The sequence below is a fragment of the Dufourea novaeangliae genome, unplaced genomic scaffold, assembly GCF_001272555.1.
Source record: "Dufourea novaeangliae isolate 0120121106 unplaced genomic scaffold, ASM127255v1 scaffold170, whole genome shotgun sequence".
Taxonomy (NCBI): Eukaryota; Metazoa; Arthropoda; class Insecta; order Hymenoptera; family Halictidae; genus Dufourea; species Dufourea novaeangliae.
The window spans coordinates 1,260,927-1,333,015 of record NW_015374081.1 but is presented as its reverse complement, the minus strand read 5'-3'; the positions used below and the strand labels follow the sequence as shown (position 1 = coordinate 1,333,015).

At 40.4% G+C, this 72,089-nt stretch overlaps 4 protein-coding genes across 5 annotated transcripts in view; 3 read left to right on the top strand and 1 right to left on the bottom strand.

Annotated features, from left to right (window-relative positions):
- The first annotated feature begins 12,769 nt into the window (after nt 1–12,769).
- Nucleotides 12,770–23,458, top strand: LOC107190643. Its single transcript, XM_015579479.1, has 17 exons — nt 12,770–14,423; nt 15,239–15,327; nt 15,442–15,546; nt 16,101–16,173; nt 16,287–16,397; nt 16,520–16,666; nt 17,567–17,658; nt 18,156–18,266; nt 18,935–19,163; nt 20,096–20,223; nt 20,885–20,932; nt 21,019–21,083; nt 21,173–21,435; nt 21,534–21,770; nt 22,669–22,810; nt 22,889–23,103; nt 23,202–23,458. The coding sequence occupies exons 1-17, from the start codon at nt 12,770–12,772 to the stop codon at nt 23,456–23,458; spliced, it is 3,966 nt and encodes a 1,321-aa protein (XP_015434965.1).
- Nucleotides 23,459–23,805: 347 nt separating this feature from the next.
- On the bottom strand, nt 23,806–27,213 carry LOC107190669 (polynucleotide 5'-hydroxyl-kinase NOL9). Its single transcript, XM_015579515.1, has 7 exons — nt 27,010–27,213; nt 26,681–26,901; nt 24,906–26,512; nt 24,631–24,830; nt 24,500–24,550; nt 24,222–24,415; nt 23,806–24,144 (listed from the first exon to the last, which is right to left on the bottom strand). The coding sequence occupies exons 1-7, from the start codon at nt 27,123–27,125 to the stop codon at nt 23,900–23,902; spliced, it is 2,634 nt and encodes an 877-aa protein (XP_015435001.1). The 5' UTR covers nt 27,126–27,213; the 3' UTR covers nt 23,806–23,899.
- Nucleotides 27,214–27,330: 117 nt separating this feature from the next.
- Nucleotides 27,331–31,955, top strand: LOC107190662 (histone lysine demethylase PHF8-like). Its single transcript, XM_015579505.1, has 13 exons — nt 27,331–27,501; nt 27,872–27,957; nt 28,035–28,313; nt 28,395–28,536; nt 28,625–29,074; nt 29,141–29,342; nt 29,426–30,195; nt 30,265–30,312; nt 30,514–30,707; nt 30,821–31,023; nt 31,300–31,347; nt 31,598–31,781; nt 31,864–31,955. Exons 1-13 carry the CDS (start codon nt 27,404–27,406, stop codon nt 31,941–31,943), a joined length of 2,784 nt encoding a protein of 927 aa, XP_015434991.1. The 5' UTR covers nt 27,331–27,403; the 3' UTR covers nt 31,944–31,955.
- Nucleotides 31,956–62,905: 30,950 nt separating this feature from the next.
- LOC107190713 (trehalase-like) overlaps nt 62,906–72,089 on the top strand; it is a 23,692-nt gene continuing 14,508 nt past the window's right edge. For both annotated transcript variants that reach the window (XM_015579569.1, XM_015579570.1), the window contains exon 1: nt 62,906–63,606. In XM_015579569.1, the coding sequence (XP_015435055.1) occupies nt 63,473–63,606 (134 nt within the window). In that variant the 5' untranslated portion in view covers nt 62,906–63,472. The remainder of the gene's footprint in view (nt 63,607–72,089) is intronic.

Here is a 72,089-nt window from a genome sequence, read left to right as displayed (position 1 = left end):
CTGTGTGCCTGTGGTGTGTGCCTAGGTGAGAGAGGAGCACGTCCCCGCGAGCACACTCGCTCGCGCGAATCCTCGCAAAGAGACCAGCACAGGCGAGACAGGGAACGACGATTCGGAGGAACCGAGAACTTCGTTCGCATACAGGGTGATCCGGAAATAGACGGGCCGAACTTCGGCTGGCTATATTCTGGCTCGACGGAACCTCGCTACCAGATAGTTCTACTTGTGCGACACGCTTGAAAACTTAGCCTGCTATCGTTTTTTGGTGGAAATCGAGAGTTCGAAATCGGAAGAATCTTCTGAGATACAGTGGAGTACGTTTATAACGACATCTGAAGGACAGAGAAATTTTGTTACTGTAAACTGTAAACGAATGTTGTTATAGGCAGAATGAAAATATCTAGGGGAGAGTTGCCTATATTGAACCATTTGTGTATCTCTATAAAGAAACCAGTTGTCTGGAATGGACCGAAGTCATTAGTTTAGTTTTTTTTAAGATATTACTCTCATCACACATCTTTTCAAAACGACCAATACACCATACAATCTATGTATAATGCTTGTCTTTTTTCGCGCCTTTTTCGTATCTTGCATTAAAATTTCTTTTTCATAAAATGAAGAACCAATAGTCATTTTAAGGCTATTTAAGAGATAAACTATTTTTTGTTATAATGTTTTTGCTCGAAATAATGGACTAGTGATTAGAGTAACACTGTTTTCTAATGTTTTGATGGGATTTAAAGAACTTTCTAACTGTCGATCGACAAGAAATTAAGTTAAAAATTTTTAAAAACCCTGACCCGAAGGAATCTGAAATTTTCAGCATTTTCAGATACGTCGTAATCTTCGGAACATTGTAGACCAAAACTGTTGAACTGATTTTGACCAAAAATTATTAAATCAATTTTATAAATATACTTTTTAAAACAGAAAAAACGCATCAAAATCTGATCACTCGTTGATGAGCCACGGAGCTATGGGCAGACACACAAATACAGGCATCAAACTTATAACACCCCCCTTTTTTGGGTCGGGGGCTAAAACTCATATTAAGTCCTTATCTTGTTCCGAGTCAAAGAGTGTAAAATTTGTCACATAAGGAACTTAATGCAAAATTCACCGTTTCTACGTATCGAAACATGTCTTAACTCCAATAATGGTTCCAAGGCAGTGACTATTTCTTGTTGAATTCTTAATTAATCTTTCCAAAATTACAAGGTTTCTTCACCTTTGATTCGCTCTTCTCTAAAGTTCAGAAATAGTGGCTTAATATACTCTGGCTCTAGGATCCAGATATATTTTGTGAAATTCATGAAAAAGTTCTAAAAACGAATGTGGAAGTATCGACGAAATTAGATGGCATTCAGGACAGCAAGAATTTAGGTCTAAAGAAATGGGGGACAATAACTTCAGCCTAGGTCACTATTGACCCGGTTATTGACATCGTTCGGAAGTTCAAGTTCGATAAAAACTCCTCTTACGTACACTTGTACGCTTGTCTGTTCCATCGATAATTATTCCGATCCACTACTTGGAAGCTGAAAACTCGGTGGTACGCATTACCACAGTTAAAACAAGCTATTGGAATTCTCATTTATAGGAACATCCCGCAACTATCGCTTTCAAGACGATATTACAAGATTCTCAAGTGCGCCAAGAATCTCGGAAGGGCATATCGTGTCCAGCAATTTCATTAATCGAGAAATGTGTCTGGCCCAATATCGGTTCACCGTGACCTTGGTTAAATCGACTGGAGCTCGCATCAATGAACCATAATCCTCGTCCGTTGAAACGGCGCAAAACTACTACGACCATATACGACAAAAGATTCTTTCGAAATCTTCGATAACACCGAGAACACGTCGTCGTGGTTGGTCCGTATACTTCAGAATCACCCTGTAGAAGGGCAAGTACGCGCACACGTATGCACGGGCCCGACCAGTGTGGTGGTGCATGCGGTGACCCTGCCACACGATGTAGGTGGATGGAATACCAGGGCTGTACCGAGGAACCGCGCCGCGCGTACTCCCCTCGAAACTTTTCCTCTGAGAAATTTTGAAATTTTTTCTCTTCTCGATTATATTTCCCCAAATATCACCACAGAGAAGTGGCAACATCTATATAAATAAATTAGAATGTCGAAACGAATTTTGCAAAATTTTCGACGGACGGAAAGTGAGGTTCGTGAGGACCATTTCGTGGGACCTCGTTTTCCCTGCGAGTTTGTCTCGTTTCTCACGGAAAAGACGATCGAAAAGATGAGGAGCTTCAAACGGTCCACAGGCGACACGATTTATCCCACAATTAAACCGTCCAACACAAGTTGTTTCGACCGTTCGAAAGACAGTTGCAACATCCGTACAAAATACTGTGCCGTACTAAAAATCTGTCGAGATCGGTCTTCGCAGCTTGTGCAACTTAAAGGCCGCCGCGCACCGAACGAGATCTCGCACGATCGAGCGTTTCGAGGCGTGTCGGTTCGGAAATCGCGTCGTATCGGTTCGCCGCAACCTGTTCCCCCGATTCATTCCCCGGGCACGTCGTTTCCAGCCCTCTGGCGGCGTATTACTCCGCGAATCGCGCGCGGTGGTCGATCCCCCCTGCCTTCGATTATCGAGATAAATAATGTCAAAGTCAAACTCCTTTACACGCTCCTGTTTTGAATAACCAACGTACATATATGTGTGTGTGCCGCGCGCTGGCCAGCAAAGGTACCAGCAGCAGAGCACGTATATACCACAGCGGGTTGCCGTGCGAAAGCGCGAGCGGCTGAGCGAGCCAGCAGCGGGGTCGAGGGTGGATTTCACGCGACGGAGCGAGAGTGAGCGCCTGGATGAAGCGAGAGGGGAGCAAACGGTGGGACAAAGAGGGAGAACGGTTGGATGAAGCGATAGCCGTTGGTGTGACAGAGATAGAGGTGGAATACGAGAAGAGAAGGACAGAGAGAGAAAGAAAGAGAGAGGTCGATGGATTTGCGCGCGGGTGCTAGTGCGAGCACGATGGACGGTAAGGGGCAGGGGAGAGGTGGAACTGGCCGTTTCCCGCTGGAAAGAGAGAGAAGGAAAGAAAAGACGATACCGTCGTCGAAGCTCACGCAAACACGCTCTCCTGGCAAGCTCTCTCTCTCTCTCTCGCGCGCGCGCGCGCGCGCGCACACACACACACACACACACACACACACACACACACACACACACACACACACACACACACACACACACACACACACACACACACACACACACACACACACACACACACACACACACACACACACACACACACACACACACACACACACACACACACACACACACACACACACCGGTCTCTCACCCGCCTGGCAGACTCCCACCACGCGAACTTTCGGAAAAATCAATAGAATACAAGAAAAGCCCACGCTGTGCGCTGCTAGGCGAGTGGAGCCCTCTCTTCCACGTTCTCTCTTCTCGGTCTCTTTCTCTCTCTCTATACGCGGCTTTACTTCCCCTCCTGCTCCTCCCCTATTCCCTCTTGTTCATCTACCACCGCGGCCCTCTTCGCGCGCGCGTTTACCTGTCCGTTGTTCCACCGTCGAACAAAGACCAGGGGGAACGCACGGAACCGGCGAACGACAAACGGCCCCGGAGGGGAGATGTAGGTTGACGGCGGATCCTAGTGTACACCCAGCCGACGACGATGGGGACGAGGAGTCGTCGGTTGAGACGACGGTCACTGGGAAAGGAGTACGTTGAGAGCTCCAGGGGGCTGCTTGGATCCTGTGTGGATGGAATCGGGGGAAAATGGTTCGCAGATTGCCCGAGTTTCGTTGCTGGGACTGTAAATCGAGAGTGCAGTAAGAACTCGATGACTGCTCGAGACTTTTAACACTGGAACCACCCTAATATCCTAATAAATATAAACCACCCTAAGTCCTCACGTATTGTGAATGTAGAAAAAAAGTGGGTAGTTTTTATTTTAACCAGAACATCTAAGGATTAAAAATTTTAGGGTGGTTTTGTAGTTATGTGTATATTTCAAATGTACGCAAACGAACGCTTTAGATTACGCCAATCCGTGTGTGGTAGAATTGGTAGGATAATATGTATAGCGTGGTCTTTGAGGATTACACCTGCTCCACCCTCTTGTTCGACGTCTCTTCCATATCCCCTCGGTTTGATTCTTCCACAGAACGTTTATTCGAAAAAAAAAAAAAAACGAGAACAACTGACGGAAAAAGAGTCTAGATTCGATGATTTCTCTTTGGTTACGACACTTCGTCTCCGAGCGTACGGTTAGAACGTTTCTCTGGATCGCCAGGATTTAAAGCAGCGAGTTCTGTAAGTTGTGGACGTCGCCCGCGAGTATATCGTGAAACGAAGTTACTAGGTCGAGCAACAGTTTATTAGATAGGGAAATGAAGCGACGACGACGACGACGACGACGACGACGCAGGGGTAACGACTTCGAAGCTACAAAGTCGATAATTGCCAGACAAGATCGATGGCGGCGTTCGTTGGTAAACGATTCAGCGGCGTTCGCTCCGACTTTCCACGAGAAAAAGGGCCTTGATGTTGGATACTTTAACCCTTCGGCGGTGTCTGACCAGTATACTCGTCACGAAGAAATTACCATTTTTTGGGGGGTAATGACGAGTATATTCATCATGAGGAAATTATAATTTTTTTACCAATGACGAGTATATTCATCATGAGGAAATAATAATTTTTTGGATAATGACGAGTAAACTCGTCATCGTTTGATTTTAACTAGCATTTGTCTACTACGGTGGACGCCACTTTATCACTTTGGCGACAATATTTGGAACATTTCTTGACGATCGGCAGTATGAAACTTTTTTAAATGACATCCAAACTTTAGAAAAACGGTGTTACTTTGACTACTAGTTCATTATTTTAAGACAAGTTTATAAAGAAAAAATGTTTGAAGTAGGCTTAAAATTACTATTAATTGTTCATGTAATGGAAATAGAATTTTTGTACAAAATACCAAAAAGATGCAGTGAGAGGGGTAATTACGCAGATACACATTTCCAAAACAAAATTCCATCGTTAAAATGTTAAGTAGGCCATGAAGCGGGAACAAAAGGGACCTTTTCGAAAATCTATTTCCACAGAGAAACATACGACTCGGTCAAGTGTAAAATCTACTCTCGATCCCTTCGAGTTGGTCCTCGAAAAGGAATTCCACCATGTGGATAATCCGTGGAATGATGGAATAATTGTCCAGAATCAAAAAATTTCACAGGTCATACGCATAATTGGCTCAAGCAATGAAAAATTTCGAAACTGATAAATTTTATCCAAATAGAAGTAGACAAACGAATCTTTATCAATTTTAGGGATCCCCTTCAACAGTGTCATCATTCATTCAACATCTTCGTGAAAGTTGAAACTTCTAGGGAATTTTTTTTTCTATTTTCAATTGTGAGATTGATGCAGGGACTTAAACCGGTATGATTTTGATACCGGTATTATGCCATCAAGGTTATATCGAAACCGATATACTACCGAAAACCGAAGAAAATACTGGTATCTTTCGGTTTCTGTAAGGGTAGGGATCACATAGGGTTATATAGAGCGAAGGTACAACCGAAAATACCGGTATTTTCGGTAGAAGTCCCTGGATTAATGTTACAAAAGGCCCCGAGAAAAACAGAAGTGCACAGGAATAAATCTTCTGTGCTCAATAATAAGAAATGAAATTTTGTTTTTTTTTTTTTTTTCATTGATCGAGCTGCTAAATTTCAATACTGGATCGGAAGGCAGCAGAGATATCCTCGAGGGCCATAAGCCGCGCGACAGATCCAAACAGAATCGTAGCCTGCCTCGTACTAAACGGAACTGACCCAGCTTCGTGGCTTTGTACCCTTCGCTGATCTCTCTCTCTCTCTCGTGCTTTCTCCCTCTCTCTTCTTCCCTCTCCACCCCCTCCTCATGGCCTCTGGCTTTCTCCATTCCGTGGGTGCAACGACGACTCTCTTTGTCCTACGCCCCCCTTGACATTCTCCCACCAGTCGCCACGGACGAGACACCCTCGAGAAGTTTCAATTTATACCGAAAGTCGTCATGACCGAATCCACAAATACGTACGCTCGCTCTCTCGCGGGGGCTCCCTGGGTCCATTCATATCAGCTGAGTGGTACGCGTAAACACGAACGTGTATCCCAGGCGGCGGCCCGCGACTCGAGACCCATCGTGTCGCGACTTTGCGAAATGTATCGCGATCGATGGGAACGTTCCCGACCATCTCACGACTATCTTCTTGCTCAACTTGCCAGCCACTGCGGTGTTCTTCTTTGTACTGCTAAGTGGTTTTTTTTTATTTTTTTTTTTCATTTAACTTACGGTATTATTATTATTATGTATTTAGAATTGACGGGCAAGGCCCAATACAATGGATACCCAACACCCACGTTTCAGTGACGTGGCAGTTAAAGTGGTAAATAATGAACTCAAGGGGAAATCTTATTAATGACACTTATTATACATCTATTTAGGATTGTAAGAAAATGATTTGTTTATCTGGTTTCAACAAAAAGGCGGTACCTAACTAACCTAACCCAAATCGCTAAACTTAAAAATTTGTGGGTCCTTTAAAATTGATTTACTAAATATTATGACTTTTAGCAAATAATTTGATTACAAAAGTGTCTGTAGCAAAACATATTTTCAAGCAATTGACAAATTTTTGTGTACTTTTATTAGTTTCCTACGTGTAGAAAATGAAAATGTTTGGTTTCTTGTTCCACGACGCGTTGTATTGGAGAAGTGCGCAACGCCGCAATTTTAAAGAACCTACCGCGCAGCGATTCTAGCACCGCCATTTTGTGGAAAGAAAATGAAGAAAAAATTTTTGTATATTTTTCAACAGATTTACAATAAATGTCATTAATAAGACTTTCTATTCAGATAATTATTTAAAAGAAAAAAAATTGCTAAATGAACCTATGGTTTTTATGCGTTCAAGCTGCTTTTCCCCCTGAATTCCGCGACGATTTTAGTTCAGGAACAGGCATTAGGTCAGCGATCAGTTACCTTTATTTCGCAGCGCGTCAAAATGGAAAATCAAATAAATTCAAACTGGACGCCTGCAACCGTGACCATAGAAAACTTGATTTATTAGTTCAGAAATTATTGATTTAATCTACCTTTTATTTAATTTCTTTCACTTTAGCTGATTAAAGTTGGTCGTTGCAATAACTTCGGAGAACGCAAGCATACTCAAATGATTGGCGAGTCGCGGGTTGCCCATCACTATACGAGGTCGTTCTATGAGTAATGTCGTTTCTTGTCGCATTTTAAATAGACAAAGATCGAGTAATTTTCCGAAAGAGAAATTTAAAAACGACTTAGGTATCGGATATGGTTCCAGAAATAAACGATCAATATTTTGATGATTAACACGTTCACTACCAACGTTACACCTGTGTGGCGCTCCAATTTCGAAGTGAGCATAGTTTATTAGATAAAAGCAAAATAGGATTTTGCAATATTCATCTATATTCAGGGTATTCGGTATCTCTGTTTTATGTCTTGGAACTTGGAATTGATAACTTCATTTTTTAGAGATCAAATTCTGAGTAAAAATGTGTTGGCTTTCGTACGTCCTAAATCTAATATTTAACGAAATATTTACAAAATAATTTTTAATATGTATTTACTATCTGGAAGCTATCGGTGATCAAATTGATGCCCCTCAACTATCAATACAGAAATTTCAATACAGTGATTACATTGTAAATATCTCGATAACTATTACGTTTAGGAAGAGATGGGAAAATTCGTTATCCAGATAAAAAATTTCGAATAACGAATAAAAGATGAAAAAAAAAAACACGTACCTTAAAAGATGTTCCCCTTGATGCTATTTAAGTTCCACGCCTCGAAATTTTCATAAAATGAACCGTTGAGTCATTATTCGAAGTGATCTAGTTAGTTGAGACACCCTGTATAGTGAGTCACGCAAGAATCGCAGAACTCCTGTGGTTAAAGGCTACGAGCGATCGCGTGCAATCGACCTCGGTGTTTTCGAGTGTCTTTCAAGACGCTTATTAATACGTGTTTACATCGTTATCTGCGTACGGGATGAATGGTCAACAACCAGCCGCGAGAGTGATTCCGTGTTATTTAGTCGAACGCCGTTAATTGACAGCCGAGCGAGCTTTCGAGTGTCTAATCGCGCGAGTCATAGTACGAATGCGCGCAGAAATCGTCGATACGCCGCTGGGAGGTTGAAAACTTGCGCGTCCATCACTTTGAACCTTTTACTGGTCAGTAACTTTGACATTTGTATTCCAGTTTTACCATTATTAACAGTAGAACTACCAAATACGGTGATCCCTGGATGATTGTTTGAAGGCTCCTCAAGACTGAACATTAAATATTTCATAAACTAATTGCTATATGCGACTGGAACAAATATTATTGGCTTTAGAATTCCAAGCTTTATCACTGTGCTAAACTTTATTAAAAAGTCAACGTTACACCTGGGGACTTCTCCATGTCAAGGAGTCTTCGAACACTCATCGAGGATTTATTATACGGTGATCTCTCGATGAATGCGACACGAACAACTGCGTTTTTACCACCATTGGGGTGCTCCCCTTGTGGAACTAATTAAAACAGGGTAAACAGAAACTAAGCAGACGCTCAACTTCGTGCAAAAAAAAAAAGAAATTTACGTGGGGCTGAAAACTTTTCCGCCTTGCCATGAATACGGACCGAGTAAATCGCACTCATCGAGACATTACTGTAAGTCGAAATGATCTTACTGCAGTATACTCTCATAACGACGATTAAAATGTTATAGCAATACATTTTTTTAGACCTTTTAGAATTAGTTAATAAATTTGTAAGTTATTGTAAGTTTGTCATGTTTATCGACCGATCGAAATAGATATGCGTTTATCGTCGGTGGGTCTACCGTTAAGCAAATGAGAATATTTATTTTTCATAGTCGACCAATATAATTTGAATATTGTAATATGGCTGGTGATTTGCTGATTCACTGCTATTCGGTATGACCTTAAAGATAAGAACCTATTTAACACTTTTTACTGCCACGTCATCCAAATACAGGTGACACGTATAGGTACATTCTAAAGAGGGGCTGGATTCTTTAAGTACCGTTAAAAAATTTTGGCGTGAAATTAATATCGCAGTATAATCTCCAAATAAGATCAACAATTTCTATTAACTAAACGCATATATTTTCGACAATTGATGACTATACTGCAAATCTTTGTGCAAAATCAAATTTTTATGGCTTAATCTACCGAACTGAAATTATATCAGAGATTTTTTTCCATTATTAAAAATCTTTTTATATCCAACGTAAAGGAATATTGACACCAATCTTCACGAAAATTGTTGGTGTATTGTGCTTTGCACATTACAAAAAAAAAAAAAAAATAAAATTTGTAGTCTATATCCTAAAGTACGAAATAAAATGTGTCTGACTACGCACGACCTTTTTCACTGCGGCACTCAACGTGTTAAAAACCTTCGAAATTAAACATTTAAGTTCCACGTGTTCAACTGGCCAATGGTAAACGGTATATACAGCTAGAAAATTATTTCGAACGATAAACATCAGTTTGGATTATAGAGGGTTAAAACCGGCTACGAGATAGCACAGGAAGAGGGAAAAAAGGGGATTTCCCTTCGCCGCACGCGGAGGTCTCCCCAGTCGCGGTTAACGCCCTTTCCCGCTGGAAGTAGGCAACGGCGGCGCTGGGACAGCCGTCCGTTATAAATTACCGTGACGCGTTACCCGTTGCACGGCTGGGGATGCTTCTGTCGATGGACACGACGCGCATCGGAGCGTATTCACACGCATCGCCGAAATTTCCAACTCCGAGAGTCGCTAACGATTCGATCAAGTTCGCAGACGACCCGTATAGGTCCTTGGAGTAGATCTCTACAGGGTGTAACAAAAATGTTGAAGGAAATGGAAGATTCGTGAGGTGATTTGAAACAAATTTTTCCTTAGCAAAAATGTTATCCGAGGCTTCGTTAACGAAATATTAACGAAAAACCCCGAACCAATCAGAGCGCGCGTCTGTGGTAACGTTGGCTACCAATCGCAGCGCGTAGCCAACGTTACCACAGACGCGCGCTCTGATTGGTCGGTGTTTTTCGTTAATATCTCGGTAACGAAGCCTCGGATAATATTTTTGCTAAGGAAAAAGTTATTTCAAATCATCCCAGGAACCCATCGTTTTCCGGAGTCGAAGCTATTTTGGGACACCCTGTATACGCATTCGTAGGCGCCAAACCGTACACCGGGTCACACGCTGTTTCATAGTCTTCCACCATTCCGATTTCCCCGCGTCCATGGGGATCGATCGATCGCGACCTGACCTACAACGCGGCTGGTGTACGCGCGACAGTTTTGGGATTGCTGGGGCTAGCCGCAGACGCACGGGCAGATCGCGTCGAGGCATTCGTTGCGTTCGGATAAGGCGTGTTCTGGAGCCGTGCAATTCGGTCGTTCGTGGCACAGAAAACTATTTTATAGTCGACAGAAGAAGGGATGTTTTTCCATTGGGAAGTCGGTTAAAACGGGTTCCACGAACGATGCAATTTTTCTAGGACTGATTTAAGATCTTTAGAGGCCCTAAGCACTTGAAAGATTTTGGGGACCACATATACAGGGTGGCCCAAAAGTCACTAGACCATTTTAAAGTATAATAAAGAATAATTTTTTGGAAAGAGCTCGCCACTGTCAAGAACAAAATGGTGATCATTTGAAGGACGTAATGTAATAATATTTTATTTATAAACGGTACATGAACCATTTAGTATAATATACAAGTATATAGAACTTTAGAGGACAAACGAAAAGTAGAAAGAAATTCGTAGTTATCGAAGTTGTATCTATCTACAAAACTAATTAAAAATAATTTCCAAGGAAAAAAGAGTTATGCAAACATAGATCGACCGATTTTCCACAAACTGCCGTACAGTATGTAAAAATTATTAATGCAGATTCACCCCTCAGAAGCTATGACCATTAATTTTTTCCTACCTTGTACAACCGTGCCACAAAAGTTGCAACTGTCTTTCAAACAATCAAAGTAGCAAACATTCTACAACTAATAATCCATACGATAAATCGTATTGTCTGTGGTCTATTTAACCCTCGTACATCGAATTAAGGTTCATTTTGACCCATCTGAAGCTCTTACCGTATTCTTTGTAATTACATATAACTACAAAATATGAACTTAAAACTATACACAAAATTTGTTTTATAATTTCTTAAAACCTGTGCCCAAGAGAAATTTTACGACAGCTGAAAATGACCATGTATTCGTCTGCAGTGTCCCTCCCAGATCATTCGCCTTTCGAGGGTTAAGGTGAGGTGTCGGATCCCATTGAAAGGATCGAGAAATAACCGATGGCAGTGGCGTTCACGTCACCCGACTAAAACTGGACACGGCTCCGGGAGGAGGATGAAATAAACCGAATCAGCAGGTCGTTGTCGTAATTCTGGCTACGTCACCGCTACTACCCCTCTACACACTCGGCAGAGGGTTATGTACCCTCGTGTAGAGGGCCATAACGAACGTTCTGCGGGGCGAGAGGAGCGAGGGGGAACTATAGGCGAGTCGAGCGAAGCCGCGGAGGGGTGGGTTAGAGCCTAGGTAGGGGCAAGGGAGGAGGGACAGCAGCGGTGGTGAGAGGAACGCGCGCGGAACGCTTTATGAATGAATGTTTCCACGCCAAGTGTGGCGAGAAAGCGAGAGAGAGAGGCCCCTGTGTGTCCCGCGTGTAAACACAATAATACCGACGTTTCCATTCATCAGGTCGACCCCGGGCAAAGCACGCCGCGACCTCGAGAAATGCCTTTCGAGGCGCCGCCACGTGGGATTCCGCACCCCTCTCTCTCTCTCTCTACAACCCTCTTTGCCCCGTACCCCTCCACCCCTCTGTTTTTTGCTATCCCCGACCCCTGGCACTGTTTAAAAAGCGATTTCAAGTCTTCTGCTACCAACAGAGCAACACAACATCCCCATTTGCTGCATCCTATCGAGGTTCTTAACAGATTTTACGTCTGGTGAATCTTGGTCGTGGGAAGCCTCAGTGCCTGGGGTCAGATTGATTGTACTTTCATGAGGAAACTCATTGTTCGATGGGGGAAAAAGTGGTGTATGGGGGAAAGCCTCGTATCACTTGGTAAATGTATTTTAAGGATACTGGAAGAAATTTTAAAACGAATGCTGATTTGGCATTTTTAGTAATTCCCAAGAGTAACAGGGAAAGACACGGAAGTGTCACCCTCCGATTTTGATGAAACTTCGTATGTCTGTTAAGCAGTCAAAAATAAGGAATACGTATTTTTTTTTATCGGCTGAGACGCAACATTAAGGGGTGAAACCACCCCTAGAATTTGTTGTCAACTCTTTTTTTTTTTCATGATTTTTCAAGGTCACCTTCAATTTTTTGCAAATACACCTATAATTTTTTTACTCTTATCAAGACTTCTTTTTTTGATTGCATTTTTGAAAGAAAATTGAAGGTGACCTTTAAAAATCATGAAAAACAAGAGTTGTCAAAAAATTTGCTATAATCACGTGAAAGTTCTCTTGAAACCATGCTATACCTGATAAAAACATTTTCGATCGGACTGCTAATAACAAAGTAATCTCTACTGATCACGATTCGTGGTTTACCCTGTAGACTAACAGCCCTAGTCACCTCCACGTTTCATAATTAAATAATCAATCATAACCAAATAACACGATTGTTTACCCGTTTTTCAGATGGCCGAAAAGAGCAGCCCAGGCGAAAGGAATTCGGTGCAGTCCTGGGCGGAGGGGAGCGTCTGGTCCATGGTATGCGCGATGGAATTGGGTTTGATATCGGAGCCTTGTCTGACGAGCGTCTCGTTCGCCACGCTCAGAAGTGACGAGCCACTAACGATGCAAACGAACATAGCGATCCCCAAAGAGTTCCCTCCGATAACCTCATCGCACGAGGTCGCGAAACGCTCCACGCGAAAACCTTCATTGCGTTTGAGGATCTGCTCGCAGCCGTTGAAGAAACCCACGGGAAAGTTGGCCAGCGTGGGTAGGAGAGGCGCGACTGTCAAATCAACGACAGAGAAAAGAAACGTATACGGAGACTGGAGGGTTCGAGAACTGGATCGTGCGAGAAATTCCACCGTGGAGGATTTTTGGAAATCGTGCAAAAGGAAACCTGGCAGACCGAGAAAACAGACGGATCGAGATTCCCAGGATCACTTCGATAAGGATCTCTTCGGCGACAAACCTCCGAGCGTCGACCTAGCGTCTGGAATCTGCACCCAAGATTTCCCAAGTCCTAAGCAGACGGACGAGAAAATAACCTCGAACGTTCTCCAAACCACGAATACCCAAGGAAACACGCACCTAGATCACCAGTTGCGCCGTAAAAACGCGGGGAAACTGATCACGAGGGGTCGCAGGAGGAGAAGGACCAAGCGCAAGGCGCCCAGGAAAATCATCGATAACGTCCTATCCAAGGAGGTTCTCCCAAAAAGACACGATTCCTTCGATTCAAGTCAACGAAAGGAGGAAACCACCTATGGGGACGCCACTGTGGACTATCAATGGGATGACGATAACTTCTATCAGAGTCCACCGCCAAACTATTTGCAAGAAGACACTTCGTCTATAGATGTCCTGGACGATCCTCAGGATTCGACAATCCAGGAGAATAACGAACAACTCCTGTCTACGTCCATTGAAGAGCTACCGAATGATATTCTACTGTTCGAAGAGCCCACGATGGAACCAATGGACGTCTCTCCATCGAGTCCCCCTAGCCCACAAGGATCGTTCTTCGGGTTCGACGAAAGGACCTGGCTGGACGACATCGATACCCAGCCCCTGGCCGAGAGAATCCCTAATAGAAGCAAATGTTCGACCGAGGACGACGAGAATTATTCAACCGTCGACACAAGATGTCGTCGCAAGTATCCTGGCAGGTCCAGCAGCGATTCTTGTACAATTTCGACGGATGCTCGCGGGACAACGGACGTCGATTCCGCGGAGGATTTGAAACGTTCCAGCGTCGACAAGCCTCGTAGACGAGGCAGATCGAGCCGGAACAGTGGTGGTTCCGGGAGGAACGAAAGGAGCGTTGTCGTGGACAATGATAATGATTCTCGATCGAGATCGGCAGCGGGTGGTATCGGGAGGATGGAGAAGAAACGGGCGTTGGGTATGAAAAGGAGCAAGATAACTCCGAATGGGAACGGTATCGGAGGTTCTCTCAAGGACACGGTGAAGACCGCTGTTATGCTTCGAGCGAGAATGTTCCGAAACGAGGACGAGTATCATGATATTCGACGTGTGACGCGGGGATCGACGAAAATCACTAAAGAGAATTTCGTCGGGAAGCTGGTCTGGGGATGTTGCTCCGGATGGTGGCCAGGTAAGGGTCCTGGCAGACGATTTCGTTTAAGTTTAACCCTGCTGCGTCGTTGGTTTAAGTACGGTGATATACAGTAAGTCCTCGATGAGTGTTCGAAGACTCCTTGACATGGGGAAGTCCTCAGGTATAACGCTGACTTTTTAATAAGGTTTAGCACAGTGATAGAGCTGAGAATTCTGAAACCAATGATATTTGTTTCAGCCGCATATGGCCATTAGTTTATGAAATATTTAATGTTCAGTGCCGAGGAGCCTTCGAACACTGATCGAGGATTTACTGTATCTTGGAATTTTGAAGCCAATGACATTTGTTTCAACCGTATATGACCATTAGTTTATGAAATATTTAATGTTCAGTGCCGAGGAGCCTTCGAACACTGATCGAGGATTTACTGTATCTTGGAATTTTGAAGCCAATGACATTTGTTTCAACCGTATATAACCATTAGTTTATGAAATATTTAATGTTTGGTGCCGAGGAGCCTTGGAACACTCGTCGAGGATTTACTGTATAGCTTAATTTATAAAAATAACCCTATTTTCCGACCTGTCAAAGGCATATGTGACCCCGTAATTTATTCCATTCGTCAGTTTTCTGCGAGAAAAAAATAGATTACACCGCGATCATCCTCTTTTTCGAGGAAAACGTTAACACACACACATACACATGACCACGCGTAAAAGCAAGCCGTTTCGGGTAATGATTTCGACATCAAAATTACGTCCCGGTTTTCATGCACGCCAGTGCCGACTATACAGCGCGTACGAGACTGACAGGCGTGCACCTTGAATAAACATTTCTATATAATATTACAGCGTTAATTATCGACGCAGACCATGTAGGAATGTTGTCCGAGGCAGGAAAATTGTGGGTTTACTGGATCGGAGAAGCTCGTATATCATTAGTGAATATGACTTTTTTTTTATTTATATATTATTATTATTGTTTTTATGCAAGATTCTAATTGGTCGAGACGCGTAACCACGTTAATTGACGGTGATTATCAACGTGCTTTCAGCTGAACGAGAAAACTCAGATCGAATCGTTCAGGTCCAATCTGACGCCTAGACTGGACCAGACCTCGAACGTGGCGCTGAGTCGAGCCATCGACGCTACTATGCAGGTTTCGCTTGAGAATTTTTCTTTTCCTACGTGGGGATATCAAAAAGTTTGTGGAAAATTTTCATGAAAGGCAAATTATGAATCAGAAGAGGATTTATTTTTCTCTGTATGATTTTTCGTTGTCAGTGCACTTTGCATGCTGTACGTCCCTTTTTCGAATGTACAGACTCTTCTCGATTATTGTCCTGAACTCGGGTCTGCGCTGGGACAATATTAGTATAAAAAGAAATGCTTCAGACCCTCGTGGATTTATTTTGGCCAAAACCCGAGCCTCCTCAACAGAAGTGGAGAAGCAATAAATTATGCACTTGACAGATTCCACGCCTCCCCCCCCCCAGTGGTGGGGATAATGCCTGGACAATAATCGAGAGGAGTTTGTAAAACACTTTCACTTTACTCCGAAAAATTCGTCGTCTTCGGGCTGTCGCTTCGTAAAACAAAATGGTAGTCTAATTCCGTGAACTTTTTGATATCCGTTCAACACTGATCCTTCTCCTTTCGTTCGCTTAGGGGGGATAAAAATTTTCATGAACCACAACGTTCTATTCGTTTCAGATGCTGCACAGGCAGTTGGGCTGCGCGTTGACGAAGCCTTACTCCCGATGGATCGAGAACAACTTCTCGGAGAGTAAGTGACGGAGAGTAAGTCGAACGAGAGAACCTACGACCACCTCGTTGTTCGCGTTACCACAAGATCTAACGATCGATCCGTGTTTTCCTTTTTTCTTTTCTATGGTTCAGTGATCGACGAACTGAAGTTCTATCCGTATCCAGCCAAGGTGCAACAGAGGCTGGCCAGCCTGAAGGAGAGGAACGCCAGAGTCACCGAGAAATATCTGCTGGATCAGAAGCGTACGGCGGGCTCGTTTTTATTTTCCTATTCTGGTTGCTTAACGCCGCAATTCTCGATCGTTTCTTTCAGCCCATTGATCGATCCCTCTCCCCCCCGTCCCCGCCCCCGTTTTGTCCGACAGGTGAAAGTCAGCCGAAAAAGCTGCCCGAAAAACCGAAAGAGTCGCCGCAACAGAGCAACAACGTGGATTTAACGCGTTTGCCGCTCGGGGAACAGAATCCCGGTGTGATCACGTGGGCGAAAATCGCCGGGCACAATTGGTGGCCAGGTAAATCTTTTCGTTGGACGTGATTTTTTTTTTTTTTCGATTCCTGTCCCTGTGGACTGTTCGTCGAGAAATTGAATACAGTAAGGTCAACGTCCCTATTTCGAATCAGTAGACTGCGGATTTATATGCATTTATCGCTTACAGACCTCTGAGAAATATAATACAAGACAAAACTGTCAGCAGATGTAACGGGTTTTATATTTTATTTTGAGTCTAATGAAATACTTAAGGGAAGAAAGAAATTCCAATATTTGCACTTGTCTTTACGAATTACTTTAGAAAATTTCATTTTACATAAAAATCCGCAATCTACTAATCAGGGACTTTTACCGAAATATAAAATACCGGTATTATTCCCCCACTTGTTTTTATCTTTTTTTCGTTATTTGAAATTCTTCGTCTAGATCCGAGGTATTGCCCGCGAGCTAAAAATAGATTTTACAGTTTCAAATTTTTTTAAATTTCAATGTACGCGTTATAACGGGTGCTTAGCTATAACACTCTTTTAGTGGCCAAAATATTTACTGTTTGGCCCTTTACAAAAAAAGTTTGCCGACCCCCGATCTAGCACTAGAACTACCGAACCAGTCAAAATGACGGTTTGTTATTTTACAATTATTGAAATCCTAAACAAACTTTTATCGGAATTTATGTTAACCTCAAATTTCTTATACACTGTATATTGTAATATACTAATCTATATTGCATTATATATTACAAGTATTAATATATTATACACTTTAACTTAGCATACATTCAATACTAGTAGTTCCAGTGCTAGATAATGAATTGGCCCATCTCTAGGTTACAACTTTGTGTCGTGAGAATTTTTCCAGTTCACCATTACCTCGCGCCGAACACACAACTGTAAAGTACCTTTTGTCTGTCTGCATATCGCAGCGATGATTATCGATTACCGGGACTGTTGCATGCGTGAGCCGAGCTTCGGTTGCCAATGGATCATGTGGTACGGCGACTACAAGCTTTCAGAGGTAAAATTCTCGATCGTTAATTCACGGACTCGTCGCGCAAATACGAATTCACGAAAAGTTTTCGTGAACGATTGTATTAATCTATACAACCTGGTAAATACAGGGCGTAACAAAAATGTTGGAGGACCCGAATATGGAAGACTCGTGAGGTGATTTGAAACAAGTTTTTCCTTAGCAAAAATGTTATCCGAGACTTCATTAACGAGATATTAACAAAAAACCCCGAACCAATCAGAGCGCGCGTCTCTGGTAACGTTGACTACCAATCGCACCGCGTGAATTCGGCCGACACACTCGCGTTCTGATTGGTCGGGGTTTTTCGTTAATATCTCGTTAACAAAGCCTCGGATAAAATTTTTGCTAAGGAAAAATTTGTTTCAAATCACCTCACGAGTCTCCCATTTTCAGGTCCTCCAACATTTTTGTTACACCCTGTATATATATAATACTTCGTGTCGTTGCATGCGTGTCTGGCCGATCCGATCCACGGAGAACAGATCCATCATCAGTCGTTTTTGAGATTCGACAAGGGTGTCGAAAAAATGCGGGACTACATAAACAACACCAAGAAGCACACGTTCCTCGTCGGCGTTCTGCAAGCTTCGAAGGTACACTTTGAAAACGAAATAATATTATATATTTGATATAATATTAAATATCTCACTTATGATTGATGATAGAAAACGAATGTGAGAAGAAAATATTATTTGATTAGAAGGAGCAAATGCTGTGATAAGCAACGAAATTTTCTCAAGGTCATATTTTTCGAAATTTCAAGGTTATCAATGTTTTCTTAAATGGGACTACATATTTTTATCATCATGGCGTTATACTTGAGAGCAAAGCCAATCTAATAACTTATACTAGTGTAACCTTTGTGTGATCTTTAATTTGAAAAATCCAGAAATGTATGGGAGTAGATTTAAATAATAAAATAACTTCGATACAGGAATTAGTGCATTATAGGTCACTGGATTGGTCTTGACCTCGAATATTACATTACGATAATAAAAATATGTAGTCCCCTTTAAAAAGAACATCGTTGATTTTGAAATTTCAAAAAATATATCCTTGAGAAAAGTGTTTTACTTATTGCAGTACTTTCCCCTTCCAACCAAATAATATTTTGCTCTCACACTTTTTGTCTATCTTCAGAAACAAGTGAGATATTAAAGGTGCTCACGTTAGATGGGACACCCTGTATATACAGAGGAACGAAATTTTTCAATGAACCTTGGTGTCTCCATTTTCGAGCGTTGTTTCTCGCTTTTTTCAGGATTATTGCTTTCGTATGGGATGCGAAACCGATAATTGGACGTTGGCGAACGTGTTCAAATATTTCTCGAAAATGAGTCAGCCGCAAACCAGGCAGAATTCGCTGAAAAAAGGCGGGGAATCGGTAAAGATATACGACAAATACTCGACGCACATCGTCGAAAAGCTGAACGAGCTGAAGAACAACTCGAACGTAGACAACAAACGGGCGGACGACATAAGGAATAGCGGTGCGTTCGAAAAAGAAGAACAATACTAGTGTTACTTTAACCCCTTGCCCAATAACATCGAGTCAGATTGTCTTCCCAAAGAAGAATATTATTCGGTTTTCTTTGAGTCGAAGTGAAGTACCACGTTGCTGGAATTAATATTTAACTTTTACAGTAAAAGTACAGTTGCGATAAGTACAGAATTCCTTTCCTTTCTTGGAAAACTATCGATAACAATGTAATCCGAGAGATTGCATTACGGACGTCAAGAAAATCATGAGGCAAGGGGTTAAATGTCGCCTTTCGATACTGCGATACCTGCACATCAGTCGTTCTAAGTTTGTATAAATGAATGGGTGTAGCCGCGTTATCAGTTGGGGAGGGTGAGGCAAAATTTATCTCAAAGCAACTTTCATAATATTACTTTAACTAGATTTAAAATTTATTTTTACGTACAAAATATTAGTTCATGTAATAGAATATTTTTTTCCTTCGGAGGGGGAGAGGAGTGGGAGTAAAATTTATCTCAAGGAAAATTTCATATTACTTTCAATGAATTGTAGATTTACTTTTACATACAAAATGTTAGTTCATACAATATAATATTTTTTCTGGGGGAAAGGAGGGGAGGGAAATCCAATTTTTTCCTCCAGGGTAGGACAAAAGCCATTTTTTTTCCTTTGCGGGAGGGGAGCAGGTGCCCCTCCATGATCCCTGGCTACGCCAATGTATAAACGACTTGACACTGTAATATAGTATATATCTTAACACTTTACAGACTATTGACAGGCAATCATAAAAATCTTGTTAAAGTTTTAATCCAAGTTAGCTTATTATAAAAGGACGCAAATTGGTCACTTGAGACTTTTCTCCATTAGCACTGTTTAAAAACGACATCGCTCTTCTATCGATTCGATGAATGCAATTTGAAGGAAAAATTTGTTTCGATCCAGATGATTTGCGTTCGGTGACAACCGGGAAAACTTCGCTGGAATCGTTGTGCCTGAAGTGTCTGAAGAATTCTGACGGACCGATGGAGGCTCATCCGTTCTTCGAGGGTTCTCTGTGCGTCGAGTGTTCGGTATGGAAATTATCAATAACCGCGAGCTCCTCGACTCGTCAAAAAAGACAATTATTCGAGCAATCCACTCGAATCGTTTGAATCACTTACGCTTCTATTCGCGCGAGCGCAACAACGTTTCGTATCGTTGAAGCAGGATTTTTGAAGAACGATATAACTCGATAATCACGATTTTAGAGTAGACGAGTTTAAATGTTTTAATCGTTATGATTTCGTACGAATATCATATTAAAGTAACTGTCTTGTGTAGTCAGTTTTCGGAAGTTCACTTGCAGGATTCAATCCACAAAAAGTACAGACAAGTACCGTTTCTTTTTCTATACTAATAATTAGACTGCGGATTATATGCATTTATAATATGTGCTATCACTTGAAATATGTCAAATGGTAAAGCTAACATCAAATCTAGTACACTTTCTGTCTTATTCTTATAATAAAATCCTTAAGAAATGGAAGAAAATTCAGTCTTCACGTTTGTCTTTACAAATCACTTCGGAAAATGTTATTTTGTATAGTGTTCTACAGTCTACTAATAATTAAAAAGCTGCAACCTGCGAATTATATCACTGTTGCAACAAAATGAGCGATTGTATACTCGCTGTTCGATTACTGTAACAGCAATACCAACGATCAGTCTTACTATACATCACGGTTGTTTCAGGAAGAATACAAGCCCTGCATGTTCGTGTTCGGGAACGACGCAAAATGCGTAAGTACTATCCGTTCGATCTAAATCGTTTTTCCTTTTTTCCTTATCGAAGTGATATATAGTCAATGTCGACCCCGTTTGCTTAGTTCTATTGCACGATTTGCGCGGCGACCGGGACGATGATTATTTGCGACAACGAGGACTGTCCAAGGTAAATTCGCCAGGTGGTTAATCGATGGTAAAGGGGAAACCCTCCCATTCGGTGGAATACAGGATATTCGTGGATCGTTCGTTTTCCAGGGTTTATTGCACCGCCTGCATGAAACATTTGCTCTGCACCACAACCTACGAGCAAGTGCTGCAGGAAGATCCCTGGTCGTGCTTCCTCTGTAAAACCAGGTCCGGCACGGTGTCCGACACGATCATGAGGCCGCGATCGAACTGGAAGGACAAAATAATCGATATGTTCCGGACGAATTCCAACCCGAGCGTGCATGTCGCCCAGCACACGGACAAAAGACGACGGATCCGTGTTCTGTCTCTGTTCGACGGTCTAAGCACCGGTAGGTGGGAATTCATCTTCTTTCTCTCCTCCTTTACGGGATGGTACCCATCGATTTTTCCGCCCGAAAAAGATTCTCGCCCCCTTACGCGATTTCAGGCTTGCTGGTCCTCCTCAAGCTGGGCTTAGCCGTGGACGTTTATTACGCGAGCGAGATCGACCCGGACGCGTTGATGGTCAGCGTCTCGCATTTCGGCGACCGTGTCGTCCATTTAGGGGACGTACGTGATATAACCAAAGAGAAGATCAAGGAGATCGCTCCGATCGATCTGTTGATCGGCGGATCACCGTGCAACGACCTGAGCTTGGCCAATCCAGCGCGACTGGGCCTCTACGGTATGTTAATGTAACCAGAGAGACTTCAACCCCTTGCCATACGATTTCGTTTACGACTTCATTCTCAAGAATTACTTTTTGGTTAATATTTTCCCGGATACAAATAGGAATTTTATTCTTATGGCAAGTGTTACATTTATCTGAAATGTTACGACCAGCGAAACAGTATTGTACATCGACTCGAAGAAAACGAATAATATACATCTTTACTAAGTCAGTTTGAAATCGTTGTCACGTGTCCGACTCGATGTTGTAAGGCAAGGGGTTAATATCCCCCAAAGAGTACAATTTAGTTTAAATTTTCAGCAATTTAGTACTGCCTTGTAAAATTTACTGCATATTTGATAAGTGTCCCACATACACAATTCTATTTTTACACGGAAGATACGTTCCTCAAAAAATCGTGTAAAAGGAACCGTGCAAAAAAAAATACGTTTCCTATACTAATATGGGAGATACGTTCCAAGTTGGGTGTCACAATTGTTACCACCCAGTCAGCCAAACTCGCACAACCAGATTTTGTCCAATGCCTGTTATAAGTATTTTGTAACCAGAATTGCCACAGGTTTGATGCAGGGTCTGCTATAAACAACTTCCGTGCAAATTGGCAGCAACATACGCACCAAATTGGCTTTCACAAACCTTGTTGCGGGTATTGCCCTCAATTTGACATAGATCATATTACAAGATTTTCTGCCAATTTGCTTTAACATTTCGGCAGTTGGCGTTGGCTGCAAAACCCAAGTCAAATGCGGAAACAGATGGCTATGGTTTGTTTAGACAACTTTTGTCATTTATTGCTGGCAATTTGCTCGAAAATTGTACACAACTGGTTATCAGGGTCAGTGACTGTGTCGAAAATTCTGACGTATACACATCTTCCTTTCTTCCGTCTCAGATCCAAAGGGAACAGGAGTCCTGTTTTTCGAGTACTGCCGAATCATGAAGCTGGTGAAGAAACTGAACAACAGGCGCCATATGTTCTGGATGTACGAGAACGTCGCCTCGATGCCAACCGAGTATAGATTGGAAATTAACAAGTGAGCCTCGAGAGGACACCCTCCAAAATTGATTTCAATTTAAGAGCACCAGCTAACCACCCCCACCCCCCGTTACAGACACCTGGGTCAGGAACCCGACGTGATAGACTCGGCGGACTTCTCCCCCCAGCACCGATTGAGGCTGTACTGGCACAATTTGCCGATAGAACCGCACTCGTTGCCGTTCCAAGGCGAGCAAGACGTGCAGGATATTCTCACTCCGCACTGCCATCGATACGCGCTCGTCAAGAAAATTCGTACCGTCACCACCAAAGTGAATTCACTGAAGCAAGGTAAGGGTATCGGCCGACGTGCTCTTTCGGTCTACACTCTTAACCTGTTAAAGCTACGATTTAATTACCAAGATCGGATATCTCTCACGACTCCTCAGGTAAATTGGCTCTGAAACCGATCCTGATGAAAGACGAGAGCGACTCGCTGTGGATCACCGAGCTCGAGGAGATATTTGGATTCCCCCGTCATTACACGGACGTGAAGAATTTATCGGCAACGAAGCGGCAACGATTAATAGGCAAATCATGGAGCGTGCAGACACTCATCGCCATTTTGAGATCCCTTTGCCCCTACTTCGAGTGCAATATCACCGTCGGGACGCAGTTCACTGCGTCCTCGAACATCCACGGCTAGACTCCCCTCGGGGTCGCGAAATCGTAAGAGCGCGTCCACGTTAAATGGATGATCTCTGTCTAGTCCGAGAAGAGAGCATAGTGAGACGATTATGTTTAACGTTTTATTTTTTTTTTGTTTTTAATAATTTTTAACGATTATTTTTTATTTTATTACAATCAAGACAACGAGTGATTTATGTCGTTCTATTTGTCCCCGTACTTGTCGATTGGGATTTTTCTAACACATCCTTTTTCTTCGCCGTTTACTGGCTGCGAACAATATTTTACAGACATGTCGAAAATATCTATCATATATTTTGTGCACTCTTATTTGCTGTTAAATATGGGAACAATAATAAAGTAAAATGTCATTAAAAACGTTTATTCTTGAGAAATAGAAACAAGTGTTGTTGGTATGTACAACTCTGCTCCCAGCGATACGAAGTGTTTCGAGGTGTCGTTACGAATTGTTAGCTTGCGTTTTTTGGTATCTCGTACGGAAGTATCCTCTACGATGTTCCCGGCTCGTTGGCAAAACGTCGCTGCCACCAGTGTAAGGTACGTTTCTCTGTTGGTTCAATTGCAACAACGTCACAGGCACCGGTATGCATCCCACCAAACAATTTACATGTTGCATCATGGATGCCGATAACGGTGTATTTATGTATATTTCTTCTTGTTCGGCGTCAACTGCCCGGACAATTCCTACGCAAATATGTTCAGCGATAATTTCAAGTTGTTATTTATAGAAACGAAAGCATGTGACGCGATAAGATGCTCACCGAAACCGTAACAAGAACAAAGTGGCAATCTGTTCAATACTCGAGGACCATAGGCGGTATTAGTTTTGTTCGATGCTGCGTCTTCCACGTCGATTCCACACAAAGCAACTATGTTACCATTCAGCACATTTAAACCATGCGATGGCGATACAGATGCTCGAGGAATCGAAATAGTTAACGAGGCACAGGACGTTCTACAATCAACAACGTCGAAACATGTTGTAATTTGAATTTAGTGATACCGTTTAAATCGATTACCGAAAAGAAAGAATACTAACACATACGGCACAGCGTCGTTCATGCTGAACGATAAGGCGTCGTAACAAGAGCTACAAAAATAATTTCTGACAGGTTACAAATAGAACAGTAAATTATAATTAAATCGTTCAAGATAATGTAATCGTCTTACGTAGAATTTTCAGGATTCTGCACGATCTCGCTGAGATAAGAGATCAAGACGAGCTCTCGTTGCTGATACGGCTCCATATTCCAAGTTTCGTTCGCGGGAGCGCTTTTCCGTTCAGCGTGTGAATGTGTCACGCATAATTCGTGATTACATGGTCGACACCTGTTGACAACGTTCACACTCCACGCGGCCCATGTAGGCTCCTACGAGTAGAACATTTCTTCTACCGATCATAATTTCACAGAACTTTAATGGAACAAGAAACAGCCGCAATTTACCTGTTTGTTTATTACTTCTTTGCTCAAGTATTCAGGGTAGTTGTTCTTGGACTTCTCGGACATAATTTGTACCACCAGAGAAGGTTGAATCAATTTTATAGTAAACACCGCGATATCCCATCCAATGCCATTAGTGAATCCCATAGTGTTCACCACGATTGGTAAACGTGACAAGGTCGGACAGTTGATCAATTTATCGACCAGCATTTTAATTCCCTCTATGTATCGCGTGATGCACCGTGTCACGTTCACGTCACCGATGTACAATTGGAAAACCGGAGGCTTTAAATGCGTAAAGTTTGGTCCCATCAAGGGCTCCTCTATTAAACTGTACGATATGCAACCAGCTGGTGTGCATTCAGTTTGGCCAGGATCAACATCCACAAGGACGACTTTCTTACTAACAGGCAATAGACTGTTTATCAAGCAACGCGTCGCAGTGGATTTCCCAACATTTTTTCCACCGGCGATTATAGTGCACGACCATTCGTTCGCGTGCCAACGGTTCAACATTGTTTCGCTGATTTCTTTTGTCACCCGTTCATCCACGACCAACTGTTTGTAAGAATAATTACCGACGTGAAGGTGCGACTGGAGAATCGCCTCCGCTCTCTTTGGATCGGTCGAAGACTGATATGGTACGTTCTTTATTTTTGGAAACAGTCTGAACGGATAATAGATGTCTAAAAACTTCGTTAAATTGTTTTTAAAATCTGTCAAGAGTATGACTGCCGTACCGTCTTGGATTCCGTCGATGTCAACGACCAGTTTATTCTCAAAATCTCGGCTTATACCTTCGACGGATAGAGACGCCCAAATGTCTGGCTCGGTGTCTTGTGAAAATTTGGTACTAGTTTCGATCGAGACGCTACTATATCCTCTTGGAGAGTAGATTTCGATGGGTTTTGTGTTTGTGGAAATACGGTATCCATAAACCTCTACCGCCCCGTGTATTACCTTCAACAGTATTTTACCAGTGAAACAGAATCGTGTTTTTTCCGGCATTACGACCACAACCTTATTTCTTAAACAATAAAATCGTAACGAATTCTGATCATCTACGGTACTGTTTCGTTGGAAATTAGAAATTTCAGTTTCCGTATCAGGTATAGTAACGTCTGTAGTATGCGTATCAAGTGTAACATTTTCAAGGCATTGCTCAATTGTAGTAGGTGATTCGCTAGGAACCCATGTGCTGCCATTCTCATTGTTATTCGTGGTCCTTAACGGTGTTTTATCTTTTCGTGGTTTACGATTCTTCTTCAACGGCGTCGCTATCCTAATATTTCCTGGTGTACAAGAGGTATTGTTTGGATTTACCGATTCAGCAACGATAATACAAGCATCATCCATTTTAGAACTGTTGTTCTGTGTGTATGGTAGAATACAATCAGAAGCATTATCTGTACGCTTTAATTTTGGACTTTGTCTAAGCATATCTGGTATCCTCAGTGACGATAGCGTTTTTGATAGGGCTTCGATTATTACAGGTGAACCCAAGTTTCTTTGTTGATTTGAAATACGACGATGCTGCTTAGTGTTTTTACCACTGGTTATCTTGGCACTTGTAGAGCCATCTTTTGACTCTAGGGAAACATCCACAGAATCTGAAATTTAAGCAACCTCTTTCGATAATGTTGTTCTATATTAGAATGTATTATGCCATATTTTATCTTCAACCTCCAAATGACATTTGATTTTTATCCTGGTATACAGGTACACAAAATCAACAATGTTCAGAAGTATTGTACAGAGTGATCTTGAAGGTTTCTTACTTGGCAGGTTACGACTAGATCCCTTAGCAGTAGTATATGATTTTTTCTTTCTTTGCTTGACATTATGTTTAGAGTCTAACTGTTCATTTTGCAAAGAACTTGCATTGAATGATGTGCATTGACCAGTTTTTGATTTCAGACAAAGTGAATCCATCGTTGAAGGGTTAGACTTTCGTTTCACTCGAATAACCTTATTCGTTCTCTTATACTGAGGCAGTTCCCTGAATAAAAAATTGTATGCAGATTAAGATCGTATTGTGATAAAATTATATCAGCGTCCAGTCACTATCAGATAACATTGTTACGAAGCATACTCAATGTTTACTCACGCTTTGGTCTGTTTTGTGCGGACTTTACGGGCTTTTATTTTTGCCTTTTTCGTTTGCTTCCACTTCATATTTGTATTATATAAACCCGTGGATATGAATTGAAAAAGATTTAGCATGCAAAGTACACATTGTCGTGAGCTAACCTCCAATGTACTGTAAACGAATATTAGGCTATGTTCCCAAAATGTAACGGAATGATTGTGGTTAGACTTTACAGTTTACTATCGAAACAAGACGCGTGGCATGTGAAGGATGGAAATGCTGCCTTAATACGTAATTTGGAAAGCGGACGATGGAGGGACTCTTCAGCGACGTATCGTGGCTACTATAGTTACCATCCAATGTTAACGACACGGAGTCACGGTATTGTATTCAACGTTAATAACCACAAAAAATGGAGTTACCAGTTACGTATTGTTTGTGTGGACGTTCTTATGACTCCGAACAATTTATGATACAATGTGACGTCTGTAAAGAGTGGTACCACGGGGGGTAAGAATTTCAAATTTCATCAATTGGATACGATGCTCCAAACGCTATGCTTGAATTGTGCCTCGCTAAATTGTATACAAACATTTTTCTGTACTCGTTTTGCGAGGAACTTTTAAGCGTATCAGTCATGTACATGCAACCAGTTTTCCGCCCCTTCTTGTTTACAAATAATAATTATGGAACAGTTTACACAAGGAAAGAAAATGTTTTGTTGATATTAACATAACCTATTCTTAGAGGAAGCAACACTTACGTTTGAATGCTTGAATGTTAATACAATTCGGTATAAATAATTCGTGTGGTCCAATATGAATCTATATCTATTAACTATTATCTATTAAAATAATATATCTTTTATGATTTCTTTTAGGTGTGTGTCTGTAAAAGAGTACATGTCCATAGATCTTGACAAATATCATTGTCCACGTTGCGAAGCCATGTGTGGGCCGTCTCTTAGTGAGTACTTCAAAGTTTCATTAGTTTTGTGTAACAATTACAAAATTGCAATTACTTTAATGACTGTTGTCTTTCAGTGAAAGTAAGATTAAATTGGCACAGACACGACTACTCAGAAGCAGATGCAGATACTAAACCAGTTCAGACCGGAACACCAGTATTCATAAGAGAGTTGAAGTCCAGGCACTTTCCAAAAGCCGATGAAATTGTGAAACATGTTCGAGGACAGCAATTAACTCTTCAATATTTACAGACAAATGGATTTGAAAATCCTGTTATTATTGATGGAAAAGATGGTTTGGATATGGTTGTGCCTCCTCCAAATTTCAGTGTTTACGACGTGGAGAGTTACATAGGTACATATTATTTAATGTAGATACTGCTATTATTACTATATGGTAAAAAGTTATATTGTACAAATACATTGTCTGATTCAGGCGGAGATCGAGAGATGGATGTAATCGATGTCACGAGACAAAGTAACATAAGAATGAAATTAAGAGACTTTGTTGAATATTACAACTCCCCTTGCAGGACAAGGGTTCTTAATGTGATTAGTCTTGAATTTTCAAACACTGGGTATATCAATATTCATTGCCTTGCCACATATTGGCTTTAAATGTTTCTAGGATATATATATGTATATATTGACAAATAAACGTTGCAGTCTCTCACCAATGGTCGAAGCACCATACATCGCGCGTAAACTCGACTGGGTTAATTCTGTTTGGCCGCGCGATTGGTCCGAGGATAGTGACATAAAACGTCCTGAAGTACAAAAATATTGCCTAATGGGGGTCAGGGACAGTTTCACAGATTTCCATATCGATTTTGGTGGCACATCCGTGTGGTATCACGTACTGCGCGGCGAAAAAGTGTTCTACTTGATCAGGCCCACTCCCGCGAATCTGCAATTGTATCAGCACTGGATGTGCAGTTCGACTCAGAGCGAAACCTTTTTCGGAGATCAGGCGGACGCGTGTTACAAATCCGTTTTGAAACAGGGTCAGACGATGATGATCCCAACTGGGTGGATACATGCTGTACTGACTCCGGTCGATTCGTTGGTATTCGGTGGAAACTTTGTACATAGTCTCAACATTCCAATGCAAATACAGTAAGTACATAACACGCGATCGCTACAATGATTACTGTAACGATCACTAATCGGAATATTTTCTAGAATATACGAATTAGAAAGAAAAATGAAGACTCCCGCCAAATTTCAGTATCCGGGTTTTGAGACAATCAATTGGTTCGCAGCAAAGAAATTGTTGAAAGAATTGAAAGAATTAAATAACGAGGGGAAGAAATGCCCAGCATATCTTTTACAGGGCGTTAAAGCGTTACTCAGTATTCTCAAACAATGGAACACAGATAAAGATGTAAGTTCGTCTGTTCCATGATCAGAGCTTTTCGTATCGTTGGTCGTAGGTCATGGATAGCTCAGTCTTCGTTTCTGTTTCAGTACAATATGATCAGTCGGGGTCAAATACCGGAAACTATAAATAGTCAAAAATTACTGAAAGACTTCAGTAAGGAGATTCGACACGCGGAACGATACTTAATATCTTTAAATCCTCCGAAACCGGAGCGGGAGAGTAAACGTAAAAAAAAGAAGCCGTTAAATAAAGATTTCGTGGACTACGACGTTGCCGACAAAATGGTCGATAACCCGTTCAAAACAACGTTGAAAGAAACGAATAAAGTGGAAGCTACAATTGGCGAATCACTGCCCTCCAGTCGACCACCTTTAAAATTAACTTTACCCAAGCCTATCATGTATCCATACGTGAAAACTCAGGGTCAATCGTTAGAAGAGAAGAACGTCGCTTCTCCCACTAGTAAACGAGCATCAAAACCGGGGAAGCAGAGCCCGACTGTGATTAGATTTAAACTTGGTAATAACGAAGTCGTAAGGAGTACACACGACAGCATTAATGTACATAACAATTTACCTACGGATCGGCCACTTGAAACGTCGAAAGACTTAACATGGAAACAGACCTCTATATATGATTTTCATGACGGTAGCAACGAGAGTGATTACGGCCGGTTAACGGTGGACGAATCTCCGAAACGGAAGAGAGCACCAAGGAATAGCACGCAGAAGCGATTGAAACGCGATTATGACGGTGACGTCGACATCTTAAGTGATGTACCAAAAAATGGTATTGAAGAATTATTGAAAGCCTCAGCTTACACCTTAGGGAATGGTGCTCAAAGGTTGGATGTAACGTACGTGTATTGATCGGTAAACAGGTTAAAATTACGAAGTAGTTTGTGTATAATTCTGACCTCTTCTAGGTCCACGGTGATTCCACAATACAGTCAACCAATGCCACCTCCCACGGGGTAAGATTACCTTACAGAGTAGTACTTTAGTACAAGATATAGGCTGTCAAAGCATGCTCAGTATTGTCTTGCTCCTGTAATTAGTTGTTTCTCTTGTAGTTTGTTATTGTAGTAGAGATTAGAGTAATTTTTGTTAACATAGCACTCTTGTTGCACTTTATGTTTTTGGTGTCTTAGTATTTATAAATTGAAAACGACCAGTTCTGGCAGGGCATCTCCATCGACCCGGGAAGCGATCGCTGGGATGCTGTCGTTCAGCGAGCAATGTTATTCGACTACATCGAACAGTACCTCGAAGTCCACGAAAAATACGAAAGCACAGCCAGAAGACGACGACGACGACGACGATCAGTCGATAGAAAACATCGACAAAGTTCATCAGGACGACGATTTTAGTATGTAAAGAGATAATGGGACTATTCTTAGACTTTTTAAGTGAATATAATAGCAGTAGACGAGCCAGCAGTATATTGTGCTACTAATTATTATCGCATACTTTTTGGTATAGTTTATCCAGCTCTAGACGCCTCGGACGACGAGGATTATATTTTTAAATCTAAGTCGAAAAGTCAAATAGACGAAGCGTGGAATCCAAAAGCAAGAGTAGGACCCTTGTTACCGAAAACGAATCGGCCAGCTCGGGAGGGTGTAAAGAAAACATCGGTCGAGAAAGGTCTGGAGGCCGCGGCGGCGAAACGAGCTAAACAATCGGTACGTAAACCGATTATCTGTCCTTTGATTCTTTTTTGTTTTTTTTTTTTGCATTACTCGTGCCAATTATGTCAATAACTCAATCATTGTCATTGATCAGAATACAAGCAGATTTGACAGCTCAGTATTATCCAAATCATGTGCATATAAATTAGAGTTCATGTTACATGTAAATAATGTAGGCCCAGCTCTTCAAGACCACAGATTAACTCATTTATATCCAATTGCATCCTAATTTCCATGATTCTTTCATTCTTGCACACTCGTATTGCGTAGGATGATTATCTGGATAACAACATGGATAAGGGCTCGCCGAAAAAATTGGTAGGCATATATTAAAGCTTTACGCTTCATTTGCACATACATCGCTTTTCCTCGTTTTTTCTCTCTCATGCATTCTAAACATACGATTAGTCTCATTTCCTTTATTGCGATTTCACGTCTTATCTACGTTTTACAATTGATGTTACATAATCAGTACTGCTCCTCTCATTAGTGCTATTGATAAACAATATTTGTTATGGCTGTTGACAGACATGAACCTAACCCATTATTGTTTTGTATAACGTAATAGAATACAACGAAACGGGCATACAATAAGAAAAAGTCAAAACAGTCGCCTGTGAGTTCGACAGGTGGGACATCTACTACATCTTCGGAAGACTCTATCAAAACAAATATTGGATTTGGCTCGATATTAACTAGCCCTAACAGGCTAAAAGATGTTAAAGCAAAACTGGCAGCCCCGGTTCCAGTCGGTAACGTATCATTCAAGTACTCTGTGTTTAGTGCTGTTTTATATACATACATTTGCAAAATGTAATGACGTCGAATTTCCAGAACGAAAACCAAAGAAAGGAATGAAAACAGCGAAACAACGGTTGGGAAAAATTTTGAAGCTTCACAAGATGATGCACTAAGTAGTAAAACGATCCGCCACTAAAATAAGCTAAACATCACGTCATTTTATTCATTTTTGTATAAAAGTCATCTAATAGGTGTACATTGCTATGTAAATATTAAACCTTATTCATTAAGGTAGCATACTTATTGTAAGATTCTAGGTTTAAAGATTATGGTCGCTTTTTTAAACAAGATATTTATATTTATTATCGTACTATTTAATTTTAAGACGGTATTTAGTACATTTTGATACATGACTACTTCGGTAAGATGTTCTTTTATGTCCTGACGAGCGTTTACCGAAGTTTTTCCTAAATACGCGATTTGATTACAATAATTCAGTTGGAAACAACTTGGCAAAGGAACAAATTCATCGATTTATATATATATATATATAGAGAGAGAGAGAGGCTGTAACGTACTAGCTTTTCTTTAATTAACTATTTCATAGTTATCGTGAATTTCACGGGTTACAATAATTACATGACAACTGAAAAAATATGAGAACTGCTCATTCGAGTTTTAAAACTTTGCTAAAAACTTTTTACCTGATTGTACATGTTCGGTGATTTAGGTGATTCGTACTTACGCGCATCGTGAGATTATAGCTAATTGTCATTTCGATTCTTACCAATATTTAATAATTTATCTTATAGAATACGTTTCATCCATTTAAATATAAGCGAGACTATAATCCATTTTACGATATAATTTAATGTGTTTTTATTTTCCACAGATATTGTACATAACATTCTTTTATATCCGTCTATGACATTGTAACCGATCATGCAAATGCAAGCAAACAATGCAACAATTGCACGTACACGTTGTCTTTGTTACTTCGATTTTATGTCGCGACATGCACAGAAGTATTCACTGTTTTATTATAGAAAGATACGTCGTCGATTTTGGATTAAGAGCTATCGTGGGACTGGTATAGTATTAATAATCGTTAGTTTTTATATACTTATCCAATAATACCTGATTGTTAGCAAATTTTTGGACATTATTGTGAAATACGTATTTTTCTTGCAAATAAAGACTTCACGTACCGATATCATTTTCGAGCACATTACCACTCGGAACACTTTATAATACAGTTGCAATGAACTTCATTTTGTTGAACATTAAACATCGAACGATCAATAAATAATCATTTCAAGGACAATCTTTTCGAATTTGTTCACTAAGATTATATTCGTATTTAATCACCAACGCGTGTCGGCATTGTACATATCTCCCTATTATCAGAAAATAACATATTAAGCAATAACACTACATGTAATTGAATATTGCATGTACGAATGCGCGTAAGCTGTAGTAATAACAAAAAATACAAGATTTACGCAACTGTCATTGAACGTTACAAAAGAAACCATCTGATTTAACGGTCAGTTCCTTTTTACAGACATTACTGACATCTAAGTTTCGAATATAAATTTCGTGCAAGTATATTTCAGCATTGCAGTTCCTCGTAAATAATTTCATTCATAAATGCAGAACCTAAAGTAGAGAACATAGAATAAAAATGGATGAATACAACTGCTGTACCATTCGAGCTCTCGCCTATACAATCAAATATAAACAGTTACTCCTTTAAAAACGGAGCCCTTGTTTTGAGAAGCTCCAGTTCTGATTTCATGGTGCTTAGTTTCTTACCCTTAGATGTAAGGCGACAGCGCTTTAACGAATCAGTTTTTCCGAATAAAATCGTTACTATGTAATTACTCATACATAAATTCTACAGTGCAGATTTTCAAGTTGTGTCATTGCACGCTAATATGTAGAGTCAGTTAGAGTGTTCTGAAGAAGCTAGTACCTTTAACAGTAATAACTGTATGACTCTATGCTATTAAAGCATCAAACCTCTATTCTTCATTAGAGTTATTTAAAATAAACTTTATCCAAATCTGACTTACGGTGCATTCCGATGGCGCAAGGTTTACATTTCTCAAAGAATATAGACATCGAGGAAGTTGGAACGCATGCGCGTGATTGTTACTGTTTAGCAGTATTCAATGGTAGCTCGAGTGGTGCTGGTCGCCCGCGTCAAACTCGATGTTAATCGGCCGTGTTTTCGCGAGAACGCCCGTTAATTCTTCTATTCGCCGTATCGTTCTTTAAGACGTCACAAATACGCGTAAATACTTCACGATTTCACTCGCAGTTTATCGTGCACCATTTGTGTTCAATATTGTGTCAGACTTTCGCGTTTTCACCTGAGCAAAATTTTTGTTTAGTACTCGCGCTGTTATCAATACGCAACTCTGTCTGAAATGTATGTACAGTGTACGAAATTGTGAAGTACAGTGGTGAACCAATTGGAAAAAGGATTTGTGATGTGTGATAATACCGACTGACGGTTTGATTGTTTCATTTTGGAACCGCGTGGAATATTCAAGACGCCATCGCGTGTGTTTGACGTTTGCAAGGTAAACGATGTACAGCATTTTTAGTATTTATATTAAACGATGAATCACGTAGTATATATTACATACGTATTATTAGACTTTAATACGAAAGATTGCTTTTCATGTGTCATGAGGGTGTGCATAAATCAAATTATAAAAGTGTTGTTATAATACGATATTAGACGATATATACTTAGCAACTATTTAATTTGCGTAAATACTGGTTCTGTAGTTGTTACTTAACTGTTTCATAATTCCATAATTCCTGCAGTGGACATTATTTATGAGTCAATCCAATGGCACGATATGGTATTTTAACGATCAGAATGATTTGAATTTGACGGCAGAAATGTTTCGAGTTTTGGTCACGTGATATTTCCACTGGTCTCAAGAGCAAGTGAGAATGAAATGAAAGTTTAAAGTACAGAAATTTACGTACGGAACATATTTGAGCAATTATAAAGGTTTCATGAATAAAACTGTTTTCCAGAAATGGAAAATATTCGCTAACAACGAGATACACAACGTCAATGCTATCTTACGTATCTGTGGTAACACGTCTATGCACTGTTTCGATCTTAAAATAGATTCGTCATGATGGTTTGCATTTTCACTGCACGCGTAAAATGAAATTGACGCATGATAATGCAAATTTCATAACAAACATCACTTTTTCTATCAACAAGGCAAGAAATTATGTAATCATATTTACATACGCACATGATCATACTAAAGATATAAAAGTAGGTGTTGCTTGATGAATTTACAATATTACCTTCTTTTGTAAACTTTATCACGATTAAAGATAACGCAAATACATGTTACCAATCTACAGTAAGGAATTCCTCGACCGTTTAAGAATCTGCAATAAGTAAGATATTGTTGCAAAAGGATGATAAAGTAATTCGCGTACTGAACATCTTTGCCATTTGTTGGTAATTGCATTTGTGGAGAAGTTACCCACAGTTGTTCTTAAACTCGTAATCCGATCTGTACACAGTTCGAGGCACTTTTTATTATTTTATCATAAGATTGTTTACACTCAGCAAATATCACCACGTAATATTCCTGAACGTCTAAGTACATAACGAAATTATAAATATAACGGGGAAGTATTTTAATCCGCGTGGCATTTTCATCACATACATATTGTTCAGTAAATTAATCATGGTAAATGACACGTCGGGCGCAATGGAATGCATGCGCTAGCATCTATCAAATTGCTTGGCTTGAAAACAATAATTCGAGGAGGGTATTCCACTGACAGAAAAATAAATATCGTAGAAATTTCGTTAAAATTCCAACGAATTGTGCAATATTTACCAAGCGTAAGAGAGACGTGTGATTAAATGCGAACGGATTTTGAGAGAATGACATCTTGCGGCAAGTTCATCGATTACGTTACGTACTTTCTGTTAGTTACAAGGGGATTTGCAAATCTCGTGATATCGTTCGGGGGTCGGCCAGCAACCACAAAAGTTCGTAGAATAATTTGAATTTACGACAAATAGACATAGAAAAGACCATAGACGTTACGCGTCGAAAACAATGGAATGAAATGAGAAACAGACACATCTAGCAGATTGCAATTCGTTTAAACGCAGCGCACGTATCTGACAAATCCTGCTTTAACCCTGGATTATCAACACTAGAACTACCAACGATAAACGCATATTTGCATCGATCGGTGGATAAACGTGAAAAACTTTTGAAAATTTAGAAATTGACTAATTTCTTCACTTTGATATCGTAATAAAAGGTGCAAAAGATCTGAGAAAATGTATTGTCATAACATTTTAATCGTCGTTGTAAAAATGTATTGACAAGTCATTTTGACTTGCTTGGTAGTTCTAGTGTTATATTATCTTGCGACTTACGTTACTACTAATCATTTGTAAAAATCACTACTGGAAAAAAACACATAGTATTTTAGAAAAATATTACATTCATTGAGTTAGAAACTTACGCTACAAGTATTTACGATAGTCAGAGTTGAAAATCATGAAAAATGAAGACAGTAATTATTCAGCACAACTTGCACACATGTTGACAACATCGTCTACAACGGACCGATGTGTAAGAATTGCAAATTCGAGGTATTAAGTTTTACGATAGTTTAGAAGTTTAGGGGTTAAGTCTATGTCACTGGTGAAATAAATACATCATTTCTAAGAATATGGTCTCATTTAATCATAGTACGGATTATTTCACTAGTTATTAATATAGATTATAGATATTTCAAAAACTCTGTATGGCAACACGATTTTTCGATTTCATATTATCAATAAAATGCTGTGTAATTAATCTCTAATCTGTATAATTAACAAAGTATAATTTAATAATAATTGAATTACGGGTCTACGCCCTTTGGTTAACAAAATGTATAGAATAATTTAAATACATATTTTATAGCGTGTAAGGGTACATGACTTTTCGAACGGATTAGTGAGTACAATTGCTTTCTGAAAAGAGTTTGGGAATGCTGCAAAAAGCCGATAGAAGTGCTAACGATATTAGATAATTGTAATTTATTTATAATCAGAAGCACAGATCTTGAGGGTGATTTGTTTAACTGTCTAGTGATGCTGGTTGTTTGGCAAGGAGCCCGCCGTTGCCTGAGTTGCAGCGGGCAGCGCACCACTCAAGGCTACCAACTGCGCCGTCGTCATCGCGGGTCAGTCGGTGATAGACTCGATCGATACCAACTCAATGGAAACCGGTAAGTTCATGATACGTATTTAGTTTTTGTTCTTACTGTGAGTACCAGACTCAAACGTTGGGATCGATCGTTACATCGCAATCTCTTGTCCAAGTAACATAAACATTTCTTCTTGTTCGCGGGTGTACGAAACACTTTTCCGCTCGAATAACTCTTATAATTGATTCTCGCTGCCTTGTTCACCCTAATCGTACGATAAAGTCCGTGACAAAAGTCAGAGTTACGACCACTTTCTTCGTTCGAAGTCGATCATCATCCAACCAATGCCTATTAATTACGAAATTACAAAACGGACGATGTATACGTTACAAGAATAACCATCGTTGCTATCGAAACGGGTTCAACGGACTTAAGTGCTCTCGGTGACGGCATTTTAAATCAATCGGACGCCGGCGCTAGTAAATCGCACTCAAACTACATATCACACACGCGCGAGCGACCCTGTATGATTGAAAAAAAAAGAAAAAACGTCTGAACACTGTGTCAACGTACTTGAGGTGGCCCCCGAGTAATCCTCCACTCTCATTGACCCGGCCAATTGATCGAATCGTTTAATCGTGGAAAAGTTTTCGTAGTCTCGACTGAAAACATTGCCTGGTCGCGGGGACACGCCTGATAATTTGTAACGCCGCTTGTCGCAACGTGTAATCGGACAGTATTCTGCGTACAGCGAGCAACGAAGAGGCATTCGAACGATATTATAGTCAATGTTTTGCTATGTTTGTGCAAACTGTACAAATGTCACGTCAGTAGAACGAACTCGTAAAATTATAGTAAAATGAAAACTTTAACACTAGAACTACCGATAATAAACGTATACTATTTCTATCGGGTCGATAAAAATGAGAAATTTTTTTAAAATATACAAATTTATAAATGAACTAATTTCTTCACTTTCATATTGCAATAGAAGTTATGAAACATCTGAGAAAACGCATTGTTATAAGAATATACTGACTAGTCATTTTGACTGCTGTTGTAGTTCTAGTGTTAAACGAGACAAATCAGACTTTCAACACCTCCTTTGGCTGATACCCGCTAATTGCTGAAATGAGTTTCTTGGTAATTCTGATTTTCGTGAAATTTTTTGTGTATGTGCATTTGAGAATATGTGAAACAGTATGTACACAAATTATGTATAAGTTTCTTATAAAAGAGTAGACATCTTATATAGTCTCTTTAGTACCTAAAGTCTTCAATGAATGTTTAAAGATGTAAATAAGAGCTGCACGAATCAAATAAGCCGAGTGCACAACTCGGGCAGACAGTATCGTAACATAATGAGGTTACAACTACAGTAAGGACAGAAATGTCCACACAAAGAATGCAATATGAAGAAACGACTCCGTTAATGGCCATTACGACAATGAGCCAATTGTAATAGTTTCTCTAATGATCTTCCTTGTGACATTCACGACGAAATCGTGAACGGGAAACCTCGCTAGAAACGTGACATGAAAATCAGTTGTCCATGTGAAATCACTAATGCACAAAACGTTGCCGTTTATGCCGGCATAGTTCAATTAATTGTTCTCGATCCATTCATGTGTTTCCGCTGAACAAAGGAGAACGATTAGGAGAATCAATGTTAATTGAAATTATAGTCGTCGCGTGTTTCCTCTCGATTGCCGTTTGGTGTAGCAAAGAAAACAAAGGAAACAGCTGTATTGTAGGTAGTTGTATACGTATTTCGGAACGCTTCGGATGAGTGTAAAAGTCGTAATAAATTACAAATGTCCCGAGTAGAAAGTAACAGATGAATATGTATTTAATGTCAACTAAAATTCCATTTCAAAGCAATTTTTAATACTTTGACTACCGTGTCAAACATGAGTAACACGCAGATATACATACGTAACACAACTTGATAATTAAGGTCACATTGAAGTGATGAATGAATAGAATTCAATTAACTAACAACGTGAACCAACAGCGGTTGACAAAGTGGAACAAACTATAAAACTATAATTAAAATTAATCGACATTCGATGGCCTACAGGGCAATGACTGTGTTAGGGCCGTGAGGCCCAAGAAGGTTAGAATATCGAGAACTGTGATAAACAGCTCGCACAGTTTTCATTTCGTTAACCCTTGAGTAGTCTGCCGGTCCCCAGTCATCGACAGTTTAAATTCCAGTTGTACTTCGTTGGTTATCAGCGATTGACGACGTTAGAATTATTTAAAGCGGTCGTATCGAATAAACGGTAATACTTGTACACTTTTTAATATTATTAACATTGCCGCTTGAATCAGTAACCTTCAAGATGATAAATACACAGAGGACGATAGCACAGTTCATTCCAACAATTTTATATAATGTATTATTGTTAAAGATTTCGTACAATAATTAATATTCGCCACTACGAAAACCTCCTGACAATTGTGCAAATCCTCATCCAGCCAATGTTCCATGCATGTCAATAAAATAAACGAATACAATAACACTGAGCGCCCCTGGTCTTTACCTAGTTACGCCAATGCTGAGAACTTCAAAAATTAAGTCTCTGTAATAGAAATATGAATCGGGTATTAAACCGGTATCGGCCCTCTGTGTCACTGATCGATCGTTCAAGGGTTAAAGAGAAGTGAACTACGAATGTTTTTATAGGATTCAAAGCGTTAATGATTAAAAGCACGAGAATCGAAGATTGGGGGACAAGAGAATTCACCGTAATCGGTCCACGGCATGTGCGTTTAATTATCGCGAGTAAGTGTCGATAGAGGGACCATAAAAACTTACGTCCGATTCATGCCGATGCGTCAGTCTGCGATTGGACGACGGAGCGTTCGCATGTACCTTTCGAAAGGTCGCGTCGGGTATAGTTCGTCCGTAAGCTCTGTCGCCGTTCAGTTCCAGTCGACCGGAATTTTCTCGCGCTCGATCGTTCGGTTTCGGACGATAATTCCGACTGTACGCAAGCATCAAATAAACTTGTGCTGCTTGATTAGGAATCTTCTGATTCGTTGGTCGTGTCAAGCCAATGAATAACCGTAGAACGAGCACCTAACCTCCAACGACCGTTACCTTACTGACAAGAGGCTGTCACAGTGACTCGTGTCACGTGCGCGGCAACAACGTGATAATTCGGCGTGCTCGCATTCCTCTCTTGGTGACACGCTTACCAATCCATCGTAATCCTCGCGTAACCGCCGCGGTTTCTACGAACAAAATTCTGTTGCGAGTGAAAACGCGTCCGTCGAAGGTGATGTTCATTGTCGTTCGACTTGTGTGTGCGGTTTTTTCTTCGTGAAATTAGTATCGAGGTTAAGGACGCTCCAAAAAAAAAAGACCTCAAATAAGGGCGCTTGAGCATGGTACGTACGCAATACTTTTCATTATCTTTCGGATGATACGCGAGATATTTTTTTAATATATTTCTTTCGACAAATGTTTTCTTCTTTCGCATCGTTATTTCGTGGTTATCGTTGCAACGCATTTTGTTTCGAGTACACGATACACTTGATCGTCGATTAACAGATAACTGTTGGAATAAATCGATCGATCTAACGATACGTTTCTGTAGACGAATGGAAAATCGATTGTCATTGTTATCGAACTTTATTTCTCAAACGCATTCCGCTACACAGTGGAGCAGGCCTGCGTGACCTCCGTTAAGCTGGATTAAACCCGAACTTTGTGTTCGTGACTAGTCATTAAAAAATGTTGGGTTAATTGCGTCCTTATTGAGCACCGATTATTCTATTACGATCGCAGAGGAAGGAGCACTTGCAGAGTCCGTATGCCGCAGGAAAATACAATCGAATGACACGTGGTATTATATGCTCTGTTTCTGTCGGCTCCGATTCGATAATCTTCGGTCCCATTAACTGTATTTGACGATCTACCTATGAAGGTGATTCTTTACTGAACTATTTGGCTGTTACCAATGGGACAACCTTTATTTTCCTATACTTTTTACTTTTATAGTTTAAACACCGTGGTTGTCAATATTTCTTTTTTTAATGCGTATGTCACATAAATGGTTGAAAGAAATTTATTCTGTTTATAAAACTATTTATTTTAGTAAAAGTCGCATGCTCTGAAATACTCTATGTATTTATTCATACACACCCACGAGCAAACTCGGATTCCACTAGGGGAAAAAGTGACGTAGGAGAAGGATCTACCATTTGGTTTTGGAAATTTCAGAAATTCATGCCAAATTAACATGCATTTTAACATTTATTTCAATACTTGAAATAAATTTACCAAGTGGTAGGAGGCCTTTTCCCTATGTTACTGTTTCCCCTAGTGGAATCCGAGTTTGCTCGTAGGTGTACATTGAAATTGTACGCATTTGCAAAGTGTGCATCTACAGCACACAACAAAATAGAGATTCCCGCGTGAATCAGTGAATATCTTTTATACGTTTGTAGCTTACTTAACTTTCAATGGACAGTCAAATTAAATGTGTTTTTGCGTAAACACCCGCGGTCAAGTGTCATGTCTACGACTCGTCTAGATTCAGGTCGGGGTTCTTTTTTTTATCGAGGAGGTTCGTTGTGCCGATAGCAACGAAGATTCGGTCAGTGAACATGTCGCAAGGTGAAGTTCGTGAATGATTCGTCCGATGGGGGCACGTGGTTCGGCTTCGGCAGTTTTCGTGGTTCTTCGCGTAAACTCGTCTGGCTGGCTCGCTGCCACGGTTCACACACATACTTACACGGCGATGCACAAACCAGTTCATACTAGGTTGCCGACGAGACTGGATCGGTCTCTGGCGTTCGAGACCGTACCAGGAAAAATTCCGGAAAAAACGTTAAAAATAAAGGCACGTCATCCACGAAAAACCCCTGAATTTTCCCTTGTTACTCGATTTATTCCAATCGGTTCGTTCGTCTGTCCCGTAGAATCAGGCGATCCCCCATTGTATTTCGACGTGGAAATTGGTTGGATCGCGTTTTACGTTGGGGAATACCGCGGAGGCACGTTCAACGCGTCACAGATACCTATCTCTATCGGCAGAACGGAGAATCCACGCGGCATAGAGCGAGAGATTTGGCAAGTGCACGGGGAGGGGAGGGTAACAAGGAGAGAGAGAGAGAGAGAGAGAGATCCACCGGGGGACGTGTATAGAGAGAGGGAAAGAAAGAAGGAGTGAGAGTATCTGAACGGTGGAGGTTGTCTCGGATACTCTCGGTCAGTCACATACGTAACGCGGTGCCGTGATCACGTTTACGTTTCTCTGCAACGAGTCGTATTAATTTCGTCATCGTTACACACGTACACGCAGTATCTATGCTATTCGGTCGATTGGCACTAGTTTCGCGGGTGGTCTAGCACTCCAGATTATCGGTTGGCATTGCCCTTTTTCTATTGTTAACGGTCTAAAAACCGGGGGTGTTTGTGATTTTTTGTGAATGTCGATTCCTTCTCTCCTCTCCATCTGGTTAATAAACGAAGGTACGTTTCTTTTATTTTTTTTTTGTCTTGAAAGAAAGAAGAACGGCTTCCCGAATTATCTCACGAGTTCTCGCGATGTCATACGCGGGGGACACGTGTTGCGACGATTGGTCACACGCAAACGGGATTCTTCAGTGGTGGCCCTGCTATAAAGTCGTTATTTTCCTTGAACGTTTTTACGTAATGTTCGAAACTTCACGCGTCACAGACGGGCCCGTGACTCTTGACTTTTGTCTAAAGTTTAAGGAACTCGATCGAACACAGGATAAGACGATTTTCATGTGATTATATTGTGATACGGACGGATTTAGTGAGAAGGAATGTGCATCCAGCGGTTTTCGAGGCTAGAGAATAATCAAGCGCAACCTTGAATTTGGCAGCTCGCATCTTGCGCGCGAGTTTATTCGGGGCATTTCGTGTTGCAGCGGAATATTTCGAACTGTTCTCATCGTAAAATAGCGCTCGCCATAACTTTGGCAGACAACAGTATTCTCGCGACTGGAATGCAAATATCGACGGGGTCAGACTTTGGGATCGATGGATCGACGGGATGAATATGTATATCTGTCGGAATGAGATTGTCAGTTTCTCTTAAGTAACGTCGGGTACATTTAGTATGGCAATGTCACAATTGAGAGTTTGCCAAAAAATTCATTTCGAAGTAAGTTAGAGGGTCGGCCGAATGGTATTAATAGATTTGGTTAGCTGTTTGTAAAACGTTTTCACTAACGAAGATCCGTGGCTCCCACCATGAAATATGTTTTCGAGTGGAGTTGGCTCGAATTTGAATCGTTGAATCCGAGTGTTTATTTAATATGATCATAATAACACCTTTTTACGCGTATTTTAAAAAAAATGTAACGAACGCGGATAGTAAAATGAAAAAGCATAAACGACGAATTTTGAACATTGATAACCCCTAATATCGATTCAAAAATTAGATGTATAACATATAGCGTATACTTTGCGACGAATTCCGTGTCGTAGATTGCTATACTACACCGTGTGTCGACATCTGATTGTAGTATCTGCGTAAACTGGTACTACTGCATTGCCATGCGTAAGTGTCGACTCGACGCGCTGCTCTCGGAGAAAGCGGAACGTCAGCCGTGCCTACGGAGAGCACGACCTCTGATTGGTCGAATTTGTAGGCGTTGGTTCGGAGACGGTACGCGATTGGTTCGACCGGTCATCGACCAAGGGGGCTCGATCATCAGTGGTTCTCATTCTCACCGCTGGGTCGCGTTATTCGAATTCTTTCTCGAAAGCCGTATCTAGCTGTAATATTTTTTCTACGTCATTCTACAAATTGAAATGGAATTTGAGTTTTTGCTACGTAATTAACATTGAATTGTTTGCCATCGCACGGTTGTCAAGGTTACGTTTCGTCGGACGTTATTAATAGAATTTTAGGAACGAGACCCGTTCAGTGACTTCGCAAGAATACATCACTCGACTCGTGTGGATCATCGTAAATTTTAATCCACGATGCCTGACCTTCGAAGGGTTCGGAGCGTTGACTGATTATTAATTTCACTCTCTCCCACGTGTTTGAATGACGGTATCATTTGTCCCGTGTCGAAACTTCGATCATCTGGCAACACGCGGGTTATTTTCACGTTCGTGACGCAATAAGACACGTTGCGTTGCGAGACTTTGTACAGGCTCGAACGAGACGAGTCCAGAGCCTACGTCTGACGTTTGCAGGTTCGCGGTGATAACGTGTCTCTCGGATTCGCGGAATCTGATAACAAGCATCGAATATCCCAATAGGTGTTATTTAAGTAATCGAGTCCATAAAATATATTCAATCCTGCCAATAACTGCCTTCAATAACCGCCCTAAAATCAAACAAGTAATATAGAGGATTAACCTTTCAAGGACGGGTAGTCTATTTGTAGGCTTCAGAGGGGTCGCTTATTTTTCGTAGTACGACTATAACAAATACACAAAAGTTCTAACACGAAAATACAAAAAAATCATGGAAAAACCTTAAAGGTAAATAACAGCAACAATGGGAGAATTGATGCACCTTTTTGCTCTCACTTTGTAACGCGATAGTAGGTGTGTAGCTTAATCCACGAGACGAGACGTAATTATCGTACCAGGGTGAATAAAAAGGAGAACAATGGATGAAATGTGTTGGTCAGGTAGTAGGCGTTCGTCGCTGAAATTAGACTTGTATCAATCAATAGAGTATTCGAACACATGAACTATTAGTCGGTTCACTCCACCTTTTACGAGGGCCGTCATTAAAGAGCGTTCGCACCCTCTCTATACTCACGAATACAAAGAATTAACGAAACATTAACTGCGTAAATGTTCTCCACGATCAAGCCGTCGGTTAATCTCTCGTTAGGGATGTTCGATTCACTCCGAAGAATGGAATCTCGAAACGATTGTCGGATCGAATCATAAGAATCGATTGTCTTAAAAAATCGAAACCAAAGAATCCTTATTCCTTATTAAATAACGAAGGAGTTAAATAGGATTTAAAGATGAAGTTAGTATAAATTTGAAGGTTAGATATCAGTTAGAAATTCTTTTGTTAAGTACATTTAATAATTATAAATTAATTAATAATTTTTTTAAACATTCAAAATTTACCTTCTTTCATTTCCCTAAAAGCTACGAATTTATTGCTTAGGTGTTACAAGCTTGAAAATAGGAAATTAATAAGAAAGAACAAACGTATTAACAAATAAGGTTGTATTTATTATATAAAATAATTGGTTCCTAGGAACACGGTTCTGCGTAGTTATTAGGAAGTACTCACACCTCAGGTATTATCCATAAGCTGGCAGGGTGAAGCTGTTGTAATATGGTCTTTCCGCTGGAGACAATTTAATTTTCACACAGAAAGATCAATCAAACAGCTTTATTTGTTCGATATTTAGTCAAATAGTAGTGTTGAGAAACCTCCTTAGTAACGGAAAAAAATTGAAGAAAGAAAAATCGATTTTCGTAGTAAGGAATCTATTCTCAGAAAAGTCGAACAGCAGAGAATCGATTCAAAAGATCGATATTTTAACCAAAAGGATCGAATCGGAATCGAACATCCCTATCTCTCGTCTGTCATTTCGAGTTCCGAAATACAGGGTTTGAACTACACGATTATTGTCCAGGCGTTATCCCCACCACTGGGGAGGGGGGATATGGAGCCTATCAAGCGCATACTTTGTTGCCGGCTTTGGTCAACAAACGAATTTACGAGGGTCAGAAGCATTCCTCGACGATAATCGAGAGGAGTCTGTATTTTGGAACTCGAAATAGCAGACGAGAGATGGGAATGTTCGATTCCAATTCGATTCTTCAAAAATACGATTCTTTTGGTTAAAATATCGATCGTTTGAATTGATTCTCTGCTGTTAGATTTTTCTAAGTATCGATTCTTTACTCCGAGAATCGTGAATCGATTTTTCTTTCAATTTTTTTCCGTTTCGAAGGAAGGTTTCTCAACGCTATTATTTGACTAAACATCGAAGAGATAAAAAGCTGTTCAATCTGCAGCGAATCGTTCGATCCCAATCGCGGTTGACGGGTCCGAGGTCGGGAAACACGGCGGGCGAGAATGGACACGCGTGCAAAGAAAAAAAAATGTCGCGCGTGTTCGGAGGACGCGCTGGGGCCATCAAGGATGAAAACCTCGACCGAGAGGAGAGTCGTCGTGCGTTTGCGTGAAAACTTGGCACCGGATCGCAATATTTCGTTCCGTCGCTGACCTAGATTTTCGATTCACGGCACCTTATTTTCCACCGTTTCACTCTTCGATCAATAAAAAAACAAAAAGACCAGCGATTACGCGAAACTGAACGACTGCCACGTGATTCCGAGTCGATCGTTCGATACACGTGCTCGCCGAGCGTAATGGACACCGTTGCTTTTCCTATTTCGATCGGGTTGTCGCATAAATTTACATTTATTTCGTGTTTTTTTTTCCTGTCTCGTTCGTTATGCACGCGAGACGATGTACGGTAGCAGCCCGATCGGACGAGCGTCGTTCAGGTAAATCGGACAATATTTTCACGCAGAAGTGAACTTTTTTTCTGGAATATTTATATATTTTACTATCATATTATCGTAGATTTCTTGAAGAAATATATTTTGTACTATAAAATTCATTTGAATGTATTTGGATATGACACTGTTCGGAAAAACTACCATTGGGTAAATTATTTTCACGACCACGTTCGATGGACTTACTTGATCATGGACGTTTTGCCAGAGGAACTGGATTCTCCTTCATTTTACAAATATTCGTGACAGGAAACTAACGCTGGCCTTCATTTTATACAGAAAAAACTAATTTAAAAAAATTTTTAAACTGTAATTATTTAAAATATGTTTATTAATATTAATGCCAATCAGTTGATGGAATATCTTTTGTTTTTGTTGGAGAATTTTCTAGTAAATATTCATTCACGATAATGGTCACTGTATCTTCTGGAATAATGCTACGATTAAAGAAAAAGTAAATGTACACATATGTGCCAGTATCCCTCAAGAGGTTAAATTTCGATTGCAGTCCATATCGCAAACATTATTTGGCTCTTTGTTCTAAGGTACAGGTTATCAGAGGATTATCAGTTTCTTCTGTGCCTGAAATTCCTTCGTTTCTAAGTCATATACACCGTCGTTAGGGCCGAGGATACTTCGAGGACACTTCCAGGACAGTTGTTTTCGACGGTTCATTGCTTCGTTTCACCTGAATGGTTCATCTTTGTAAGGACTATTTTAGGAGGTGAATTAAGTCCTCACGGAACGCAGTTCCCGTTGCTCGTATTAGGTTATAGAGAACGCAAAATCTATCATTCCGCGACATTGCCCTCGTCCTCTCTGTAAATCTCGCGACGGAGTTCTATACGAGACAAAAAATTCTCATTCGACAAAATGGATACGTTAAGGGGTTAAGCCTACCTGCGAGCTCGAAAAAAGACAATATTTCTTGTAACTGTTGTGACAATAATCTTGTAAGAATAATTTTTGTAAGAAAATATTAACACTAGAACTACCAAACAAGTAAAAATGACTTATCGATACACTCTTACAACGACGATTAAACTATTATGCCATCAGATTTTCTCAAATCTTTTATCACGATATCAAAGTGAAGAAATTGGTCAATTTCTAAATTTCTGCATTTGCAAAAGTTTTTCACGTTTATCCACCGATCGAAGCGAATATGCGTTAATCGTCGGTAGTTCTAGTGTTAAAACCGAAAAATCGTTTTTTCCATATTATAAGTAGGCATAATCTCTGTCGTCCGGACGACTCGTCATTGCGAGAGGTCAGACGTTGTTATAGGAACTTTCAGCGACGTCGTTGGCACGATTAAAATCGCAAAGAAGAGGGAGAACAATAACGAAAATCGCGCGACACACGCGTGTCCCGCCGTCGATTTTGCTCGCAGGGGGCTCGACAGCTACGCGAACGCCTATTGGTCGACGCGCTCGCCTGACGTCATTCCGCACAATGAAATAATCAGGGGGCTTGCGCAATTGCGCTTTATTGTTTCGTTCCTTCCCTAGCAAATCGGTCCACGGTACATCAGTATCATCGTTCATTATACATTATCGGCGAACGAGCCGTGATTGGGAGAAAAATTTTCCACCGACAACTGACCGCTCGGCTCAAACTGCATCTCACGATCCTCTGCGACGTTACATCTCGGTCTTCGACTCGAGGAGGTCACTTTCAACCTTCTTTTCCGTTGTGCGATTTGAGCGTAACACGATAGGATGATTAATCAAAATAATCGTGTGAATCCACGGTTTTTCTTTGTTTGGACCCTTCTCGGTCCAATAACATTTTCATTTAATTTTAACATTTTCAATAGTTGTTGGCATTACATAATTAAATGAAACGAGTAAAAATGGAGAAAGGGAACTGAAACAGTAGAGGAAGTTAACGATTAGAAGTAGTAGAAATTAACGATTCAAAGTGCAGAAGATTTAGATCTAATCTAAACCTTCAGGTTCTTCCGAAATAATTGTCTTCTTGTTTCGCAGAAAAATTTATTTGACTTTGTATCTATCAATTCTGTGGGTTTACTCCTTATTTCAAGGTTAGATTCCTAGAAAATTATTAACAAAGATCGGATATGCCAAAGACAAAACTGTCGCACATTCGGGGCCTGAAATGTGCGAAGAACGAGACGTAAGAGAGAACCTGTAGCCTTTCTAGTAAAATTCCCTGGTGTCATTTCAAAGAAAAACGACCTGGTAGTTACGTCTTCGTTTCAAACATCGATTCATTGGCTAAGTAAAAATAGATCGGTGAAGCCATCAAACAAAATTTTCCTTTGTCGTTACGCAGCGTCTAGCGTCACGTTGCGTAGATTTTCGACGAATCGTTCAGAGCACCGCTGATGAAAGGTGTTGCATCATCCTGTAACCGTTTGCTTTTTACGTGACGTTTGTTCGGATGTCTACCTGTAGTCTGCCCGAAGCACGCATTACTTGGAAAAATTTTGGGTTTACGTGCCTGGGTGCACGACGTTTTTACGTGACGTTTGTTCGGATGTCTACCTGTAGTCTGCCCGAAGCACGCATTACTTGGAAAAGTTTTGGGTTTACGTGCCTGGGTGCACGACGCATCCACCACAGTATCGTAGTGTGCTGTTAATTTTGTCGACTAACATTCGAAGACTATTTGTATTTACTAGCCCGTCGTGGAACGAGCCACAAGTTTGTAAATCGAGGAAGTTTCATTTCAAGAACGCGGTTTTTAAAAAAATATTTTTATTATCGACAGCAATTCCCTACGTTACCGACGATTGTGAGAAACAACATTTCTTCTTTACCTACCGATGCCGTTCGCTTCATCGCGTTACAGTACACCGTTGTAAGATGGCAGCACTAGTTTTCTTGAGAGATCGAACATAAATTCAAACTTGACTCGTAGGTTATGATTTTTTTTTTTTCTTCATTGTTTAAGCTACTGCGAGATGTGTCGGATTAAGTACATTTTCCTGTTTGCTTTAGATAAGCTTGAGTTATGTAGTGGTAGAATGGGGAACCAAAGAGGGAGATGGTCTTCCGTTCGAGCGGAATACGGATCGTAAACACTCGAACGCATTCATGTCCACCGCAATAAAGCCGGTGCAGTTACGATCTTGAGAAATTGTTCGATTACGTAAAAAACAGTGTACTGGAGCAATCAACTGGTTCTGAGAACATTGCTTCTTCTTCTGCTCTACTTCTTTTATGAGCATTTACGCTGTTTATAATACGACTTTATTGCACGGTGACATATAAACATACACAGAGAACTATAAAAAATAATTGAACGCCGAATATGGTTCAATAAAAGTCCTGCGACTGTGCCTCACCTTTTATGAAGTATCTGTTGCTCGAACTCTTTAAAAGTAATTTACCATTCCGTTGCATAATAACAGAAGTCTTAAAGCGCATATAATCATATACACGCCATACTGCAAAATGGTGAGGCAGACAAGTGTAAATGCCATTATTAACATTTTCCCAACGTGTATAACATACATCCTGAAAAAACAACCGCTTATTCACAAACGGCGCGTATATGTGTAGCTGTCAGCCTTCCATTCTTTTCAAAATATCCACAACGACGAAAGCTTACTGTTATTTCAACGCGGATTCTCAGTGAGACGGTTCAGTTCATCAAAACGTAAATGATTTGGCACGAAAGATCTCATTAGTGACTGACGTGCGAAACGATTTTTACTTGGACCCGTGTCGTCGCCAAAGATAATTTCAAAGTCCCTATAAATAAACAGAGCGATGGAAGAAACGGTAGAAAATCTCTAGTGATAAAGATAACACGCGTAAATAACGAAGAATATGCAGGTAAACTCAAAACCCAGAAACAATATATGTACGTATAAGTAGCGGACTAGACTGCGGAGCTTTGTCTACCGAGAGCAAACACGATCGTTTGAAGTTCAGTATACCATAAAAACTTTTATTGCAGTCCAGTGATAAATTTTTCTCCTCCTCAATATTCGCTGGAATTCTTCTGGTTTAACATTCGCGGCATTCATCGCCGAAGTGGGATCATTGATTGCAGAAACCGTTTCGAGATTCTTTGGAGGGCGGACCAGCGAACACACCGATTGTGTGAACGCTGGATTTCACAATTTCGGTGTTTTCGTTCTGGACCATACGCTTATTTAACTAAAACAATAAACAAATTTGAAACTTTAGAATCTCATTCGATTAAAAGTAGATAGATGATCAAATTTTTATGAATTTTAGGGGTCCCTTTCGATGACGTCATCATTCACTGACACTGTTTTCAATGGTTTCATGAAAGTTTGAATTTTTAGGGAATTTTTTTTGTTCTATTTTTGGCCAATGATACGTCGAGGTCAGTTCTTTAGAGGAAGAGTTTTTGATTTTGAACCACGTGTCGTTGATATCGAACTACTGATGCGATGCACTTTGGGTAATATACACGATTCGCATAATCGTTAAGGCATTACGTAACCGCAATCGCGATCGACACCTTCTTACCTGTTCTTCACCTCCGTTCGTTACTGTATGTACTCTCGAGTTGTCTAACGAGTCCAGGACTCGTGTCTCGGTGCTCTTTACTACGCGTAACGAGCACTAAACAACGCATATTGCAACGTAGTCTGACGCATGAAAAGCAAGGTACAGGCCAGAGTTGGGTAAAATGTAATCTAATTACAAAATCCAAATCACAATTGCATTGTAATTAACTATACTAAATTTACAATAAAAATTGCAATATAATTGTAATTTAATCGTCTCGCAATTACATTGCAATTTAGATTTTATAGTTAAATTACATTTTGCACAACCGATTTACCATCTTCTTCCTAGGATGAGGATGAATCCTGTACCATTTAAGTAAAGGTTTAGGAGGATAACGTGACGTAAGAATAAAAGTAGACATGAAATATTTAAAAATTAAACTTAATCTTTAACTTAATTATCATTTTTATTTCACTTAATTTTTAACTGTAAGGATCACTTGAAACCATAAAGAGACTAAGAAGATAAGAGACTAGATAACTGATAACAGATTAGTGGAGATTAAGGCCTCTAAGGAAGAGGGGAACTAGAGGCCGGTAGAATCAAATCAAATCATTTTGTTCGTCTCATAAAAGAGGATGGCTGCTGAAACGGGAAACTGAGGTAGATTCATCGCACTTTGACCGTCTACGATATCCTCTAACATATTTTAAATAATGTCCAATTGTGAGTGAACGTTATTTTTTTTTGTTGCTTTCTTTTTTAAAATCATCTAGTCATTGACGACTCGATGTCCAGTTGTACCCGAGTCACGAGTAGAACCACGTGTTCGGCTCGTTGAATAAGAAAACCAGCCACCGGTTCCCCAACGTCTCTCGATTGTCTTCCATCGAGTTCCCATGCAGACGACGCAGGTGTGCAGCTGCGTGTTCGCGTCATCTCGCGTCGTTCCCGCGAAAAAATATGCGTTCCTGAATTATCTAATAGCGGCAATTAATACGACCCGGTTTTTCGTGTACGGCTGTGCGCCGGTGTCTACAATTAGAACGCTTATTATCGTGCGTCGTGGCCTTACATCTTACGGTATAGGTGGAACATACCCGATATTATAGCTGCTTCAAAGATATAGCGTTAGCCATAAACGTCCGATCGAACATCATTATTACAAACATTATGCGTTAGTTTCGTACTCATACACGGAATAAAATATTCATTTTAAACAAAACCATTCATTTTTTAGAAGAATTTAATATGCAATGCCTATATATATATTTTTTAAAATAAAACCATTTATTTTTTAAGGATCTTAGTTTCATTTTATGAAAATAAAAATTAAAAAATATTTTTTATTTTCATAAAATGAATCAAAGATCCTTAAAAAATAAATGGTTTTATTTTAAAAAATATATATATAGGCATTGCATATTAAATTCTTAATTGAATAATATTAAATTAATAAGGACGGCGATACTGTTTTTGCACCCGGGCGGCCAACAACCCAGGAACGGCCCTGGTTGTATATGTTACGTACAAGTCTCAGGAAATTTCGTTACGATGGAAAATTTCATGAGACATCAACGTGCTTTCTGTGCACGAGCGTATTATCAGAGCAGTAATTCGCCCATTGAAGATCGCCGACTCTGTCGTTAATCTCGCCTCCCACGAGGCCAGATTTAACCCCACTGGATTTTTTTCGTTGGGTTACCTCAAAATCAAGGTCTATCAAAACAAACCGACCAGTATTAACCAAATGAAAGACAACATCCGCTCAGAAATGGGGGGACGATTCCATCAACCACGTGCCAACGTGTTGTTAAAGGTTTACGTTATCGTTTCGAAGAGTGCCTCGCGTCGTGAAGGTCAACATTTAGAAAAAATTGTTCCGATTACATCGGTAATTTCAATGTGAATACCTTTATGGAACACCCTTGTACTCTGGACCACTTATATCACTTTACATTAGCGTAAGTGTTGTCCATCGAGCTTTAACATCCCCTAAATGATATTTAGGTATTTATATCAGACCTTCAACAATTTTCTAATCTCTCATTATTCTAAAATTCATTTATTAGGTTACTTACTAGCTTCGTAGTTGCCTTAAGTTTATTTAAGTTGACCACCACAATCCTCCTGTTTCTTTAATGCCATCCATACTTGGTTGCTTGCTGTATTTGTATCCCGAAAATATGTTTCAAATTGTAATCTAAAATCACCAATTATCGTATTACCCAATTTTGACATAAACCAATATTCTAGTCGTTCCGAAAGAAAAACACCTTCGGTTCGTAAAGCATTGAAAAACAAAGGGCTCAAATATCCCAAATATGTCGATAAATTTTTGGAAGGAACGTATTCGACGTATTACCAAATCGTGACGTAAAATTACCAATTAACGTATTACCCAATTTTGACATAAACCAATATTCTAGTCGTTCCGAAAGAAACACACCTTCGGTTCGTAAAGCATTGAAGAACAAAGGGCTCAAACATCCCAAATATGTCGATAAATTTTTGGAAGGAACGTATTCGACGTGTTACCCAATCGTGACGTAAAATTACCAATTAACGTATTACCCTATTTTGTTGGAAGGAACGTATTCGACGTATTACCAAATCGTGACGTAAAATTACCAATTAACGTATTACCCTATTTTTATGTAAACCCATATTCTAGTCGTTCCGAAAGAAAAACACCTTCGGTTCGTAAAGCATTGAAAGACAAAGGGAAGGAAGAAGGCATCCGGACATGGGGATTAGAGCCACGAGGCTGGAATCAAATGATCGTCAGAAGAAGCAGAGCACACAGTGGCATATTCTCTGAATAACGCGCGATACCCCTGCACCGACCCATTTCCTACTAAAAATAGCCAATAGGATGATTGTGGCCGAAGCAACTGGTCCATTCGGCCGCGCGGCGAGTCGAGATTAGACGGCAAGGCGCCTTGCGCGCAATTGCCGTCGATGAATCTTGCCCACGGACCAACTGGGCTCGTCTTTTGCCTCGCGTCGTTTAATCCTTCGCGGTCCTTATGTCGAGTGTGGCTCTGGACATCACATTTCTATCTGGCGGGTCCTATACCATTACATACCCAGTTCCTGATGGCTTAAAAGTATCTATTGCCTGTTTTTTTTAAACATATAAGTAGAAAAATTAACCAAATCCAAAAGAATTATTCGAATAAATCTATATATTATATCTTTAATTGGGGCAATTTCTGATCACCTAAGTCATGTATCTGCATCACTCTGAGCTATGAAATTTGACGTGTAAATTTCAAAATAATTAATAACTATTTTGTAATTTTTTGGAAAATAATATTTATTATAATATACTTGTTACATGGTATTTATGTACTAAACTAATCTTCTAACTGAGGAATTGGGTTCTGATCAGGAACTGGGTCCGTGACGGTATGTCGACAGTGATTCGACATCACGTTTCGTTCTGGCAGGTACTGTGTCCACTGCGATTATACATCACGTTTCGAACGCAGTAGTAGTTAATCCCCAGAATATTTTCCAGGGTGTCATAGTTGTATACACTTTGTGTATACTGTGTGTACAGATTTCTCTATATTATTGTCCCCAACTCGGGACCGCTCTGAGACAATAATCGTATAGGGAGAAATACTTCAGACCCTCGTAAATTCTTTAACACCTTTTATATATTTTCTAAATAGGGTCATAAAATATTTTGTCAAAATAAATAATCAACAAGTAAAAACCGATTTTCTTTTATTACTTTAGGCGTCATAATATATCTTCTCACTGCGAAGAAAAAAGTTCCCATTGGAAAAACAAGTTGAACAAAAGTTAATTCCCCAGTTAACAGGTTAAATTGTGATTATAACAGTTATTGTCTCAGATGAAAATTGTCCCTTCGATTCGTTGAAGGTCCAGGACGTTCCAGCTGTGCGTATCGTGTAAAAATGCGCGCGCGTGCTCCCCTCGTTGTATCGTCGATCGCGCGAGAGCACGCACGCGACCAACAACGCAGTTTTCTTCCCCGATAAGATCTATCGCCGTTTCATCGTGCGCCGTCACGTAAACTTGAATTTCGTACGCGTTTATTGACGGGTTAAACGACGCCGTTAACGACGCGTGCCGATGGCTGTGCGTAATTTGTTGGGTCGTGGAATGCGGCGTTCCTTCGAGGCCGTCGTCGATCCCGTCGATTATTTCTTGTAACGTTGTAATCATCAGTATAGAACTGTACTAACATTTGACTGTTTTAGTAGTGTTAAGCGTAGATTTTAAAAAAATGAAATTCATAGGTATCGTATTAGATCGAAGTAAATCATGCGAAAAAGGAATTCAATTTTTTTTCTAGACCGTATTATCACCGTTAATCGGTGATCGATACCTCGCTTCCCCGCTCCTCTTCTTCCGTTTTGTCATTACAACCGGACAGAACGATCGGAAAACGAAAGTGGTTCGGACGGTCAGTGTTCGAGGTTTTCTTCTCGTTCCGCAGACCTTGGAGCGGATACGTTTTCGTGCTGGCACTTTCAGTGGACCGTGACGCGCGCGTCCTACTTTTCGCTAGACGAAAATCGCGTCGTGGACCGAACAGCCTCATCGACGTTCAATGTCAAACGGATTGGAGGTGTTCGATAGAGATGGTGTGCAAAATCATTAACAACGATTTATCACAGTGATCGCAGAATCACGATCATGGTCGTGATTTACCTTCATTTTCGTCCGTGATCGTGATTTTTTTATATTCAGTGAATTTTCTTACTGTGATCTTAATTCTTGATCTTTAAAATAAACACACATTCAATATGATTTGAAAATGAATTACATTAATATTTGCGTTTTGAAAAATCAGTAGAAAATATTAAATTATAAAAGAATGATTTGCTATAATTATACAACATATATCGTTGATTAGATTTTATACTCGTTAATTTATTAGTTATTTTTCATTGTGCCCCATTATTCCTTTAATTTATAAAATCCCTAGTACAAAGCACGAAATATTGAATACATATTCATCCAATATTAACAAGAGATTTAATCTCTTATTATAAAGTTGTAATTTCGACGGTTAACCGAAGAAAAATGACAAAGTATTTTTTTTTTATCTCATATTTAGTATTCGAAACTTTTTATCTATTGCAGATAATGAATTTGCCCATGTCTGCTCAGGGGGGTCTTTTCATGAGCGTTTTTCTACCGTTGAGCGACACCTTTGGTTTCCTTATTCACGTACCGTAGGCACGCTAGTGATACTCGTCGGGTATTAAGTTCATAAGAAATGCCACTTTTTTTTGTGTATTCAAGGTACGACTAACGGACCGAATGCCTCGTCGAAGTCGTCAATTATAAGCGAACTAGCCCCCGTCTGTCGCTCTAATTTTAGTCTGTACATCGATCAATGTCGATCACTGGAAATACTGGGATCAAGTACATCGCCAGTAGTACTAATAATTCACGTTCTAACTATCGACCAAAAGTATGGAATTATGAAAGTGGAAAATATTACTATATAACAATTCAAGAGTGTTTAACACTAAAACTACCAAGCAAGCCAAAATGACTTGTCAATACACGCTTACAGCGACGATTAAAATGTTATGACAATACATTTTCTCAAATCTTTTGCACCTTTTATTACGAAATAAAAGTGAAGAAATTAGTGAATTTCTAAATTTCGAAATTTTCCAAAGTTTTTCACGTTTATCCACCGATCGAAGCAAATATTCGTTTATCGTCGGTAGTTCTAGTGTTAATATCTGGTTTTTATTAAATAAAAATTACTTTTAGCTCAATAATTATTTTCCAAAAAATCTTTCAAATAACTTAATTCTTTATCTCTGGTATAAAGCAAACTTTTCGAGGGGATTTTTTATTAATATACGTCGGTAAGGATGAGCCGTTCCTAGTAGGGATGTTCGATTCTCTTCAAAGAATCCATTTTCAAAAGAATTCCGAATGGAATCATGGAGAATCGATTCCCTTAAAAATCTAATACAAAGAATCGATTTTTTAATTAACAGAATCGATTTCTTAAATAATTGTATCGGAATCGAACATTCCTAGTTCGTAGGAGCTTTGTTGCCCCATTACCGGCGTTGAGTAAATTTCCAAGTTTGGTATTACTTTTAATAATTTAAGAAAATTAATTTTATAGTCGGGTAAAATTTGCAAAAACCCAATGCCAGCCGTGTCGCCGCGGTTCGTGGTGGTTCCCGTGGTCGTACTCACCAGGGGGGAGACCGTAGCAGTTCAGCGGCCCGTCGTGCACCAATCGCGTGCCAGTTCGTCGGAGGCTCGGCACTTGGCTTATTCCTCGCGCGCGGATAATCGGGCTCATAAAGGGGCCGCGTGCCTCAATGCGAACTTAGTCGCAGGCCGTAGCTCTTCGCGTGTAACCGTGCGTCGTCGTCGTGGTCGTCGTTGTTGTGTGCATTCTGCACACACGCAATCATCGAACGTATCCTTTCCACGAATAACTCGACCGCCAAAATTTTCCCATCATATTTTCTTTTCTTCTTCTTGTCTTTCCTCCTCCCCCTCCAATCCGTCCCCTTCTCTATCTCCCTTGGAAGAACGAGACTTGGCGCGACGATACGGTTAGTCGCGAGGACTCGACACGGCCGAAGTGATCATCGCACGCTGCACACACCTGGTCACGACTGGAAGCGGTTGGTTGGTCGCAGTATACACACACGTAGCGCACATCGAGTCGCCTCGAGTCGAGAGGATCGCGATCGATAACTGCGACGACGACGGGGGACTAGGGACTCCACGACTCTGTTGTGTGTGCCCTCGAGGCGGAAGCCTCGCGTGTGTGTAGTTTGCCTCGCGGCGCCAGCCTTCCAGGTGGCATAGAAGGCTGACTCGTCGTAAGTAGACGGGGACCTCCGAACATTCGAGGGAAAAGGCGGAAAGGGCTCGGGGGATGGTCATCGATTGGTCGATCGTACGATGTGTTTGTTTCGTGATAGACTTAACTGGTGTCTAGTACAGTGAATCTTCGATGAGTGTTCGAAGGCTCCTCGAAACGAACAAGGTGTCTGTAGTCGTAGAGGCTCCCACAAACCAACGCGAAATATTCGCAGCGACAGCGAACATTAAAGAATTCATAAACTAATGGCCATATACGACTGAAACAAATATCATTCGCTTCAGAATTCCAAACTCTATCATTGTGCAAAATCGCATTAAAAAATCATCATTATATCTGAAGGAATCTCCTTGTCAGTGCCGAGGAGCCTTCGAACACTCATCGAGGATGTACTGTATTTCGCGGCGATAGATTTTTTAGAGGTCAATTTTTGCGGAAATTTTTCGCATTGGTGTGAACAGTTTCATTAATCTGTGATTCGATCAATTTTGGGAATTCTCAGTCGAATGTGAAATTGTAATGAGATTTTAAATTCTTTTACTTTCTTGCAGATGTCGCTGTTTTTACGTCACATTTAAGTGTAACTGGAAAATAATTTTTGATAATCACCTCTTCGTCGAGGTTTTTGTTTAGGATCATAAATCACATTTATGATTATACTCTGTTATTTCATTTTACCATTCTTTTCTTAATCACCGTTGATATACTTTAATCACCGTTGTTACGCAATTTCTCGGTTTGGCACAATTTTAGGAACAAAAGAAACCATTTAGCACAGACCTTCGATCAAAAAGTGACAACTTTCACATTCGTGGTTCTGGCATAAATGGAGCGATGTGTAAGTGGTTCAAACCTAATTTGACTGTAGTTGCGTCGAAATACCTCTAACGCCGTGTATCTTGTTCTTTTTTTTTGCCAATCACGCTTATCTTCCCGCAAACGATCGTACCGAAATGGCCGATTTTTCAAAAGTCATGTGTAACTTCTGTGCGGCGTCAGATAAAAGAGGATCGAGAATCGCAGAAAAACGAAGACGTACACTCGCGCTCATAAGTATTTGTCTACGAAAAAAATGTGATGTTTTGTAAAAATTCGACATTTTTTGTCATTAGTTCATAGGAACATCAGATTAAAATCCTCACGATATTTTTTACGACTGAACTTTGAAAACTTACTTTATCGTTAATAGTTTGCCAAATACAAAAGGAATTCTGTTCCTATGGCAAGTACAATATTTACTCTAAATCTTAAACATTAATACTCAAAGAAAACTAATAATATACAGGTTTATTAAATCCAATTGGAAATCGCCATCATGTGTTTGAGTCGATTGTTACAAGGCTAGCGGTTAATATCCCCCAAACAGTACAATTTATTTTAAATTTCCAGCAATTTGGTACTGCCTTGTAATATTTACTGCATATTTGATAAGTGTCCCACACACACAACTCTTTTTTTAAACGGAAGATACGTTCCTAAATTTTTTCCAAGGAAAAACTTGTTTCAAATCACCTCACGAATCTTCCATTTTCGAGTCCTCCAACATTTTTGTTACACCCTGTAGAAATTAACCCGCCATTAGTCTGGAAGTTGCGATCGTCGAACGATTAACGCACACGAGAGACACCGTCTCGATAAATCTCCTCGAGTCAGTCAGGGTCAGCACGTGGTTTCCACGCGGAAATTTACCTGATTGGCTCTAATGCACTCTCGATGAATCGTAGTCGGGGCGTGTTGCATGGAAAATTGTATTGTGGATCGATCATCGGTTGACAGGGGATCGTTAATTTCCTCGGTTAGCCAATCTTCGACGCCCAAAGTCGACATTTCGGTAGGCCAAAAGGATGGATGTCGCAATTACTGTCACGATAAGCTTTTTACGTGTTGTTTAACCTATAAATTGACTCGGTTTGGAGCATAATATTATTTAACATCTTTCCATTAAAAAATAAATAGTTTTATATATTGAGTATGAAGAATTAATTGATAATTAATTGAACTCTTCGGGTTAAGCTAGTGTCCCCTGTAACTGTCACCTGAAAAATTTAAATAATTCTTATTTACTATTACAATTATTTTGTATTTTTTTTTACATATTATATACAATTTATTTTGGACAATATGTAGTTTGTATAAAAATGAAACTATGACATTTTTTAAACATTACGAGGAGTCGTGAAAAACTCAACGACCATAAATAGTTTACAAGTTATTATGATTCGTACTAATGAAAATCATTTGAAAAATGCTGTAGTTTCATTAAAAAAACAAAAAACATTCATATCCCCCTCATGATTTCGTAACGCACGTCGATTTACGGAAGTCGAACCCATTTAAATACATGTAGTTCAACGTTTGTCTAACCCAATTTTTTGTAAAGTTCAAAAGTGATTCCTGAAATTTCGCGATGACACCTACGTGGGACACCCTTTGTAGGTTGAATAATAAAATTATGTCTTTTCTTCGATGTGATTTCATCACTTCAAATGGCACTTTCATTTTTCAAAATTAATTTTTAAACACCACGGACACGCAGGTACACGTACCACTTCATTTTCATTTAAATCAGCGTCCCGATTGAATAATAAAATTATTCGTAAACATTCAGGTTGCGATTTTTATTAAGTGAAATAAATCAAGTGGACAGTATTAGGGACACTGGCAGTAATTGGGACATTTGCCCTAGTGCTAACCAGTTGAATGGTTTCGCGATTCGACGAACCCATTTCGTCTTCCGTTTCCGAGGGTCGTCGGTCAGGAACGGTCGTCACTCCACACACGCGTCCCCCGTATCTGTCTCCTCGCGAAAGCGCACTCGGTACTATTTTTAAGCGATCATTGCGTCAAAACCTTAGCCGCCCATTGAGAGCCGTGAATAGAATGTCTCTTCTCTTGGTGGTCGTCCCGTTTCATTCTGCTCTCGCCTACACCTTATCTTTCAGTCGTTCTTTCTTTCGTTCGTCGATCTTTATTATTGTCAGCGATTTAAGCGAATTCAAGAGGATTACAGCTGAGTCTGAGCTGATCAGACCAGCGAACAACGATCTCGTCTGATTGGACGGACGATAATTCGAAATCGACGAGGAATAATCCTGTACCTGCTCGTAACAGATCGATTACAAGCTTTTTTTTTTCTGGAAAGTCATACATAAACTGTGTGATTTCTTCTTTATTACCCTTTTCCACGTATCAGGAGTGAATTAGTGGGTTGAAATACAGTAAATCCTCGAGGAGTGCTCGACGGCTCCTCGATACTAGTAAGGAGAGGTCCCCAGGTGTAATGTTAACTTTAATGAGGTTAAGCACTGTAAGTTTGGAATTATTGGTTTTATGAAATTATACAGGGTACGACCGAATAACATGTACAAGCAGGTACGAGGTGATTCCTTATGAAAAAATAAGAACAGACTATGGAATAAAATTTGTTCATTTAAGGCTTAGTTTTCGAGAAAATCGACTTCGGAAATTAATCTGAAATATGTGTATTCACCGTAGAGATGGGCAAACTCATTATCTAGATAAAAAGTTTCGAATAAGGAATAAAAGATAAAAAAAGGTATTTTGTCACTTTTAATCGTTTCAACTTAGAAATTCCAATTTTTATAATAAAGTAATAATACCTCGTGCATGAGTCGACATTTAGCATCAATTATTTAATGCCTTCAACTGTTTAAAACTCAGGATGACGTCGTTGGATAGTGCAGCTTTTCTCTACGTATCATTCGAGTATAATTATGCCCAACACTGTGTTGCAATCTCCTCCAGATCGTCCGTCGCAATCGTCGATCCGCTCGAAATCTCGACGAGTGCTCGTAACCGGTTGCTCAACCGATTGTCCCGCGGTCACGCGACCGCCGATGTTGCGTTTTTTTTTTAATTTTTTATTTTCGGCCCAGCTCCCGGTTGTCTGCGCGAGCAGGCTGCCGCGCCGCTCGGAAATCGCCGCCAAGTGAAAGAAGAAATTGTTGGCTGGTTAGTCGACGAGTGCCCTCGTGGTTGTCCGCTCGAATAAAAAGAGATCGGTCCGCGATCTTATATACCGATCGAAGTGTGTTTCGTGCGCAAAGTTCGTATCGACGTCGACGCGCTAGAATTATAAATTGGGGGAACAATAATCTATTGGAAATTAAATTCAAAATTTGTAACTAATCTTGATATGTAAATGTTTTTGGTCCAGAAATCAGTAATTTATCAGCGATTAGAGCAGGTGTGTTGACCCTTTGGACACTACGTGCCACTGTTGTGGCTTTTTGCTAAGTTTATCTTCTGAGATAAAATGTTATTGTAGAGTAAATCATCGATGAGTGTTCGAAAGCTCCTCGGCACTGACAAGAAGAGGTTTCCAAGTGTAACGCTGACCTTTTAATGAGGTTTGACAAGCTGATAGAGCTTGGAATTCTGAAGAAAATTATATTTGTTTCAGTCTTATGTGGCCATTGGTTTAGGAAATATTTAATGTTCAGTGCAGAGGACCCTTCGAACGCTCATTTAGGATTTACTGTAACTTGGAATTCTGAAACCAATGGCATTTGTTTCATCCGCATATGGCCATCAATTTCTGAGATATTTAATGTTCAGTGGCAAGGAACCTTCGAACACTCATCGAGCATTTACTCTATTTTGTTGTTACTATACGAGAACATCTTGACATTTATGAACCCGTATTTGTTTTAATGAAAGACGTCATGTCAGATATCGTGTCAGAAGTGCAACGGAATTCGCTGTACAGTGGACTCTAACTATATTGCCACTAAACATATTGCCACTGAGACTATGACGATAGAACTTAGCATGGAGGGGACTCTGAACTTATTGCCTTTTTACTCTCTTACAGCCCCGACCATGGCAATATAGTTAGAATCCACTGTACTTAATAATTATCGTTAAATTGAACTCCATGGAGTATATTGATCGTACAACGGCATAATTTCGTAAATTCTCTGTCCAGCTCGACCGATCGCAGTAAGAGTTTATCGAGCCGCGAAATTTCTCTGTTCCAGGGAAGATGCGGCGTTGCAGCTGGAGCTGAAACCGCCTCGCAGGCTCCGTAGAACGGACGGTTCGCAACGTCGACCGATCACCAAAAAGTAAGGAAACATCAAACCCCGAGTAAACCGAGTCTCCTCCGCGCGGTCTCGTCCTTTCCGACCTTGCTTTAGCGAAACGAAATAGAACAGATAAAGCGAAACTGAGAGTAGAGTGGTAGAGGGAGCGAAAGGGAGAACAAGGGACAAAAAATCAAAGGGGGAAGGAAGAACGGAGGGAGAGAGACCGATTAAAAATTGTCAATAGATGAAAAGAGAAAGAGAGAACGAAAGGTAGAAAAACGAGTGAGAAAGTTATACCTTTCGAATAAGAGCAGCCCCGAAGTCTCTTCAAATTGGACGGAAAACAGAAGAGGCGATTGAAAAGAGAAAAAAAATACTAATCGTAGTAGACGATAAATATAGTAAATACCGAAAAAAAGGTTTGTTGTTTCCGAGCGTGTAACGTCCCCCGTTCGCGCGCGCGCGCGCTCTCTCGCTTTCCCGTATTCAAGCCTTTCGTGTTATAAACAGAGGTAAAAAGACAGTAGTAAAAGAAAAAAAAACACACTGAGAGAAAAAGAGAGAGAGAGAGGGAGGGAGACATAGAATCGTAAAACCTGCGATCGTGTCTAGTGAAGATCGTCGAATTCACGAGAAAATGGCATCGAGCTTTACGCCCTGTGCGTCGATGAATTGCCTGCTGAATGCTGCGCTCCTCGCGTTCCTCGTCGTTCTTCAAGCTAACGCTACCGCGAACAAGGCAGGCTACGCGAAACCGCCTCCGTGTCAGAGGTAAGTACACAAAAAACACTGATCAACAAAATAATAAATCTTCGCTCGCCGACGACGTCCCGGCGACGCTTGGTTCCACGATATTCCGCTTCGATCTTCGACCTTCGATCGGTTGAAATCGGTTGCAAATAGTTAATATTTAAAATTGGTTGAAATAAATAGAAGTCGATTGAATTCGGCCGAACTCAGTTAACATCGGTTAATTTTTATTGAAATCTGTCAACATTGGTTGAAATTGGTTAAAATCGATGGAAATCGGTTGAAAATCAGTTAAAATCGATTGGAATCGGTTGAACTCTGTTAAATTTGGTTAATTTTTGTTGAAATTGTTTAACATTTGAAATTGGTGAAAATCGGTTGAAATAGGTTTAAATCTATTGAAATCGGTGGTTCGATCGTTTCTGGAGCGCAAACACCACCGGCTCGGTAACGATCGCGCGATTGATAAATTTGTCCAACGAAACGCGATCTCCTCCGTCCTTCTTTCTCTCCCGTTCGCGTTCTACCTTGCTCCACACGTGTCCCTTCGTCGGATTTCCTCGCGCTGGCAGGACAGGGTCGAGGACGCGCACACGCCGCGACCCTGACCGATCGGAGCTGCGACCGCGATTACATTCGGTAACGTGTAGTATCACGCGTGGGAGGACGATGGTTCCTGGACTCGATCGCCGCGCGTCTCGCGGTAATAACGGCGTTGCGCAATCGGAATGACTCGCGGAACGCAACAATTAGAGTGCAGAATTGTCGTTGTCGCTTTGGTCAGCCGCCGGCGGTGCGGTACGACATTGCTGCGCCAGGTAAACACGGAAATGGCCGAGTAGAGAGGTGTATGAGGAGATGTAGAAGTCTTTTACGCATTCGTTTGCGTGTTAAGAAGGATCCTTTCCCCTTTACCGGCCTGACAAGATGATATTTAGGAATTTTTTTAAGGAAAGCAAAAAACACTTGGTAAAAAACTAACTGTCCTTTATGTATTATACATTCGTGTAAATAAAAAAAAATGTATTCGTAGGTGGCGCTGAACGGGTTGCTCCGTAATTGCGCTATATACAACAATAAATTTTTTATTTACTTGAATGAATAACAAATAAAGCTGAAAAAGTTGCTTTCTGTAAACAAATTTCTAAATATCACCTTTTTTCAGACCGCTAAAGGATAAAAAGGGCCTTATGGAGATGCGACTTTGGACGCATGAGAATTATAGGTTTATTTAGCAATTTTTTTCTTTGAAACAATAAACTCAGTAGAAAAATCTTATTAATGGCATTTATTATACATATATAGAAGATTGTGAAAATATTGTTGCATATTTTTTTCGTCAACAAAATCGTGATGTTAAAGAAATACATAGGCATATTTCAAAATGAACATTTTCATGAAAATAGTGAATGTTAGAATAAAAATTTCACATTACAGAAATGTCTGTAGCACAAAATATTGCCAAGCAATCGTAAAATCCGTGTGTACTTTTCTTTAGTGTTTGTCATGTAAAAAATGAACATTTTTTAGAAGCCTTAATACTGTGAAGATAGACTTTTCGGTCCCCAAAATTTCCCAATCAGTAGATTCCGGATTTTATGCATTTATAGCCTATAGGTCTCGGTGAAGTACAATGAAGGACAAAACTTTCGTCAGATGGAACGAATTTTCTATTTTCTTTTGAACCCAAAAATAATTCCTATTTTTGTTTTCGTCTTTATGAACGACTTTCTAAAATGTGATTTAATTTACATAAAAATCCGTAATCTAGCGATCACTATTAAGTCTCGATAGGTGGTCGGGATTTGTACGTGTCGAGGCAACAACGTGCGCACGAGATGCCACGTGCTTCAAACAGCTGATCGAGCAGAATGATCGGTTGTCGCGCGCGCGTCACGGGACGCTAGAGGATCGTGACGCCCACCGTGGATCCGTGTCACGACTTGCTCAAATAGTTGGCGATTCCTTCGATCACGACCCCAACGAAATTCTCCTCCACCGGAAATAGATCACTGATCCACGGCCAAACGATGACGAACACGCCGCCCCCTTTTGATTTATCTCGATCACGATCTATTGCGTTGAGACTCGTGCTATTCTATGGTTCTTGCAATTACGCTTTTTACAATTTCGTAATGCCATGTAACATTTACCGCATATTCGGCAAGTGTCCTAATACTTATCAGCGGCAATGTATATACACAGAGACTGTAGGTGTGTTTCTCACGTGCATTTCAAAATATAAATTAAATAACTATTAATACGTCAGTTGGCTTTTCTTGCTACTCTAACGCGTGTATATTGATCAATGTTTATTACATTGAGATCTTTGCTTGTCACGATGCCATTGCTGTTTATAATTAGTAGGTATTGTCGGCTTCGACTCGGAATCTGGATCGTTTTTATTTGAACGTTTATTGTTCATTTTTCTGTTGAATGTTTCGAACATTTTTTTCTAACTCATCGAGGCGGTAATAAAATAGATAATACCGCACACACGCGTTGCATGAACACGCGATAGTCGCAGCTGTTACGTATTTTTCTATCTGCAGCTATCATTCGCAACACTTATGTAGCATTCGGAATATTCACTGTCCGCCGTACTCGCACGATATTCTTGACAATTGTGTTTCTGGTTTATTTCACCACCTATTCGGTCACTGCACACGAAGTTTTTTGTTTTCCTTTCGCGATGCTTGTTGTTGTACTAAAAATCAGACGAATTTAATTACACGACGTAATTTCAAAAAGTATTCCGAGAAGTCGCGGATTTTTAAAATGTCTGTGTGTGATTCTAAAATTTTATTTTTCGACTGGCTTTATTTTCTTTGAAAATGACGAGGATAATAATAAATATCGGTTTAAAGGCGAGGGTTCTGACAAGCAAAGTTCTCTATAAAAAGAAGGCATAGTCTGTGGGTGGGTCAATTGTAACCCGTGACAAGTTCCCAGACGTGTGTACATATATGACGAATTATTTATGCAGTTGTCAGTGACACCTGGCCATAACAACGCGAGAATTACTAACAGTCAGGTTAAGCCTATTCATTTTTTTTTAAATACTCTGGTATAATAAAAGTGGTATTTTTATTATAATTAGACCACAGATGTTTACGCATTTATAGTATCTTTGAACATGAGAAATGTAATAAATAGACCGCGGATGTTAATTATTTACTCAATTAAGTATCATATCGTTCGAATACTTCAGTTCAGCAGAGTGCATGTCCCACATCAAGTAATCCTACATCTAGTAAATCCTCGATGAGTGTTCATAGGCTCATCTGCACTGACAAGAAGAGAATTCTGAAGCCAATGTTTCAATCGTATATGGCCATTGGTTTATGAAATATTTAATGTTCAGTGCCGAGGAGCCATCGAACACTTATCGAGGATTTACTGTAGTATCTATCGACAGGAATTAAGAGGTTAGCGTTTATATTTCCGTTCCAGTCAAAGGGGCAAACTTCTAATGGTAGACGGATTAGAATCGACAACATTCTAATCATGGACACGGATTAGAATCGTAGTTTAGCCATTCCTTGTTCGTGGATCACGGCGTGCCGCGTAGATCACGTTGTAGAACGTGGTCGAACCTCGGAGGAGTAATTACGGGGAAGGAGTATCTCGTCCCACGGCGATCGAGTCGTGCCAGAGAAATGGCCTTAGCAATGAACTGTACGAAACGATGCACGCCTCCCGCGTACCAGTGTTTTAAATTAACGTGTTCCGCAAGTAGGTACGATGAACGTGACCTTAGCTCGGGCAAAAGGCGAGAACAACGCAACGCGATTGAATCCGGACGCGTATCGTGGCACGGAGCCGCGTCAACAGGTGTGGGCAGTGGTCGAAATGGTCGGTCTAGGTGGGCAAGACACATCCGTTTACCTGTAAATGACGTAATGAAGTTATCGATTCGTTATAGGCAAAATACAGTAAATCATCGGTGAGGGTTCGAAGTTCCTTCGGCACTGAACATTAAATATTTCATAAACTAAACTAATGAGTAGACTGCGGATTTTTATGCAAAATGAAAGCTTCTAAAGAAATTTATAAAGACCGGAACAATCGTAGAAATTTGTTTTCGCTTTTAAGTATCGTATTGGGATCAAAATAAAATAGAAAACTCGTTGAATTCGATGAAAGTTTTATTTTTTATTGTATTTCACAGAGGCTATAAATGCATAAAATCCCTAAAACAAATATCATTGACTTAAGAATTACAAGCTTTGTCACTGTACTAAACCTCAGAAAAAGGCAATGTTACACCTAGGGACCTTTTCTTGTCAGTGCTGAGGAGCCTTCACTCATGGATGATTTACTGTATATTAATCTGTAGAGTATATTTCGTATAAAGTTGCCGAAGAGTTACTGGAATCGTTATGGAAAGAGGTTATTGATTCGTCGAGAATAGTTAACGCATTAGATGGCTGTAATTAGAAGCACTTAAACCGTCCGTTTAAACACAGAATAATATGTACTCAAATGGCAATTAAAGTGTACAGCTGCATTGCTACCAGAGAATTAATATCAATTACCAACAGTATCTGAGTGTGGAGGTAAAAGGAAGAGGATGTGTCCTGCAGCAGCAATAGATTAGGTCACTAACAATACTTGCAAATATACACTGAAAAGAACAAAAAATTGTTACTTTGAGTATTTAGTCTCATAACCCTCCAGTTCCCACAGGCATCCACAGGTGGCCGCCTTTAATGCACCCTAGTGAAAAATTTCGTATCTATCTCAATCTTTTAGTTCGTAAAACAGTCAATACAGGTAGAAATCACCAAAATTGTTCGTTTTGGGTCACGATTCGAACTGTGGAAATCGGAGGGTTAAATGTAAAGTCGTTTATCGATAAGATCTCTGTGATAGGTACGGATTCTTGCCCGCGTAACTCGAGCATATCTTCGGCCACCGTGTGTAGTGATGGGTAACCGAGCAATTCGAGCTACTCGAACGAGCTCGAGTGACAGGTTTATGATCTCAGCGGAGACCCGAGGCTCTGGTACGCAAAGGCGAAGGTTGTTATCTGGCCGCCGGCAACCGACCCTCGGGTTACAATGTAACAAACGCAACGAATTCACCCATGAAAAAAAATTGAAACTTTTACTCCTTTCAGTGTACTTTCTTAAAAATGTTATGAATAAATGTAGGAGATTCTCTTGATGAAAATATGTCCAAACCCGACATAAATCGGACTATATGTAATAACGCATAAGTTACTTTTTTATGTCGCGATAGGAATTCTATGTTATTAAATATATAGCTCGAATGCTCGGTTACCCATCACTAGCCGTGTGCGTCGTTGGAACGTGCTTCTGTCGTCGACAATGTCTTATCTCGAGGACTGTAAACACGAGCCGCGAGCAAACACACGAAACAGAGTAACGAAACCATCGACTGCACGGATTATCTTCCCACTGCGGTATCTCCTTCACGATTAATTAATTATTTGCCCGACGTGGAGTTCGCGGTCAACCAGCGATAAACGGGATGCGTGTCGATAGCCAATTTACAAGAAACTGGGAGGATGCACGCGAAAAGAGATACCCCTCCTCTTCTTAGAATTTCCGTCAACAAATTACACTCCGATTGACCCTGAGTACGCGTTATCTCTGTCTCTCGTGACCAGAGGAATTTGAAGATCGTGGACCGTGTCTAGATTGATCGTCGATCATGTCTAGATTGATCGTCGACCATCAGGGATAAACAGGACGCGTATCGATAGCCGTTTTACAAGAAACTGGGAGGATGCACGCGAAAGGAAATATCCCCTCCCCAATTCCCGAAGTTCCCGCCGAAAATTAAACTCTGATTGACTCCAAGTACGCGTTATCTCTGTTTCTGTGGACCAAAAGAAATTCGAAGATCGTGAACCGTGTCTAGATTGATCGTCGACCATCAGGGATAAACAGGACGCGTATCGATAGCCGTTTTACAAGAAACTGGGAGGATGCACGCGAAAGGAAATATCCCCTCCCCAATTCCCGAAGTTCCCGCCGAAAATTAAACTCTGATTGACTCCAAGTACACGTTATCTTTGTTTCTGTGGACCGAAAGGAATTCGAAGATCGTGAACCCTCCGTCGATAGATCGTCGCGAGTGGGAGCGACGAAATCGTGCAACGTCCACTGCTCGTCTCGCGAATCAAAAACTCGTTAGGCGATCGTCGGACGACAACGTGTCGTCGTTCGTTTCAATTCACGCATCCTCTTTCGCCTCGAGACGGAGTTATACGAGCCGCGATTCTCGCGACGACGCAACGCCGCGAGCTCTACGCGTCGTCGCTGTAACGGATATCTAGATTACTCGCGACAAATATTAGGCCGATTAAGGGGATCCGAGCTCGCGTTCGACGGTGCCGCCGCGATAACATTTCTAACCGCGAACATCCCAGAGACGCGTCTCGACGGAATCGCAGCTGACGGTTCCTCGACATCGTGACGACATCGCTTGGATGTGTCGGTTCTCACGCTGAACCATAGTTTCCCCACCTTTTTTGGCTCACCATCCTTGTTTCTTTTTTCTTTTTTCACCCTTTTCGGAGTAAATTATTTTTATTATCAAAATGTCTAAGTGTAGTTATGCGTGTTGGCTCATGAATCCTCAAACATTTTGCCCGTGTGCGCCATTAACGATTTTATTTACAAAAGGTGACTCGACTCACGGTGCGGTCGTAATCGAAAGTCGTTTAGATAACTCGCTGAAGTAACTGTATTTGCATCGATACCGGCGAAGGTCAAGTGGAATCGCGTGGACGTCGTATTTCCGTTCTCGGCCGTCTACCTTTTGCCGAAGAATTTTCGAATCGTCGCGTTCCTACTAGCCAGAAAACCGAGGGAACAAAAATTCCCGCTGAATCCTATGGAAGTCCTTCGAAAGTTCTTTTAAAGTCATTCTTTTAGAAGATTACCACCTGGATCCTTTTAAAGTCTTTCAAATGTTCTTTTAAAGTTCTTTTTCCTTTTAAATAATTCTTTTAGAAGATTGCCCGCTGGATACTTTTAAAAGTCCTTCAAATGTTCTTTTAAAGTTCTTTTTCCTTTTAAAGTCATTCTTTTAGAAGATTGCGCGCTGAAACCTTTTAGAGTCTTTTTTCTAATTATCTTCCTTTCCTTAAATCTTTAAATATTACAATCCTTAAATATTCAAATCTTTAAATATTAGAATCTTTAAAAATTAGAATCTTAATAATCCGCCAGTGGAGGTATCGAAACGCGAATTCGCGTCGAGAGAGCTTCCTCTTCAAGGTCGTCTCTCGCTCCTCGATTTTTCGCGCTCTCGCGGATCTCTCCGACAAAGAATAGTCTGCGTATAATACCAACGCTCTGAGAGACTGTAGCAGCGTGTATCTGGCCGGAAATTCTCTGCATTTAAACGATCGCTTCACGGTCAATATTCATCGGTGATTTATGGCCCAGACTTTTTTCTCAGCGTTCCGCGAGCTACGTGGGATTCACCGAGATCGTTACTACGAGGATCGTCCAAGAATTGGGACAGTCCGGAGTTGATTTGACGGCTTTGCTTTTGCTTAACCCTTCTGCGACCCAGCAATGGAGGTGATCCAAATACAGGCCAAAGTCCAAATCAGAGATGGGCAAATTCATTATCGAGATAAAGGGTTTCGATTGACGAATAATGGATAAAAAGAATTATTTCGCCATTTGCAATTGATTAAACAAGGAAATTCCAATTTTTTCAACAAAGTAATGTTTCTTCTGGAACGAGTAGATACTTGGCAAACAATTATTTAATTTCATTAACTGTATCCAAATCAGGATGACAATCTTAGATATTGCTGATTTTCATTGTGTATTATTCCAATAAAATTGTGCCCGACTCTGATCTAAATATGGGCTGGTTGAAGTAGAGGGTCTTATTAGGTGTTTCATCCTAGTAGGAATCGTGTGAAATTACGAGTTAAGAACAAAAGAAGCTTATTTTAAGTCCGTGTCATAAAACAAAAATATTCTAGATTCACTGAAGTGTTATATTTTAAAACTCTTCAACAGGTTTGGCCCTGAATTCTGAAATAAAAGTTGTAGCTTATATTTAGATCACCTCCTCTACTGTTTCTGTCTCCAATGATAAATGAAACAGTTGTGCTTCACGAGCATCACCAACGATCGGTAGCCACTTTCGGCAGTGAAAACCTGGACCCTAGAGCCAAAATGTATTAAGCCCACTTTTTTTAAAAAAATGACATTTTACATGCTTCCGATGGTAAAAATTATTTCGTTCCAAGTGGTTTAGTTTTTAATATAATAATATAAAAACCATATTATGTCCATATTTTGTTCCAAGCCAAACAATGTAAAGTCCATCATAAAAGGGTCCCTCTAAACTATAGGTGTCACCTCGAAGATATCGAGAAACATGCGCAGTTGCAATGAAAACACCGTAAAAGTCTGACCACCGAAGACTCAAAACACATTAGCGTGCTCTTAATCGTTCCCAATCAACTAAACAAGCTAGAATGATATTTTTCCAGCAGTGTAAAA

Excerpts from the sequence above, each read along its gene's own strand:
- LOC107190643 (XM_015579479.1), top strand. The coding sequence starts at position 12,770 with ATGGCCGAAAAGAGCAGCCCAGGCGAAAGGAATTCGGTGCAGTCCTGG. Across the intron at positions 18,267-18,934 it reads GCGTTCTGCAAGCTTCGAAG|GATTATTGCTTTCGTATGGG; the intron begins GTACACTTTGAA and ends CGCTTTTTTCAG. Across the intron at positions 23,104-23,201 it reads AGTGAATTCACTGAAGCAAG|GTAAATTGGCTCTGAAACCG; the intron begins GTAAGGGTATCG and ends ACGACTCCTCAG.
- LOC107190669 (XM_015579515.1), bottom strand. The coding sequence starts at position 27,125 with ATGCTAAATCTTTTTCAATTCATATCCACGGGTTTATATAATACAAAT. Across the intron at positions 26,902-27,009 it reads CGCACAAAACAGACCAAAGC|GGAACTGCCTCAGTATAAGA; the intron begins GTGAGTAAACAT and ends TTTTTTATTCAG. Across the intron at positions 24,416-24,499 it reads AACGACGCTGTGCCGTATGT|AACGTCCTGTGCCTCGTTAA; the intron begins GTTAGTATTCTT and ends TGTTGATTGTAG.
- LOC107190662 (XM_015579505.1), top strand. The coding sequence starts at position 27,404 with ATGGAGTTACCAGTTACGTATTGTTTGTGTGGACGTTCTTATGACTCC. Across the intron at positions 27,502-27,871 it reads AAAGAGTGGTACCACGGGGG|GTGTGTGTCTGTAAAAGAGT; the intron begins GTAAGAATTTCA and ends GATTTCTTTTAG. Across the intron at positions 27,958-28,034 it reads CATGTGTGGGCCGTCTCTTA|TGAAAGTAAGATTAAATTGG; the intron begins GTGAGTACTTCA and ends GTTGTCTTTCAG.